The sequence below is a fragment of the Triticum aestivum genome, chromosome 1A (assembly GCF_018294505.1).
Source record: "Triticum aestivum cultivar Chinese Spring chromosome 1A, IWGSC CS RefSeq v2.1, whole genome shotgun sequence".
NCBI lineage: Eukaryota > Viridiplantae > Streptophyta > Magnoliopsida > Poales > Poaceae > Triticum > Triticum aestivum.
This window is the reverse complement of record NC_057794.1, coordinates 557,049,204-557,121,292: the sequence shown is the minus strand read 5'-3', so window position 1 is coordinate 557,121,292 and position 72,089 is coordinate 557,049,204. Positions and strand designations below refer to the sequence as shown.

Here is a 72,089-nt window from a genome sequence, read left to right as displayed (position 1 = left end):
GATATAGCCCAGTACAGAGGCGCCGCACACCCACTATGCTTCACAGACGAAATAATGGATCATCAAATCCCCGAGGGTTTCAAACCCGTAAACATCGAATCATATGATGGCACAACAGATCCTGTGGTATGGATCGAGGATTATCTCCTTCATATCCACATGGCCCACGGCGATGATTTCCACGCCATCAAATACCTCCCACTCCAGCTTAAAGGACCAGCTCGGCATTGGCTTAACAGCTTGCCAACAGGATCAATCAGTTGTTGGGAGGACCTCGAAGCCGCATTCCTCGACAATTTCCAAGGCACTTATGTGCGACCCCCAGACACCGATGACCTAAGTCACGTAATTCAGCAACCAGAGGAATCGGCCAGGCAATTCTGGACACGGTTCCTAACAAAGAAAAATCAAATAGTCGACTGTCCAGATACTGAGGCCTTAGCAGCCTTCAAGTATAATATCCGTGACGAGTGGCTTGCCCGGCACCTTGGACAGGAAAAGCCGAAGTCTATGGCAGCACTCACGACACTCATGACCCGCTTTTGCGCGGGAGAAGACAGCTGGCTTGCTCGTAGCAACAATATGACCAAGAACCCTGGTAATTCGTATACCAGGGACAGTAGTGGCAGATCGCGTCGCAACAAGCAGAAGCGCCGCATTAACGGCGACAATACTGAGGATACGGCAGTTAATGCCGGATTTAGAGGCTCTAAATTCGGTCAGCGGAAAAAGCCATTCAAAAGGAATCCTAGGGGGCGTCCAGTTTGGACCGAATACTCGACCTCTTATGCCAGATACATGGCACCCCCGAAAAGCCGGCCAATCACACCAACAGGGATTGTTGGGTGTTCAAGCAGGCAGGAAAGTTAAATGCCAAAAATGAAGACAAGGGGCTGCATAGCGATGACGACGAGGAGCCCCGGCCGCCGAACAACAGTGGACAGAAGGGTTTTCCCCCACAAGTGCGGATGGTGAACATGATATACGCAACCCACGTCCCCAAAAGGGAGCGGAAGCGCGCGTTAAGGGATGTATACGCGGTAGAGCCAGTCGCCCCAAAGTTCAACCCATGGTTCTCCTGCCCGATCACCTTTGATCGAAGGGACCATCCCACTAGCATCCATCATGGCAGATTCGCCGCATTGGTTCTAGACCCAATTGTTGACGGATTTCATCTCACTAGAGTCCTTATGGACGGCGGCAACAGCCTGAACCTGCTTTACCAGGATACAGTGCGGAAAATGGGCATAGATCCCTCGAGGATTAAGCCCACTAAAACGACCTTTAAAGGCGTAATATCAGGTGTAGAGGCCAACTGTACAGGCTTAGTCACACTTGAAGTGGTCTTCGGATCTCCGAATAATTTCCGAAGCGAGGAGTTAATCTTCGACATAGTCCCATTCCGCAGTGGCTATCACGCACTGCTCGGGCGAACCGCATTCTCCAAGTTCAATGCGGTACCGCACTACGCATACCTTAAGCTCAAAATGCCAGGCCCTCGAGGAGTAATTACGGTCAATGGAAACACCGAACGCTCCCTCCGAACGGAGGAGCACACGGCGGCCCTTGCAGCAGAAGTACAAAGCAGCCTCTCCAGGCAGTTCTCCAGTCCGGCCATTAAACGACCGGACACCGTCAAGCGCGCCCGGAGTAACCTACAACAAGACCGCCTGGCACGACCCGAGCAGGCGTAGCAATGCGTCCTCAACCCCAGCCCTCGCAAAAATGCGATACCAGTACTTCACGTACATAATTACGCTCTAGAAATACCATGGGTACAGGGGAGGGGCACCATCACGGCACGCCCGAAACACGGCTTAAACCGCACCAGGGGCTGCCGATTTTTTAATTTTCTCTTACTTTCAGGACTCCACTCTTCGGAAGGCCTGTTCGGCAGTTCAATTGCCGCACAAACGATGCAAGAACCAGGGAAGCAGACAAGCCACGCCGCATTACGGAACTCCCAGGTGGTCTCTATCACGAGCAGTATACCTGTTTCGCATACTATTCCACAGCTTGCCCCTGGAACGGACATGTTACATAGTCCAACCTTTTGCTTATCGCATTATTTGTATCGTTCTGCTTTGATCGCAGCCCTCTTTAATAAACAATGCATAGCTTTTGTCTATTTTTGCATTACTCTTTTTTAATATATGTTCCTTAACGACATGTTGCATCTGTACACTTTGGTACGACCAAAATACGCCAGGGGCTTTAGTACCCCTCAATATGGTGTGAGAAGTCCGAACACTTTAACAAGTGCGGCACCCCGAACTTATAGCATTATATGCATCGGCTCCGAATCATGTCTTGGGTCAATAGTTGGGTTTGCCCGGCTCCTATGTTTTGGTGCCTTATGTTCCGCTATATCGGCTAAGGTAGCACTAGGAGAACCACTGTGATTGTGCCCCAGTTGAGCTGGTTCGAGCACCTCAGTGGAGAAAGCTAAAACTGACTGTCATGATGAAGCGAGAGCTGGTCGCTGTTCGAGAGGTTTTTCGAGTCCCTAAAGACTGATGCCGCTTAGAGCGAGGAGCCGGCTCTATCTGGCCAAGGCATGGATAGCGCCCCAAACTCGGTCTTCCGAATACCAGGGGCTTCGCCGAAATTTAAAATTATAGAATTCTATGGCTAAGTGAGAGTATTCACGCATTATAGTCCGATTGCCTTGTTCGTTGGGCTGAGCGCCTCCCTCGAAGGACCCAAACATGGGGAAAAGAGCGCTCAGGTTTATCCCCGAACACCCCAGCACTAGCGGCACGGGGGCAGAAGCCGACGACTTGCCATCTCTCAGAATTGATAAACAACCGCACAGAAGGTAATATTTTAAATTCCAACAGCATTGCTTAGCGCATATGAACAAGTTTTCAGCGCACAGGACAAAACGAGCAAGTTTCACTTAAAAATTACATCCCTAGAACATTCATCCGCCACAAGGCAGGCACCCTTCAGAACATCCTTATAATAATTCTCGGGCTTGCGATGCTCTTTCCCCGGCGGTGGCCCGTCCTTCACAAGCTTCTCAGAATCCAGCTTGCCCCAGTGCACCACTGGTAGAAAAAGAGGCTTCCGTCCAGCCCCATTAGTCGCGAAACTGTAGGAACCGCGACTAATGAAGTCTTTAGTCGCGGTTCGGCAGACGAACCGCGACCAAAGGCCTGGGCCCAGGGCGCTCGGTGGCCAGCTGGTGCACGTGATGGGCTTTAGTCGCGGTTGGCCAGGCCAACCGCGACTAAAGGTGCCCAAAGGCCTTTAGTCGCGGTTGGCCAGGCCAACCGCGACTAAAGCTCCTCCCCTATATATACCAATTCAGCACGCTCACTTAGCCATTTGGTGCCACTTCTCTTCACAAGCTTCACAAGGGGGTGTAGGTTTGCTTTTGGTTCCTCTTATGCACACAAGGTGTTTGATGAAATGCCCCAAGAGGGTGAAACAAACATGATATGAAGTGTTGGAGCCACACTTGAGGTTCCTCATTTATTTTTTCCTCCTCGATCGCGGTTAGCAACTTGAACCTTTCATGCATGTGTGTCATTGATAAAATATGCATGTGTGTTGTTCATTGTTTAATTTCTATTGTTTATAGCTAGTTAGTTTAACAAATGCATGATGGTTAATTATATATTTTATATTATAATAATGCAGATGAATCGGCAATGGATGTACGGTAACCGACTCTCCCGCGAGTTCACTACGGGTTTGAAAGATTTCCTCGTAGTGGCTAATGCGAACAAGCAGAAGGGTTTTGTTATCTGTCCATGTGTTGAATGTAAGAATCAGAAGGGTTACTCTTCCTCAAGAGAAGTTCACCTGCACCTGCTTCGGCACGGTTTCATGCCAAGCTATAATTGTTGGACCAAGCATGGAGAAAGAGGGGTTATAATGGAAGAAGATGAAGAAGGGGATGATTTCATCGATGAAAGCTATCTTGCTCATTTCGGTGATACTTTCATGGAGGATGCTGAAGGTGAAGGGGAAGGTGAAGGGGAAGGTGAAGGTGAAGAAGAGGCACGTGATGAGACCGTTGATGATCTTGGTCGGACCATTGCTGATGCACGGAGACGCTGCGAAACTGAAAAGGAGAGGGAGAATTTGGATCGCATGTTAGAGGATCACAGAAAGTCGTTGTACCCCGGATGCGATGATGGTCTGAAAAAGCTGGGCTGCACACTGGATTTGCTGAAATGGAAGGCACAGGCAGGTGTAGCTGACTCGGCATTTGAAAACTTGCTGAAAATGTTGAAGAATATGTTTCCAAAGAATAACGAGTTGCCCGCCAGTACGTACGAAGCAAAGAAGGTTGTCTGCCCTCTAGGTTTAGAGGTTCTGAAGATACATGCATGCATCAACGACTGCATCCTCTACCGCGGTGAATACGAGAATTTGAATGAATGCCCGGTATGCACTGCATTGCGTTATAAGATCAGAGGCGATGACCCTGGTGACGATGTTGAGGGCGAGAAACCCAGGAAGAGGGTTCCCGCCAAGGTGATGTGGTATGCTCCTATAATACCACGGTTGAAACGTCTGTTCAGGAACAAAGAGCATGCCAAGTTGTTGCGATGGCACAAAGAGGACCGTAAGTCGGACGGGGAGTTGAGACACACCGCAGATGGAACGCAATGGAGAAAGATCGACAGAGAGTTCAAAGATTTTGCAGCTGACGCAAGGAACATAAGATTTGGTCTAAGTACAGATGGCATGAATCCTTTTGGCGAGCAGAGCTCCAGCCATAGCACCTGGCCCGTGACTCTATGCATCTACAACCTTCCTCCTTGGTTGTGCATGAAGCGGAAGTTCATTATGATGCCAGTGCTCATCCAAGGTCCGAAGCAACCCGGCAACGACATCGATGTGTACCTAAGGCCATTAGTTGATGAACTTTTACAGCTGTGGGGCAGACCTGGTGTCCGTGTGTGGGATGAGCACAAAAAAGAGGAATTTAACCTACGAGCGTTGCTTTTCGTAACCATCAACGATTGGCCTGCTCTTAGTAACCTTTCGGGACTGTCAAATAAGGGATACAATGCATGCACGCACTGCTTACATGAGACTGAAAGTGTACATTTGCCAAATTGTAAGAAGAACGTGTACCTTGGGCATCGTCGATTTCTTCCGAAAATTCATCCAGTAAGAAAGAAAGGCAAGCATTACAACGGCAAGGCAGATCACCGGCCGAAGCCTGCGGAACGCACTGGTGCTGAGGTATTTGATATGGTCAAGGATTTGAAAGTCATCTTTGGAAAGGGTCCTGGCGGACAATCAGTTCCGAAGGGAGCTGACGGGCACGCAGCCATGTGGAAGAAGAAATCTATATTCTGGGAGCTAGAATATTGGAAAGTCCTAGAAGTCCGCTCTGCAATCGACGTGATGCACGTTACGAAGAATATTTGCGTGAACCTCCTAAGCTTCTTGGGCGTGTATGGGAAGACAAATGATACAAAGGAAGCACGGCAGGACCAGCAACGTTTGAAAGACCCTGATGACCGGCATCCGGAATGGTTTCAAGGTCGTGCCAGCTACGCTCTGACCAAAGAAGAGAAGGTCATCTTTTTTGAATGCCTGAGCAGTATGAAGGTCCCGTCTGGATTCTCGTCCAATATAAAGGGAATAATAAACATGGCGGAGAAAAAGTTCCAAAATCTGAAGTCTCACGACTGCCACGTGATTATGACGCAATTGCTTCCGATTGCTTTGAGGGGGCTCCTGCCGGAAAATGTTCGAGTAGCCATTGTGAAGCTATGTGCATTCCTCAATGCAATCTCTCAGAAGGTAATCAATCCAGAAGATCTACCACGGTTACAGAACGATGTGATCCAATGTCTTGTCAGTTTCGAGTTGGTGTTCCCGCCATCCTTCTTCAATATTATGACGCACCTCTTGGTTCACCTAGTCGAAGAGATTTTCATTCTCGGTCCTGTATTTCTACACAATATGTTCCCCTTCGAGAGGTTCATGGGAGTATTAAAGAAATATGTTCGTAACCGTGCTAGGCCAGAAGGAAGCATCGCCAAGGGCTATGGAAATGAGGAGGTAATTGAGTTTTGTGTTGACTTTGTTCCTGACCTTAAGCCGATTGGTCTTCCTCGATCGCGGCACGAGGGGAGACTAAGTGGAAAAGGCACGATCGGAAGGAAATCAACGATATGTATGGACGGCCATTCTCTGACTGAAGCACACCACACTGTACTGACCAATTCCAGCTTGGTGGCTCCGTACTTTGAGAAACACAAGAATATTTTACGCTCGGACAACCCGGGGAAGCCTGAATCCTGGATTAGGAAGGCCCACATGGAGACTTTCGGCAGTTGGTTGAGAAAACATTTAATGAATGACAATGATGTTGTAGATCAGCTGTACATGTTGGCCAAGACACCATCTTCGACTATAACGACTTTCCAAGGGTACGAGATAAATGGGAATACATTTTACACGATCGCCCAAGATAAAAAGAGCACCAACCAAAACAGTGGTGTCCGCTTTGATGCAGCAACCGAGAATGGGCAAAAGGTCACATATTATGGTTACATAGAGGAGATATGGGAACTTGACTATGGACCCTCCTTTAAGGTCCCTTTGTTCCGGTGCAAATGGTTCAAGCTAACAGGAGGTGGGGTAAAGGTGGACCAGCAATACGGAATGACAATGGTGGATTTCAACAATCTTGGTTACCTTGACGAACCATTCGTCCTAGCGAAAGATGTCGCTCAGGTTTTCTATGTGAAGGACATGAGTAGCAAACCGAGGAAACGGAAAGATAAGAAAACGATCAGTACATCATGCGATGATCCAAAGCGCCACATTGTTCTTTCAGGGAAAAGAAACATCGTGGGAGTGGAGGACAAGACAGACATGTCAGAAGATTATAATATGTTTGCTGAAATTCCGCCCTTCAAAGTGAACACCGACCCAAGCATTAAGTTAAATGATGAGGATGCTCCATGGATACGGCACAATCGTAAGCAAGCAGGGACACAAGGGAAGAAATGATGTGTAATAATTTATTGTACCAAACTTTGTTGAATGGATCATGTGAATTATATTACCCGTGATGTGTTTGGTGTCCATTTTCGAATGATTCGAGATACCAATGATGATACATGAAATTTGGAGTGATTTAGTCATACTCCTGCCTAGGCGTATAATATGCATACTCGTAGTCTTCATAGCCGCCGCCGTTGTACTGGTAGTCGTCGCCTTCTAAGTTGCCGCCGTCGTCGTCGCTGCTGTCATCGCTATCGTCGGGCGGCGCTCGTGGCTCGAACTGAGGGTAGCGCAGGCGGGGGATATCGCCGGCCGTGATGTAGTCCATGACGCTCTGCAGAGTCCGGCCGTACCACCATAGCCGACGGCCGGCCTCTGGTATATTTTTTGAATTGAATTAGTTTTATTTTTCTTAATTTTTTGATATATTATTTGTATTTTTAGAATTTTGAATTGAATTAGTTTTATTTTTCTGAATTTTTTGATATAATATTTGTGTTTTTAACATATTGAATTGAATTAGTTCTATTTTTCTGAATTTTTTGATATATTATTTGTATTTTTAACATATTGAATTGAATTAGTTTTATTTTTCTTAATTTTTTGATATATTATTTGTATTTTTAAGATTTTGAATTGAATTAGTTTTATTTTTCTGAATTTTTTGATATATTATTTGTATTTTTAACATTTTGAATTGAATTAGTTTTATTTTTCTTAATTTTTTGATATATTATTTGTATTTTTAGAATTTTGAATTGAATTAGTTTTATTTTTCTGAATTTTTTGATATAATATTTGTGTTTTTAACATATTGAATTGAATTAGTTTTATTTTTCTGAATTTTTTGATATATTATTTGTATTTTTAAGATTTTGAAAAAGAAAAAGTATTTTGAAAAATACCTTTAGTCGCGGTTGGCCTGCCCAACCGCGACTAAAGGTCGTTGCGCGCGGGAACGCAAATACCCGCCAAAAACCCCTTTAGTCGCGGTTGGTCTGGCCAACCGCGACTAAAGGTTACCCTTTAGTCGCGGGTCGCCTCCCCAACCGCGACTAAAGGTTACCTTTAGTCGCGGGTCGCCTCCCCAACCGCGACTAAAGGGGGGGGCTATAAATACAAGGGCCCGAACCCTTTCTCGTCTTCTCCGATTCAACACCGCGCCGAAGGCCCGCCGCCGTCGCCCTCGCCCTCGACGCCGCCCGCCGTCGCCCTCGCCCTCGACGCCGCCCGCCGTCGCCCTCGCCCTCGACGCCGCCCGCCGTCGCCCGCCGCCCCCTCTCGCCCACGTACGGCGCCCGCCGCCCCCTCTCGCCCTCGTACGCCGCCCGCCGGCCTCCCTCGCCCACCGCGCCGCCTCTCGCCCGCCCTCAACGCCGCCGGCCGGCCTCGCTGCCGCGCGCGCACGCGCGCGCCTCTCTACAGAGAGCGAGATCGTGGAGAGAGAGAGAGAATTTTTTTCTTTTTTTTCTTTTTTTTGTTCTTTTTAATTTTAACTAGTTAATTAGTTTAACAAAAACGGTAAAATAACTTAAAACTTGATAATTAACAAAAAAACCGTAAAATTTGATAATTAACAAAAAAACGTATATACGGAGAGGGGGCGGCGAGGGGGGCGGCGATGCGCGCGGTGTTTTTTTAGGGATCGAGAGGGGGCGGCGAGGGTTATACATGTGTGTTGTCCTCGCCTCCCTCTCCGTGACGCCGTCGTCTGCCGCCCCGTCTCGCGCTCTACCGCGACACCCTCTCCCACCCCTTCCTCGCCCCCTCCTTTTGCCACCGCCCTTTCGCCACCGCCACCGCCACCGCCCCCCTTCTTCACTTAATTAATTTGTTTTTACTACATGTTTTCAGGACTGACATAATGGCGGACGATAGAGCTGACCCGATTATGGACAACTATGATCCGGACGGTGAAGCACATATGTTCGGCATCATAAACGGCGATATTCTATATGTGCCGACCGGACAAGAAGAAGATGATATCTCTTCTTATCTGAACCTTGACGGTGAAGATGAAGGGCGCCGTCAGCAAGATGATGCCGAACAAACGTCGATAAACGACGATCTTCAAATGGAAGTAGCAACCACCTCCGGCGCCGAGGTATATATATACATTGAGCCTCTGGTGATACAAACTAACTGATTTGAATAAATATGTGTGTACTAACGCGCGCGACTCTCTTTCTTATTTTAGCCCTCGGCCGGATCGTCGAAACAATCGAGTACGTCGTCAAAGCGTGGCGCAACCAAGACGATGAAACAAGGAGAAACATGCACCATCGAGGTTGTCGACAGTGCAACCGGCAGGCCGCTGGAGCCCCGCAAGAACGCCACCAAGTTTGTCAACCAATGCGGAGCCATTGTTAGAGACAACGTCTCGATCACCGTCCAGGAGTGGAATAAGCCAAAGAAGGCACGAATTGCTGGTTTCACTTTTGTCGATAAGAGAACAAAAAAAGATTGCTTCAAGAAGCTTATGGAACATTTCGTTCTACCTCCGGAATACAACAAATTCGATGAGGAGGGTAACAAGATTGAGGAAAACAAGGAGAGGAGGAGGCTAGTCAAACAGTTCGCTCTTCATAAGATGGCCGACGCATTCCGGAAATTCAAGCAAAATCTAGCCCATGACTTTGTCAAGCAGAACAAGACTCCGGATTTCAAAGGACAATATGAGAAACTGAAACATGATTGGCCAGAATTTGTGAAGCAAAAGAAATCGGAGCAGTTCATTCAAATATCGAAAAAAATAAGGAAAATGCGGCTAAGAAGGAGTACAATCATATTATGGGGCCAGGAGGGTATCGCCTTTGGGAGCCTAGGTGGGAGAAGATGGAGAACGAGCTGAGGGCGCGAGGAATCCGTCCAGGTACGGAGGGATGGGACCCAAGGGCCAAAAGCTGGTGGTACGGGCATGGGGGAACGCTGAACCCGGAGACAGGGGAGTGTGTTTACCGGGGCAAAATAATTAAACCCACCCAAGCCCTTATTGACGCAATGAGGGATGCTCAAGAGGGGAAGATCAAGTTCAACAGAGAGAACGACGCGCTGACAAAAGCCCTCGGGAATCCTGAACACGGAGGACGTGTACGAGGCATGGGGCACATTCCGTGGAAAATAGGGTTCCCCCAGAACGATGACCCGTACGGTTACAGAAGCCGGAAGAGAAAGATGGATCGGGAAGCAGATGTTGTGGCGCGGTTGGCATCGGAAATGGATGTGATGAAGAAAACCGTGAGTGTACTAGTAGCCGAAAGAGATGCAGCTCGGGCGCAGCATGAAGATCATCCAGCGGATCTCAGAAGCCAGCAGCGGAGAAGCAGTGTGGCTTCCACGGAGGCCCCATCGGCTGGTGCAGATGCACCGACGATCGAAATTACTGCACCGGAGCCTCTGGTGGTCGAAATTACTGCACCGGAGCCTCCTCGCTACCCCGTGGACGATATAAAGGAGATGAAAGAATGTCATCTGTATTATCCTATCGGGAACATGTCCATGAAGGTAGCCATCGGCAGTGCTTTACCATGTTTACCTGGAGCACTCCACCACAACAACCCCATTCAAGATGGCTATGCTCGTGTCACGGTGGAGGACATAGTCCAAGGGTTTGAGGACCTGGAGATTGACATTGCTACACCTGAAGGGGAGAAAAGACTTGGAGATGTCAAGCGCCATTTCATTCTATGGCAAAAGAAGTTTATCAAGTTTCCAGGCGAGGCGCCAAGGACAACAAGTCCACCCCCCTACGGTGGTGGTGGTGGTGGCGGTTCACCTACACCTCCGTCACGTCAGCCGACGCCCCCCAGTCCACAACGTCCGGCGGGTGATCAGACGCCGCCCCCCAGTCCTCGTCCGGCGGGTGATCAGACGCCGCCCCCCAATCCACCTCCGGCAAAGAAGCAGAAGCAGTCCTGGATTATTAACCCGGACCCTTATGTACCTAAGACCACAAAGGTACCGGAGCCATCACTGAAGCCTCTCCCCACAAGGCCTTGGGAACGTAGTGCCGAGGAAACTGCCGCGGCCGCGGCTGCTGATCATGAGAAATGGAAGGCGGACTGCAAGAAGAAAAGAGAGCCCGAGCCCAAGCCAGTATTTTCTGATGAGCAAAAGAAGTGGGCTAAGTCATTTTTGAGCACACCGTCCCAAGCCGCGAAGAATCTGCCTGACGACTATGCACGTGAACTTCGTAGGCAGGCACTCATGTTGAAGGAGAAGAAAGAGCGGGCGGAGAACCAGGAGAACAAAGCCTTGGAGGAGGCCGAGAAAACGGAATTAGAAAGTAAAAAAAGCGGGAAACGAGTTGCCCAGCTCGGGGAACAAAGTAAACAATCGATTGCCCCGCTTATAGTGAAAGCCGCCGGTCCGGATGACCCCGATATCATAGCAGCTGCGGCAGCACATGGATTGACTGTAACGAGTGCCAGAGAACAAGCGGCCAACTTAGGTATTACTCTTCGTGAACTGTTAGGCCTTGATGAGGCGCCAGTGAAGGAGGTAGTAATTACATATGTGAAGAATGGGCCTCTCGTCGAGCCTGCGCAGGAAGAGGATCTACCTCCACAAATGAAAGGTCTGCTGAAATGGTACAAGGGTTACATAAAAAATAAAAACGCCAAAGAATATATTTATGCGGAAGTTAGATATGAGCATCACTTCAAACATTACTATGTACAAATTCATCTGAGTGAATTGTTCCAGCTTTTCAATCTGCGCGAGCTCGACAAATCTATCATCAGTTGCTACGTTCTGTAAGTGATTTATTTCTACCCCATCTCGTTCATATTGCCTGCACTATATATATGTCCTAACTATATTGTTGTGTCCGCTATTATACATGCAGAATGAAGATTAAGGAATGCAGAGTAAGGAACATCCATGATGTTGGGTTCATTGACCCACACATCGTTAATGGATATGTGTTGGAGCATCACCCCGCCGACATGGAGGCAGACCTGTGGCAGTTTCTTACAAAGCAGGAACTCAAAAGTGATATTCTATTTCCTTACCATTTTGGGTGAGTGTTTCTGTCTTGAGCACATTCTCTTTTGTTTACTCCATGCATGGTATGTGGCCGGCTAATCGATGAGTTATGCATGACGTACTGTGCATGTATCGTGTCCGCAGGTTCCACTGGATTCTGCTAGTAATTAAAGTTGACACCTCAGAATGTCTCGTCCACGACTCTCTGAATAAGGATCCAAAGCTTTGGGGCGGCATGAGAAGAATGCTGCAGAAGTAATTATTTTCATTCATTTGCGCTCTATATCGATCGGCCTATTTCGTTCATTTCCTAATATCAAGTAACTAATAACTCTCTTGTTCATTTAATTTTCTTTGCCTCGTAGGGTTTGGAGACGGTTCGTAGATACAAAGGTCGGTGAATTCAAAAAAGAGCTAGAATTCAAAAGGTCAAAGGCTAAGAATGGTGAGGATATTCAGCCAGCGGGGACCAATCTATGTGCATACTATGTCTGTGAGATGATCCGGAGATACACCTCTGAGCGGCGGGTTCCGAGTGATACCAATGCTCAGAGGAATAACCTCCGGATGATGCTTAGTCCAGAAGCTCGCTTCCGACCACTTCAAGAGGAACTAGCTGGATGGTTCAGGAGGGAAGTCCTCCATCCTAAAGGAGAACACCATTACGAGGACGTAGAACTTTATATGCATTAAATTATGTATGGAAACTTGTTCAAAATTGTATATGGTCATCCGATGATATTGAATATATATTGTATATTCCTCTTGAATTCTTTTTGGTTCTAATTTCAAATTTGTTTGAAATTGTACATTCATATGCATGTATGTAGTACCGTAGAATATGTGAAACTCCTTCAAAATTAAAATAAAGCACAAAAGAAATAAAACAATACAAATTAAACAGAAAACAGGTTTAGGGGGGGGGCTAAAACCCTAAACCTGCGGCGGCCTTTAGTCGCGGTTGGCCAGAAGAACCGCGACTAAAGGTCCTCCGCCCCGACGGCCGCCTGGCGCCCACGTGGACGGGCCTTTAGTCGCGGTTCTTAAGCAACCGCGACTAAAGGGGGGGGCCTTTAGTCGCGCCTGTTTGGTCGCGGTTGCGCAACCGCGACTAATGGCAGTTGCGAACCGCGACCAAAGGCCCTTTTTCCACCAGTGCACCTTAGCACGGGCAAGGGCCCTACGGGCACCTTCAATGCAGACGGAGCGATTGATGACTTCGAGCCTTGGACATGCCTTCACCAGCCGCTGCACCAGCCCGAATTAGCTCCCAGGCAGAGCCCCTCCAGGCCACAGCCGAACTATGAGGCCCTTCATGGCCTGTTCGGCCGCCTTGTGGAGCTCGACCAGTTGCTTCAGCTGGTTTCTCAGGAGGCACGGGGTGTCCGGCCTCAGCATACTGAGACCAGAACACCTTCTCTGTCGAGATGCCCTCCTCGGCTCGATAGAATGCGGCGGCATCGGACACACTCCGGGGAAGATCTGCGAACGCTCCTGGAGAGCTCTGGATTCGGGTAAGTAACAAGTAACTCAAGTTTATGTGTTTGCTTTGCATAAAGAATGCCTTACCCGCCGCTATCTTCTTCACCTCATCCAACTCCTGGAGGGTCTTCTGGGATTCGGCCTTGGCAGACTTGACATTTTCAATAGCCACCGTGAGCTCGGACGCTTGCGTCTTTGAGTCAAGCTCCAAACTCTCATGTTTTTCTATGAGAGTCTGGAGCTCTTGCCGTACCTTGCCAATCTTGGCCTCATACTTCTCCCGCTCGGTGCGCTCCGTGGCCGCCCTCTTCTCGGCCTCGACCAGCGCTTGATTAACGGTCGCCACCTCAGACGTGGCCCCTACAATAGCCACGATAATCCTGTCATTTTTTTGCAATTGCACCTTTTTATATATATTTAAACAAGGTATTTCTTACCTTCATTGTCCTCGAGCTGCTTCTTGGCACGCCCGAGCTCTTGCTCGGACCGCTCGAGGTTCTGCTTTAGCGTGTCCACTTCCGCAGTCAGTGCGGCGGATGCAAGCAGAGAAGCCTGCATACGCATATTGACTCCTTTTTGTTAGACTCCTTTGAATTTTATTTGATCCTCTATTCGGCTTTTCTTCCTGAATGCCAAACAGAGCATCAGGGGCTACTGTCTATGCGGTAATATTATTTACACATTCTTTACTTGCCTCAAAGCCTGTTAAAAGGCTAGTACAAACTTCAGTCAGTCCGCTCTTGGCGGACTGAACCTTCTGGACCACCGCACTCATAATGGTGCGGTGCTCCTCGTCGATGGAGGCGCCTTGGAGCGCCTCCAACAGATTGTCCGGCGCCTCCGGTTGGACGGGGGTCACCGACACGGTGGGCTTGCTCCTCTTGGAAGGAGGTCCCCCGCCGGACTCTGGAACCTTTGAAGGTTCTGGAGCGGTGTCCGGCCTAGAGCCGGACTTGGAGCCCTGGGGGGTTTCATCCCCTTTACTCCTGGAGTCCGGGAGGTCGCCTTGCGGCGCCTCCAGGACCACCTCCTCCCGGCTTGGAACCTGTTGGGACAACACTTCGGTGTCGTTCGTAGGGCGGGGGGAGGAAGCCGTCGGAAGCGAGTTCACATCCGACGAGTCCAGTGAGCCGCTCGACGACGCGTTGAGCCGGTCTTTGGGTGGGCTGCATAAACATATTCGACATAAGGGAAAGCTGTGCAATAAACGAATACTATGAATTACTCTGGTATCCGGATACTTACGATTTTGCCAGGGGCTTGGCCCTGGGTGGCCACTCCTCTCCGCCGTCATTGGCGTCGGTGGAATAGTCCGGAGGAAGGGTTTTCCCCTTCTTGGACCCTCAGGCCTCCCCAGAAAGGGCGGCCTTCCTTTTCTTCTCTCCTCCCGCTGGAAGGGGGGAGGTCTCTTCTTCTTCCTCCTCGTCTTCACGGGAGGAATGCGCCTCGGAACCGTTGGATGATGGGTCCGACACCTCCTGGCGCCGAGCACTCTTTCGAGTCCCCGTGGCCTTTTTCGCGGCCTTCTTCTCTGGCACCACATAGGGTGCCGGAACCAGCAGCTTTGCCAAACGAGCGTCCGCTGGGCCTTCGGGCAAAGGAGTCGGACAGTTGATTTGTCCGGACGTCTCCGCCAATCCTGTCAAAGGCAAGGGAGTTTAGATCCTGCATGGAGTCAAACTATGAAAAACTGATACCCTGTAGAAGGTAAAAATAGCTTACCGAACGAGCGTGACGCTGCGTGCTGAATCCGTGATCCTCGGTTGCGGATGCGGGGGCCTCGGCGCCTTTGAAAAGCACCTTCCAGGCATCTTCGTACGTCGTGTCGAAGAGCCTCCTCAAAGTTCGGTGCCGCGCCGGGTCGAACTCCCACAGGTTGAAAGCCTGTTGTTGACACGGGAGGATCCGGCGGATGAGCATAACCTGGACGACGTTGACAAGCTTGAGCTGCTTGTCCACCAGGGTTTGGACGCATGTTTGGAGTCCGGTCAGCTCTCCTTTTTTACCCCATGACAGGGCCCGTCTCTTTCCAGGACGTGAGCCGCGTTGGGGGTCTGGATCGGAACTCGGGGGCTGTGACCCACTTAGGGTCGCGTGGCTCGGTGATGTAAAACCACCATGATTGCCACCCCTTCAGGGTCTCCACAAAGGAGCCCTCGAGCCATAATATGTTGGGCATCTTGCCCACCATGGCGCCTCCGCACTCCGCCTGGTTGCCGCGCACCACCTTCGGCTTGACGTTAAAAGTCTTGAGCCATAGGCCGAAATAGGGGCAGATGCGGAAGAAGGCCTCGCACACGACGATAAACGCCGAGGTGTTGAGGACAAAGTTCGGGGCCAGATCATGGAAATCTAGGCCATAGTAGAACATGAGCCCCCGGACAAATGGGTGGAGAGGGAAACCCAATCCGCGGAGGAAATGAGGGAGGAACACCACCCTCTCATGGGGCCTAGGGGTAGGGATGAGCTGCCCCCCTTCGGGAAGCCGGTGCGCAATGTCGTTGGACAAGTATCCGGCCTTCCTTAGTCTTTTGATGTGTCCCTCCGTAACGGAGGAGACCATCCACTTGCCTCCCGCTCCGGACATGGCTGGAGAAGGTTGAGGTGGGAAGTGCGGATTTGGGCGCTGGAGCTCGAGCGCGCGAAAATGGATAGGCAAAGGAGGAAGAATGCATAGGTGAAAAGGTGGATCCTTATCCCCTTATATGGGTGGACGCGGCTATGCGTCCCCACCAGCCTGGTAAAACTCGCTTATCTCCCAAGCGTCTTAATCAATGGCGCGGTTGGGTTACCCACGCCCGTATTAATGAGAATCCCAGAATAAGGGGACACGATCTTTGCTTTAACAAGACGTGCCAAGGAAGCTGCCTCGCATAACACGCTGAGATGGGACAGTAAAACGGTTCAAATAAAAGCTTGGCCGTGGTGTGATGTCACACTACGGAATACATCAGCAGATTAGATTTGCGTAAATATTATTCTCTCTATGGCAATATGTGGAAACTTATTTTGCAGAGCCGGACACTATCTTTGTGTTCAAAATCTTCTATGAAGTACTTGGAGGAGGAACCCGCCTTGCAATGCCGAAGACAATATGTGCGCCAGACTCGTCGTCATTGAAGCCTGGTTCAGGGGCTACTGAGGGACTCCTGGATTAGGGGGTGTCCGGATGACCGGACTATACCTTCAGACGGACTCCTGGACTATGAAGATACAAGATTGAAGACTTCGTCCCGTGTCCGGAAGGGACTTTCCTTGGCGTGGAAGGCGACCTTGGTGATACGGATATGTAGATCTCCTACCATTGTAACCGACTCTATGCAACCCTAACCCTATCCGGTGTCTATATAAACCGGAGGGTTTTAGTCCGTAGGACAACACAATCATACCATAGGCTAGCTTCTAGGGTTTAGCCTCTCTGATCTCGTGGTAGATCTACTCTTGTACTACCCATATCATCAATATTAATCAAGCAGGACGTAGGGTTTTACCTCCATCGAGAGGGCCCGAACCTGGGTAAAACTTCGTGTCCCTTGCCTCCTGTTACCATCCGGCCTAGACGCACAGTTCGGGACCCCCTACCCAAGATCCGCCGGTTTTGACACCGACAACGAGCAATGGACCAAAGCTGGGGACGAGCCAACTCTTCGACGAAGATTGCGCCCGGGCACCGAGAAGAAGGGTTGAAGGCATGCACAAGCCGCTCACCGACGGGCCGACGCCGAAGAGATCCAGCCGCCGCCGTGAGACGAACCCGACCACCGCCAAGGGCCACCACCACGCCGTGGCAGCCCCATCCACGCCGAGCACAGCCCGCGGCACCTGCCATCGCCGGATCGGCCGGGGGCCGGCAGGCCCGCCACCACCATGGAGCGCTGCAGCAAGGGGCGGTCACCGGAGCCGGCCACCACCTGCAGGAGCCGGAGCCTCGCCACCATATAGGCCCAGGCCACCCGCGCCGCAGCTTCGTCAGATCTGAGCCACGCCCAAAGCCGCCGCCACCGGGAGCAGAGAACGCCCCAGCCCGCACCAGCCACTCCATGCCGCCGCCGCGCCACCGCCCAGCCCCGATGGCCCGCGCCATCCAGCGCCGTGCGGGGGGAGGAAGAGGCCCCGCTGCCACCCGAGCTGGCCGGGCTTTGCCCGCCAGCACGCGGGGGCAGCGGCGAGGGGAGGGAGGAACAAGGAGGAGGGCCGAGCCCGCGTGCTAGGGTTTCCCCCCCGGCGGGAGCGGCCAGGAGGGGAGGGGAGTCTATCCACTCACCTGTAGCTTCCATTAGCTGTTTGGGAAGAAAAGGTTAGCAAAAGCAATACTATCATCAAAATTATTGTCACATGCAGTTCTCCTGCATTGTTCGAAAAAAATACTATCATCAAAATTCTTTTCTCATGAGCAAATGGGGCTTTTTTGCAGCTAAGATTCAGCAGTGCTAGCAGCTCAACGCCAAGTACTGCAAATTATATTATATTGGTCCATAAATAAATTATTGGTCTGATTTGTAGAGGTGACAAATCATACTTCCATAGATGAAAGTAGCAGAATATACTAATTACCAGATGGCGTAGCAGTGGAGAGAAAAAAACAAGAATGATGTATGCACTAAACAAGATCTCATGGTCATAATTCACACATGTCAAATTAGATGTAAAGGCTGCAAAGCTTAGTCCGGATGCCTTAAATCTTAACCACATTTTGCTACTGCTAATTTCCAGAAGTGAGCTCTGACAGCTTTTTACAATAAATTAGTCAAGATAAGTTCCTAACACTACAAGAAAAAAATGTAAGCCGTGTGCCTAATACATTCGGCTTATGCCGATTTGCACTCGGCTTATATATAAACCGAGTAAAACTCCCGGTTTATAGGACACGGCTTACAGGGGACCGGCTTACCAGGTATAAGCCGGGTGCCGTGCTAAAAAAACTCAGTTTATATATAAACCGAGTGTTTGCGCGAGGCACACGGTTTAATAAAGTAACATAACGGTAGTCATGTGCTAACGGCCATGTGTCGGCATCGGGCCGCACAACAGACAATTTATATATATTATATATAAGCCGAGTGCCTCCTTCTCGGCTTATATTTGGCAGGCCGCCACTTGTAATGCCTATAAGCCGGGTGTCTGGCACCTGTTACACACGGCTTATACCTTATAAGCCGAGTGCCAAATCTGAGGTATTGTGGTTTGCAGTTATTCAAAGGGAAGTGTTTGTGGCTGGGGTGCCGGCCGAACCGTTGCGTCGGTCGCGCTCTGTGCGTTGGATCTCTTTTGATCCAAGGACGTTGTCTGCGCCACGTGTTACCACAGACCCATGTTTTTTAACGCGCACGGGTTATCCCTTCCCTAGTTTTTTGCTGCAACCGCACGGGGGCGTCATTTCGGTGCGAGGAGGCAGGGCGACCTGCGGGCGACGGGCTTGTTGGCGCCTGGAGATCAGGAGCGGCGGCGGCGGCCCAGGGCGGATCTCGATTCTCCGACGATCTATGGCTTCCCCGGATGGTAACTCTCCCCTCTTGCTCTCCCTTTCGTTGTTGTCTCCCCCTCCCCCGTTGGCTTTAGGGTTAGGGCGGGTTATGGTGCGAGCGAGTTGTTTGTGTTCCCGCGGGCCGGCGCCGGCGCCGGCGCGGACGGGGACGGGGTGGTGTTCCCGCGAGTTGAGGGAGGGGGCGGGGTGGTGTTCCCGTGGGCAGAGGGAGGGGCGGGTGGTGTTCCCGCGGGCAGATGGAGGAGGCGGGGTGGTGGATTTGAATCTTGTGTTCACTAGGGATTTGGGATGGGATTGGGATTAGGATTTGGGAGGATTTGGGATTTTGTTCATCCACGAACTATTGGATACAGGGAATTGGTATTGCTATGTTTAAATGGTCACTGGACACTTCCGAGGGGAATTTGTGAGGAACATTTTGTTTTAGATGATACAGTAGAACAGAGTAAACTTCATATCACCATGTGAAGATGCATGCACACTGCTGTGTTTGTGTTTTTGTGTTGTATATACGGCCGAAACCAACTTTGTACTTTTGCAAATGTACGTGCACTTTTTCTAAGATCATCATCTGCAAGCATGTAGGAGTACTAGAGTTTACCAGCAAATGTACTAGATCAATATGTATTACGAACCTTTTTTTTGCGTATGATGAACCAAGTTTGAACTCCGCAACCCAATACCCCTGCTTCTGAATCGAGGATCATTTCAGATTTGATTGCTGAAACTAGAACAAACAGAAATGAATTCATCTCTGAACATGAATCTTATGCGGCGGATTTACCAGTAGCTTACACGGAGTGACGGAGTTATGACCGGCCTCGCGCCGAACGCGTGTTCGCAGCAGCAGAGTTACACGAAACATGTGAACTCTTATTTATGTATCTCAAGCTCCAGCGCTGAATAGAATGACGCTGAAAATTAACTTGTTTGAGATCCTGAAGGAATCACACACCACATAGAGGCATCCTTGTTTGCCATGTAAATTTGTAAATAGGTTTCTTGGTGCTACAAAATCTCCTAGGTTTTATTCTATAGCAGACATACTTGTATAAATGCTAATTTTAGAGTGCAATGTTTTATTCTGTACATTTTTTATGTGTGCTTGTATGTTTCATAGGTTTTACAGATTTTTTAGGTGTTCTTGTATGTTTTTTCCTAGCTACTGATGATGCAGTTTTAGGGTTTTATTGACTTGTTTTTTTTCCTTTTTGTAGATGTCGCAGGCACCGCTGGTGAGAATGAAGGGAGTAAGAAGGTTAAGAAGAAGATCAAGAAGAAAGGCAATCTATGTGGCTTTAAGTCAAGGTTTAACTCAAAAAGGCTGGCTGAGATTGGGAAGCAAGTAACACCAGAAAAACAGAGAATCATAAGGGAGGGACCGTTTGGAGACTTGTTGGACATCCGGTCTTTCAAGGTGCCCCATGAGGTCATTGAGTTTGTTGTGATGAACACGAATCACATACTCTCTGAGTTCAAACACAAGAACAAGTCCATCACCTTCAGCAAGCTCATGGTGAAAAGGATTTTCAACGTGCCATCCGGTGATAGACCGGTGAAGCTTCTTAAGAAGAGCGATGAACATGATCTTCGCAGCATCTACAAGGAGGGGAACAGGGCTCCAATCGCCCATGTTATCAAGTTGCTCACTAGTTGCAGCGATGAGGACGTGGTTATGATAAATAGGACTTGGACACTCCTTGCGTTGGCAACAGTTTTGTGCCCAGGCACTGGCAATATGGTGAATCTTGAGTATCTAGCTTCCTTGGAAGATATGTCTTTGGTGCATGAATTCGCTTGGGATGAGCACTTGTTGGCACGAGTGATGGAGGAGGTTGGAGTCTTTCAAGAGAAGAAGAGGATGCAAGCAAATACAGAAAAAGCAGCGGAGTTTCAGATCGCTTCATGCCTTCCCATGTTAGCGGTATGCAACGCAACATTATGAAAGACATGCATTTTTTTCTTTGCTGCATGAAACCTTATATACATTTCTATAGCTCGCATTTATGTTTTTGTTGGCTAATGTCCTTTTCCATTCTATGCAGATCATATACATGGATCATATTGATATTCTGGCCGGCCTCCCAAATGAGCATGCCATTGCTTATTCCGTGCCGAGGATACATTTTGTTTGTCAAAAGGATTTTGATTGGTTGGATAAAGTTGACAAGAACAAGCTCACTCTTGTCCAACCTTTCTACGGGAAACACACCCAAGTAATTTTGCTACATCCCGCCTATGTATTTTCCTTTGCCAATGGAGTATTAAGACCCCCCCCCCTGTTTTTTGCTCACTGAATTTGCATGTAGCAATCTTTGCTTTTCCATTTAGGTTATGGCAGCCTTCTTATTTCCGCCACTCATGTTTTGTTTTCCTAGATACGGAGTTTGTGCAACACCCCCTATGCAGCACAACTCGCGGGACAGGAAGTTGGTGCTGAAGCAGCCAGTGGGCAGGGAGTTGGTGCTGAAGCACCTAGTGGCCAAGGAACTAGTGGCCAAGGAAGCCAAATTCAAGGTGCTGAAATTCAAGCAAAGGACTCTCAATCAAACGAGGCTCAACAAAATGTTGAAGCTGAACCACACCTATCATCCTCGCTCAACGATTGGCTGCAGCAATCATTCCCTAGCATGCAAGATCTAAGGGTACTTTTCCCCCATCTACACTATTTTTTTCTTTGTATTCATTTCTTGTTTGCCTTTGGCTTTGCATTATTTACTATACCCAGTTGCAAGTGTATATTTTGTTTGCTGCATCCCTCATTCTGATGTGCTACAACCATGTTCTGTTTTTGCTTCATATGTGGTTTAAGTTCATACCTACTAGGCTTTTTTTCTGCATCCATATGACTAGTGTGCTACAACTACATTCTGTTTTTGCTTCAAAGATATCATAATTTTGCTACATCCATATCAATAATTTGCTACCTAGAGGTATAGACCATTTGTTTTTTATGCTTCATCCATGACAGTAAATTGCTACAATCACACTGTTTATTTGATATATAGTGACACAGTAGCACACCTACTTGTTTCTTGCTTCATCCATACCTCTAATGTGCTACACCCACATTTGTGTTTTTTTACATCCATACTTCTCAAAATCTGGATATACTTGTCACTAAAAATGTTGGCGACTTGCCTTCTTGTAGGTACCAACTCAGTTTCAAATGCTCTACGACAAGCACAAGGGTATTTTTGCAGCAGAGGTGGATGGTGTAGTAGGCAAGTTTGGCAGTGTTTAAAGGAATTGCAGTGCAACCGGATGGCTCCTCTCCTTCGTGATGTTGGAGACGCCATCACAGCTACCAATGAACCCAACTTTTCCTTTGAAGCACCTATCATGGACGAATGTCGCGGAAAAGAGAATGATGCTAAAGCTGCAAATGCCGACATTGGTGCTCAAGCTCAAGCTCAAGGTACAACACCTAGCATCAACAAGGATGAAGTCACCGGATTGAACCTAGAAGTTGCAATAGAGGCTGTGGAAACTTGTGAGCAACAAAGAGTGAGTTTCGAGATGGAAGGCAACGCCTCACCTCACAGCCCCCCACTCTTCTATGATGCACCCAGGAGTGCGACAACCGGCATTTGGGACGACGAGCCATCCTGTGAGTTGTTCCCAAAGGGCTCCGAAGACTATGAGATGATGCATTTCACGGATGAGCCTATAATTAAGAAGAGCACGGTCAGCCCCATCTATGCAAACATCCCCGTGTTTCCTGTTGTTCAGACGATGATGACAGCCCAAGTATGCTTCCTTCATCTTGCATCATTTCTTTTTGTTTTTCTCCATATCATTTTTTCACATTTGTGTGATTCCAGCAAATTCTTGTTGTACAATCTCTTGCAAACTCATCCATTTGTATTTTTTTGCTACAGCTCTTAAGATGGTCGCTACAGAAGAGCATTTTGCTGATGCAAGCAGTGGCCCTAGCACACATGACAAGAACACTAGGAAGAAGAGGATGGCCAAAGTTCCAGCCATAAAAAATACCAAGGCAAAGAAGCAAAAGGTCGACAAGGCTGCAGAAATGTATGAGAGGTTTGTAAAATATGGGAAACCATTGAGGAAATCACAACCCAATGAACAAGTGTGAGCTACCTAAGCCTTATCTGTTTTTGCTTTCTATTTTTTTATTTTTTTTGCTCGAAAGAAATGATTCATTTTGGTTGCATCTATGGTAACAGGACACCTTTCATCAAGCTAGGTGGATTTTACATTGGATACAAGAAATTCCTTGTATGCTTCAAGCCTCGTCGGGATATGAATGATGAGGTCATGTCACTATGTATCGAGATGAACAACATTGCATCCCGTGCAGCAAAAGAACCGGAGCTGAAGAAATACATTTTCTCAGTCCACGCGGGGGTAAGTTCTTGTAAAAACAAGCAATGCTTCATTCTTTTCTTTCTTTTCACATTTTCGTTGCAACACACACTAACCATTTTGTTGTATCTTTCAAGTAGATCCTACTAAAATAAGACCCATCAACTTTCCAACCAGCAAAACTCATGGCTGAGCTTGAAAGGGTTATGAAAGTGTTCAAGGTTCAAAAGTTTGACCTCGTAAGTTTCACGAAGCTTTCTTTTGTTCCACACCACAAATAACTTCCAAATATGATCCAATGATGTGACGCGGCTGTAACATTTTTTACATGTTCTGAGTACCTTTTCGCCTTTCTTTTATTTTTTGCAGCACTTTTTCACAATTGTTCATGATCGCCATTGGATAGTTGTTTGCGCAAACTTGCTTCACAAGCAGTGGAATGTATTTGACTCAATCCATTCAAAAGGAAAACAATCTCCTTTGAAGAAGCAGGCCAATAACTTGGTATGCTCATGCTCTCTAATTTTTTCTGTTTAGCCTTCAGATTCATCTACATAAATGCCCTATTGTCATCTTTACACACCTCATTTTATTTTTGAAACTTTTGTGTGTGTTTTCAGTGCTAGATCACAAACTTTGCAACCCTCGCACAAGAGTGCAGCGAATTCAATGTCAATGTTGGATCCTTCGCCTGTGTTGACCTAGAGGATTACCCAAAGTAAGATACCCTGTGAGTTTTCTTTTTGAATTTTGCTTCAATCATGTGTTCCATTTCAACATTTTGTTTTTTCAACTACGCATGGGAAGTATGATGGAGAACTTTTTTTATCTCACAGATGTGATTGTGGTTTTTTTGGGCTCAAGTATGTGGAGAACTATGATGGGAAGTCAATGAGAGAGTTCAAGCAGGTACACATTTTTAATTTTTTGTCTTGTCATTTTGTTACAATCTACTTTCTTTGTTTTCAATACTCATGCAACAGAAGAATACCATGTTTTGTTGTTGCTTCATATGTGGTTCAAGTTTGTACCTACTAGGCTTTTTTAGCTACATCCATATGTCTAGTGTGCTACAACTACATTCTGCTTTTGCTTCATCCATATCATAATTTTGCTACATCCATAACAATTTTTTGCGGTGGATGGATGTGAACTTTTTGCATTCATCACTCATGCAACTCAAGAATAACGAGTATCATACTTGCTTACTTTTTGTATTCATTTTTTATAGGAAGACATGGCGCGATACCGCATCGATGTGGCATACAACCTTTTCAGCCACCCAATGAACAACACCCCAAAGGAGCGGGCGTTCAACGATGAGTTGGCGGCTTGATTTTCTGGAAGGTTCAAGACGAACAAGCTTGTTTCTTCGTTAGGTCTAGATCATGTCCGAGGTGGTAGCGTTCTGATAGGATTAGAGTACTGCGCGTTCGTATGTAAACTGTTGATACCTCCAGTAAACATGTGTCCTTTTGGTATGTAAACCGATGATAACTTTATATTTGGATGATGCACTTATGTTTTTAATGGATGCGTTCTTCTGTTTGCCAACATGATCATGCGTTGACAATTGTTTTTTGTTTCACTGGTTCTAAAATATGAAAATATTTCAAACTTCATCCATTGAAGTTTCAAGGGAATCTCTGTGCATTTTCCCCCTCAAAACATATTTTCTGAAAAATAATATGTGAATGCTATTTTTTTGTCACACACTTAAATTGCTGCAAGCTCACAGGAAATAGCTACAACCTTCTGTTAGATTTGTTCCAGAGCCAAAATATACTTTTTTACCTGCAAATTAGCTACATCCCTATAATATTTTTGCTGGAAGCATAATATAAATATGCTTCCTTTTCCAACTTTTGCTGTATAGCTAAATCAACACTTTAAATCATTCAAGGCTTTTTCCTTTTCAAACTTGTTATTTTGCTTCAACCATGTTTTAAAAAGCTTCAACCATGTTTGCAAAAAGCTTCAACCATGTTTCCTAAAATCTGCAACCATATTTTGAAAAAGTTTCAACCATACTTTGAAAAAGTTACAACCAAGTTTTCAAAAGCTTCAACCATGTTTCCTAAAAGTTGCAACCTTGTTTACAGAAGCTTCAACCATGTTTTTAAAAAGCTGCAACCATGCTTTTCAGAAATCTTCTAAACATGTTTTCTTAAAGCTTCAAACATGTTTCCTAAAAGCTTCAACCATATTTTCAAAAAGATTCAACCATGTTTTTTAAAATCAACCATGCTTTTCAAAAGCTTAAAACATGTTGTTTTTAAGCATGGATCAAGCTGTGGTTACAACAACCATTGAGTACTATTTTAAAAAAAATAAGAAAAAACCCACATTCTGCTTTTTTAAAAAAAATCTACAAATTTTGGCACCATCATACTACAAAAAGTAAGCTCTCACAAACATATAACAATAAGAATTTTTTTAAAAACAACTCTTGTAAAAAGCAACATTCTGCTTTTTTCAAACCACACATGTAGTAATATGTTGCAATCCCACAAAACAAACATTCATAGCTAGTCAACACAACTTATTATCATAAGTCATGGGGTGTTACAAGGCAATTCATCATTTTTTCCCTCACGAAAATATCCTAAAGTGTAAGGATTGTTTCGACACCCGGAGCTTTCGCGCTCGCACTCGCAGCAAGAAAAGCTGCAAGGAGTTGGCAATACTTCACGTTGTGATCTTCATCTTCACAATATTTGCATGGAGTCTTCTTTTCCCTTAGCTTTGGAGCTTTCTTCGTTTTCGCCGCGTCCTTCTGCTTTCTTCTTCATTTCATCTTCTCGAATCTTAATTAGTGGTTTCCTGCGCTTCTCTTTCTCCTTTAGCCTCCCCTTCTTTGCTGACTTTGGTGGGTTCCGCAGTCCTACTGGGGGTGGATCCCACTGACCTGTACTTGGACCCCCTGAGACTTGTTCATTTCCTGCATGACCTTGGCCTTCTTCGTCTCCTGCAAACCCATCAGTTGCTCTAGCTTTTATTGCAGCAACCCCAACACTGCCCTGATCAATTAACCTAGAGACAAAACTATAAGCTTCATCATTGAAGCAAGCATCAGAAGCGAGTTTCCCAAACTTCCGGCATAGAGAGTTAAACTTTAGGGTGTTTGTCGTGGGGACGCTGAAATGCATAGCTCTATGCCCATCGCCCGGTTCAGGCGCAAGGTCGGTTGCTCTCTTAGACCTTCTTGGAAGCATGTAAGTCGCAGGTATCTTTTGCACATTCAGGTGCACCATGACACGGATGATATGTGGGCAGATCAGCCCACACATCTCAAACATGTTGCAGGTGCACATGTATGCCTGATCTTTAGGAGCAACACGCACCGTGTACACTTTTGGGTTGACGCCATAATTTGCAACAAGGCGAAACCAGATGACATCCCCTTGCAGCTGATATTGCAGACCATAGCCTGTTGATTTAGCCAATAGTTTCTGAAACTTGGAAAATACCTCTCTGGTATAGAAATCTGCAGCTTGCTTTTCAATGTTGTAGCTGCAAACAAAAAAAGCTTCCAACATCAATAAGAATTGCTACATATGTTTCAAAGAAATGCTGCAACCACACTATGCTGGAAAACTAAAAAATGCTACATGACTTTGGACTTACTTGCCCCAGAGCGGAGGCCTCGTCGCTTCATTGATGAAGCCAGCATTGTCTTCACGATCAAGCATTAGCTCCTGGCAAAGCTCAAACTGCTGGACAAATGTCCAAACCGAGTCTCCGTGATGATTTAAAGTCTTGAAGTAGGAATTCAGGCCCTCGGACCGCCCGGTTGTTCCTGTGAATGGGAAGAACTTATTCCTAAAGTACACAGGAGCCCACATCTCCCTGCTGTCCCACATGTTCTTGAGGTGTTTCTTATCAGCCACACCAAATGACTCGACCATCTGCTTCCACCGTTCTTGAAACTCCTCAACGGTATCGGAATCATTGATGCAACCATAGAATGCTTCAGCAAAAGGCTCATCCTTACCCAACATCTTCCCTAGTTTCGTCCTTGCAACCCGGAAGACGTGCCACTTGCAACATCTGTGTGTTGAATGTGGAGATACCATTGAGATGGCTTTAGCCATCGCCTGGTCTTGATTAGTCATAATGTTCAACGGATGCTCGTTATTCATTGCCAACATCCATGGCTGGAAGATCCATTGCTGGAACAAAGCGCACCCCAAGCAAACAGTATGTGTGTGGTTGTTAATGCCAACAATCGCAGCAAAGGGCAAGTTGTAGCGATTGGTGCAGAATGTGGTGTCGAAAAACACACAATCTTTGTACTTTGGATACAAGGCCCTTGTTCTCCCATCAACCCAGAAAAGTGCCCTAACAGCTCCATCTTCTTCTAGCTTCGAGAAAAAGAAGTTGGGATTCTCCACTTGTCTTCTCTCAAAGTACTCGATTGTCAGCTCCAAATCACGCTCTGACAGGCCCCTTCGCAGCTTTGCTCTTGCATTTATCACATCAGTCTTCACATACGGCAAACTCCTAGGATCGCAACACCGTGCATCTCCAAGCAAGCCCATCATATTAGCCGTTGATATGTTGCGATAGTGCAGCGAAGTGATGTATTGCATGTCTGCATCAGGGATCTTTCTGTGAGAGCGGCAAAATCTCCGACGCCCCCTTTGCAACATCAGCTGGTGTGTGTGATCGGCCTCAAAAACTATCACAACCAAGCTACCGTCTTTGAGGCTAACACCCATACGAGCCTTGCAATCATATCGCTCCAACCGGTTTCTTCGCCTCTTGTCACTCACATCCATATAGATGCCAGCTTGTTTGCTTGGAGATTTTTTATTACTAGCATAGCTCATATCAACATCATCACTTTGATTTGTTGCAACCGCGTCAGAAATGCTTCCACCAACATTCTTCGAAGGATCTTTCCGTGAGTGTATGCACTCAAAAACTCTATAGATTAGGATGCGCTTCTGTTTCAAGCTATTTTTCCTACTATGCTTTGACGTCACAATGCGAGTTCCAAAGCCCATCTTCGAAGCATATTCATTGTAAACACACTGAGCTTTTTCAACATTGTCAAAAATCATTCAAACAAAAGGGACAACTGGCTATGATGATATATCTTCGTCTGGTTCATCAACAAGTGTTGCAGCATTTTCATTGGCATTGTCACCGGTCACACAGGCATTGCAATGGTTTGGAGCTGCACCATCCGTGTTCAGCCGCAAGGAATCGTCACTATCATGTCCCGGAGTATCATTCAGATCAATGCCATCATCTTCTTCTTCGTACGCAACATTTTGCATATCATCATTAAGGAAAATCGATGGCTCCACAACAACATTCTGCAACAAAATAAGCACCCAAGTCAGTTCTTTTTTGCTGCATGAAAAAACATGCAAAAAACGCGAACAAAAAAAGTGGATGCAGCATGTCAATCACAATTCCAAAACAACTCCTGCATGCAGCATTTTAGGATGTAGCATGTAACATCCAGCAAGTAGCACGTAGCAAGTGCAACACATACTTGTAACATTTTACTAGCAGACAGCAGGAAGATGCTAGCATTAATTGACAACATATCAGAAACATTACAAAAAATTAAACACAAGTATGTTGAGAACATCTCTTTTTAATCTCATGCTCATCAATTGAAATCAAAGGTTGCAACATTTTTTTGTGAACAAAAGGATCTAGGGTTGCAATTGGAAATCATACCAGATCAATTTCATCCCGGCCATACCATGCTGCATCTTGGAAGACCACACCAGGGTTGTAGTACCGTTGCAGCACCGGTCCACTACCACCAGGGCCTTGCCGCCTCAGGGGACTTCGGCCATGAACGGCAGCGAAGCTCAAGCCCAAATCCATGGAGGCAAGGAGGTCATTATGGATGTAAGACATGATTGAAGCAATTCCAAGGCCGCTTGATATATGGGGAAGCCCCTCCTCGACGTGATTCGGCCGTGGGAAACTTAAAACAGGCGGATCCGGCCGCTGCCGCCGCGGATCGGGGACGGGCAGACGCGGGGGATCCAGCTCCCCTGTTTTTCTCGTTGTGACTGTTTTGTACAACGGTTGTAACAAAACGTGTTTTTTTTGCTGCAACAGTTGGTTCGGTACACACTCGCACGCAGATCTTACGGTTCGCGCTAACCGCATCTGCCCTTATTTGTATACACACCCCAGGTATTCGAGTATTCAAATGTATATGTATACACCCCGCCTACAAACGCCCACATAGGAATCAATCGAGTGGATCGATTAGCTAGCTATATACATACTACTAGTGGTCTAGTACACGTGAGAGTAGATCGAGCGGCTCGATTAGCTAGATAGGGGCTAGCTTTGCTTGCTGGTGGATCGACGCGGCCGTGCTGGAGCACTCACCCGCCGGCGAGGAGGAGCACTGCATCGAGCTGAGCATGGACGGGTAGGTTCTGCTGCCGCGAGCTGCTGCTGCTTGCTCCGTTGACTGCTGCTCTTTGAGGAGGCTGCGGCACTTCGGCGTAGGCGGCGGCGGCGTGGAGTGGAGAAGGAGTGGACAGAGAGGAGAGAGATGTTCGGGAGAGGATGGGATATAATAAGGGAGAGAGGGGAGGGAGGAGAGAGGCCAACAGCCGTTCGATTTCAGAAGGAGCGCACGAGATATGCGGCTGAGTTCTTGCCATGTCACTGATCCGTGGCTCAAACGGCTCAGCCAATGAGAAAAAAGCACAGGAGCTACATTATGTGTGTTGTTTTACTAGTACGTTTTCATATTAATTAGGACCCATAATTGCATTATTTTCTCATACATTTTTATCACAGCCTCTAGGTATCATATAAAGACACGCTACCAAGTTTCAAGAATTTCGGAGTTCGTTTGCATTCTCTGGAATTAAAAAACCAACAAACTTTATGTTTGGGTCGAATATTGGTGCCCTTGTGTTTGGAATTCCTTTTTTTCTTGTATATGGTCTAAACATAGACTCAAGAACGCAAATATGAATTTTCAATCAAATTTTGCCAACTTTTTCACGCACTTGTAGTTCAATTTTGAATTATATCCGTTAAATGTCTATAAATGCACTTAATGACTTAAATATAGCAAACGGAACCCGAAAGATACCAAAATTTTACATGGATCAAGTAATGGTGTATATTCAGTGTATAAAAATTTCCAAGACCAACGGATGTAGCAACGGTCGCTTTGCCTTCATACCTTACTCGTTCCCTCTCGAAAACACGTTTCTTCCTCGGAGACGGTCTAGTTTTCAAGCAATGTACATCACAACTTTTACGAAATGTTCTCAAATTTATAACACAGCATTTAGGTGTCATATGAAGGCACCATGCCAATTTTCATGTTTTTCGAAGTTTGTTTGCATTTTTTGGGATTTATAAACCGAAAAACTACATGTTCGGGATCAAGTCTTGGCACTCTCATGTTTGGAGTTCCTTTCTTTTTATTGCATATGTCCTATACATACACTCAAGAACACAAATATGTTTTTTTTACCCAACGTTGCCAACTTTTTCACGCACTTGTAGTTCAAAACTGAATTATATCTGTTAAAGATATAGAAATGCTCTTAATGGCTTAAATATAGCAAACGGAGCCCGAAAGATTTCAAATTTTTACATGGATCACGTAATGGTGTATATTGAGTGTATAAAAAAACTCAAGGCCAACGGATGTAGCAACGGTCGCGTTGACTTCATACCTCGCTCGTTCCCTCTCGAAAACACGTTTCTTCCTTAGAGACGGTCTAGTTTTGAAGTGATTTGCATCACAGTTTTTACGAAATGTTCTCAAATTTGTACCACAGCATTTAGGTGTCATATGAAGACACCATGCCAATTTTCATGTTTTTCAAAGTTTGTTTTCATTTTTTGAAATTTATAAACCGAAAAACTACATGTTCAGGATTGAGTCTTAGCACCCTCATGTTTTGAGTTCCTTTCTTTTTATTGTATGTGGCCTAGACATAGACTCAAGAACACAAAAATGATTTTTTAACCCAACTTTGTCAACCTTTTCACACACTTGTAGTTCAAATTTGAATTATATCCGTTAAAGATATAGAAATGCATTTAATTGCTTAAATATAGCAAACGGAGCCCGAAAGATTCTAAATTTTTACATGGATCATGTAATGGTGTATATTGAGTGTAGAAAGAAAATCAAGGCCAACGGATGAAGGAACGGTCGCGTCGCCTTCACACCTCGCTTGTTCCATCTCAAAAACATGTTTCTTCCTCGGAGATGGTCTAGTTTCCAAGCAATGTACATCACAACTTTTACTAAACGTTCTCAAATTTTTACCACAATATTTAGGTGTCATATGAGGGCACCATGCCAATTTTCATGCTTTTCAGAGTTCATTTGCATTTTTTTGGAATTTATAAACCGAAAAACTAGATGTTCGAGATCGAGTCTTGGCACACTCATGTTTCGAGTTCCTTTCTTTTTATTGTATATGGCCTAGACATAGACTCAAGAACACAAATATGATTTTTTAACCCAACTTTGTCAACCTTTTCACACGCTTGTAGTTCAAATTTGAATTATATCCGTTAAAGATATAGAAATGCATTTAATGGCTTAAATATAGCAAACAAAGCCCGAAATATTCCAAATTTTTACATGGATCAAGTAATGGTGTATATTGAGTGTAGAAAAAAAAATTCAAGGCCAACGGTTGAAGGAACAGTTGTGTCGCCTTCACACCTTGCTCGCTCCATCTCAAAAACACGTTTCTTCTTCGGAGATGGTCTAGTTTCCAAGCGATATACATCACACCTTTTACGAAATGTTCTCAAATTTTCACCACGGTATTTAGGTGTCATGTAAGGGCACCATGCCAATTTTCATGCTTTTCAGGGTTCGTTTGCATTTTTCAAATTTTATAAAAAGAAAAAGTACATGTTCGGGGTCAAGTCTTGGCACCCTCATGTATGAAGTTCATTTATTTTTCTTGCATATGGCCTAAACATAGACTCAAGAACACAAGTATGATTTTTTTAACCTAACCTTGTCAACTTTTTCACACACTTGTAATTCAAATTTGAATTATATTCGCTAAAGATATAAAAATGTACTTAATATAAGCCGAGTGCTGTCACATGGCACACGGCTTATAGGCCATATAAGCCGAGTGTTGTCGTGGTGCACATGGCTTATAGGCCATATAAGCCGAGTGATGTCGCAGGGCACACAGCTTACAGGCTGTTCTGTGACGGTACCGTCAATCACCTCCGTTTTGGACACGTGACAACTCTCTTTGTCGTGTCTGCTCTATAAGCCGAGTGCTTTTTTGTGTAGATGCCGTGTACCTCATGTAAGCTGAGGGCTTTTCGGCACCACTCGGCTTATAGACTGCCATAAGCCGAGTCCTTTTTATTTGCCGGGTGTTTTTTCTAGTAGACTCGGCTTAGAGTGACATAAGCCGAGTACCCGAAAAAAAAAACTCAGCTTATACTATTTCACACGGCAAAACGTGATTTTCCTGTAGTGTAAGCTCCTGATATGACGAAACTAGCGTACATATACCAATAAAGAACAGTCGACGTGAATGTGCTAGTTTATGTACCATTTTAACTTTTGTAAGTCTGTAATAAGAAAATGTTTGTTACACCATAACACCAAATACTACTGTAGTAGCTCATATGAACACGGTGAGAGGCACTAGAAAAAGAAAATCTGGACATACCTAACGAAGCAAAAGCACCATAAATCAAGATCTATACTGAAACAATGATCATTGTGCCACAAGAAACACTTCATAAGTAATAATTTTGTATTCTAGTCTATGTATGCAGATAGTAGAGAAGACCTGATTGCTGAGAATAAATGGCAAGGCATGTCCATCTAACCTAGAACTGGCACATATGTTAGACATTATAGCTGCCAAGTATGCCTAGTCATCCAGCTGATGTTTTCCTCACCTTAATTTAACGCACAGCAAAATTACTTAAGCTAGCTTGCACAGTATTCACATTACATTGGAAGAAACCAAAAGACCATAGTTATCTCGGCAGCATAACTGACTTGCAGCAATCTATGCAATCAATCTGAATTCTGAAGCACTATCAACTAGCGATGACATGCGAGAACTGCACACAAACGTAAGCAGAATATGAATTGGTGATAAATACCACAATGTGCAGTCTCTCCGCATTGGGAAAGCATCTGAGGAAGGTGGGCACCCTCTTGACATCATTGCGAACTCCGAACCGCACATTCAGACTTAGAATCCTCACACTTGTGATAATGGCACTTGTGCTCGCATTTATCCCAGCCTGGACCCTGGAATTCGCCGAATCCAATAAGGAAGAGTACACATTTGAGTCATGGACATCCATCAGCTGGACACATATGCTAATTTAAGCAATGCAAAGACCAGACATGGGACGAGAGATGTACCATGATGATGGTGTTTTGGATCTCTAGGACGCGGCCTGGCTCCAAGTATCCAAATGCGTGCAGCTTGGGAGCATGGCCAATCCTAATTCGGTGCACAAGCCACCGCCGATCTTGTAAGTTCGGAACAGAATGAGCCTCTCGAGGTGTGGAGCCTTCACCACTGCGATGTTCTCCATAATCGACATACAGATTTGCACGCACCGGAGGCTCTGGCTGATGACGCGGAGCCGCGGCCCCTTCATGCATCCCTCGGTGTTGAGGATGTTGGAAAAATGAGCAAATTACTACGAGATTTAATCCGAACAAATAGAAGATAAATCATGACGGCAATAGCATAGGTTAAACTAATCATGCGAACTAGCATAGTAGATGAACGTGGCCAGAGGTGTGCGCCGGCGTGCGCACGACACCGATGAAGGTGGCGGCGGGGGATCCGGCGGCTCCACATAGCGTGGAGGGCTCGGCATCCAGGGCGGCGGCCCCGGGCGAAGAGCGCCGGGTGGCCCGGGCGGCGGGCCACTCCGGCCGGAGCTGGTGAGGCGCCTCCCTCGGTCTCGCGGGGGACGAGGAGGCGTCGGTCCACGGTCGCTGGTGTGCGGCCTCCCCTGCGCGGTTGCCGTCGCCAGATGCATCTCATCCTCTCCGCCCCGATCTGCTCCTTCCATCGCCGGATCCGGGTCCTCCCAGGCGTCGGCAGCGTGGATCTCGTCGAGGGGGTTGGTTCCGGGGGAAACCCCTGGCCGGCGCAGCCACATCGCAGGCGACGCCCTGGGCGCCGTGCCCCTCCCTGGAGACTGTGGTGAGGATCCTTCTCCCCCTCCTTCCGTTCCCTGCTAGGTGAAAGCCTAGGTCCGCTGATTCGGGCGGCGACGACACATCGGTGTCGTGTTCCTTCTTGGAGGCACAGTCCGGGGATCGCAGGGGCGGCGAGAGAGTCGGGTTGTGGGTGTGATGGTGGCGGGTGGCAGCTTGGCTCGGCGCTTCACTGCCTTTTCTTCGGTGGCTCATCGCTGTTGCCCTTGTTGCTGCGACTGTGGCCGACAGCTCTAGCCCTTCGGTGTGGCTTAACCGCGGACGACGATGGTGCTCGGAATGGTGTGCTCTGAGCTAGCAGGTCTGCTCCTAGTTCTTTCTTCATGCGCAGCTTGGGCGTCTTCCTCTGGGTTCTTGGGTGAACCGAGCTGCCGCTTGCCGGTGCGGCATCCTTCGAGCCAGGATGGGAGGGCAGGGGCCCTTTGCAGTGGCAGTTCCAGAGGAGTGTCAGTGCTGTCTTCGAGTTTGGCTACGATCACGAAGCTTGCGCGGTGGTGCATCATCTCAAGTCCGTAGCTTGTCCGGTTGGTGTAGGTCGTCCTGTAGGGTGTTGGCGGCAGCATGGCGTGATCTTGCTATCGCTGCTACCTTTGAGTCTGTTTCGCTTTTTGCTCCTTGTATCAGCCGCTTGTTTCTCTTCTTGCTTTCCTTGTAAGTTGGTGTTCTTGTATTCCTGGTCGGTTGATGGCTTCGTTAATTCAAAGCCGGGCTCTTCTTGAGCCTTCGTTCAAAAAAAAGCATAGTAGATGAACAAATCACATCTAGGACACATACTAAAAACACGAATTCTACCATAATCTCGAACAGGAAGGATAGAATCACATACGATGCAGCGGGAGCAGCACCGCCAGCGTCGACGTTGTCGCCCATGTCGTCGAGGATGAGGCTGCCGAGGTCGGGGAAGAAGTCGTCGTTCGCGAAGTCGTCGCTGCCAGTAGTCGCGTGAGAGCGCTCCCTAAAAACCTGATCGTCCCTCTCCCGTACAGGATCACGAGAGGCCGGGTTCCGAAGGCCTGCTGCCCCTTCTCCCAGTGCACACCGAAAGGAGGGATGGAGAAGACTTGCTTGGCGGCGAAATGATCTGGAACGGTGATGCGAAACCATACGAAGCAGCTGCGGCTAGGGTAGACGTCTGCCTGACTATATAGTGCAGGCCGGGTAGGCCGTGGGAGTAAACCCCACGTCCGAGTCGCGATCCAAAAAATCGGAAACGGTTCAGTAAATAATGCGTCCGTTAATTATTAAGCAATGACTCATTAATTTTTCTCGAGCAGCAAAAATATAGACAACGTGCATAGCTCTGTCCTCGACTCGGTTCAATCCTGCAGCGCGGCGAGCGAGGAGGAGGAGTGCGCGTGTAGATCTCATCTTCTCATGCTCATACAAGTGGTAGAGGAGCTCACCTTATAAGAAGGTGCAAGTCTCTCTCAACTTCCGGGGTGGGACTAAACTCTAGTCTCACTCACTCCACTCACATGTGTGCATGAATGGGCCAAGAGAATTTTAGAATTTTATTTGGGCTTTGGGCCAAAGGCCTACTAACAAAATTTCAACAATCCCCCACAAAGTCTCATTGGCACATCTCATCATTTAGTTGCAAAACATTGTTTATATACCGGTGCTCAGTGGAGACTGTAAAGTTGAACTTTCACTCAGAGATTTATGCTACACTAGATCAACACTTGAATAGTGGACTATGCCTTGAACTGCAAGTTTTCTGCGAGACTAGTTTCACACAAATTCTTGACCGATACTCGGCCGCCGCAAGGCTTCCCCGTGGGTGGAGCGTATACGTCATACTCCAGGGCCTTTCATGAATTTATTAGAGTTCCTCAGGAGATGCTCCGCACGACAACATCTCTGCTTACCTGAATAAGCCACTTGGAACACATTAAGATAAATATCAACCTGCCATGCAGATCAGGGGAGTATTGCATCTTCACGGAGTGAGATAATTAATATAGGAATACTCTCCTTCCAACTGACCAACAGTTTGTCCCCTACTTCTACTTCACGGGATCTTGGATCACATAGAGTGGGTTACCACTATGGACAACTCATGCGGTGGGTCTCAGACCCATCCCAATCGATGCATTATCTATCACGTTACGTGATAGACCTTTGTGAAGAGATTTGTCAAGTTTTTTGATGTTTGGATATAATCCAACATAATAACTCCGGAGTTCCTCAATTTTCTGACAGATTTTAGTCTCCTCTTCACATGCCTTGAGGACTTTATATTGTCCTTAGAATTGTTTATCTTGACGATCACAGTTTGATTATCACAGTTCATCGGGATAGGGGGTATTGGTTTTTCAACCATAGGTAAGTCCATCAAGAGCTCACGAAGCCACTCTGCTTCAATAGTGACAGTGTCTAATGCTGTGAGTTCTGCTTCCATAGTTGACCTCGTTAAGATGGTCTGCTTGCAAGACTTCCAGAAAACAGCGACACCACCAAGTGTAAAAACATTATCACTTGTGGCCTTAATCTCATCAACATCAGATATCCAGTTTGAGTCACTATAACCCTCTAGTACCCTTGGATACCCGATGTAGTGAAACCCATAGCTCGTAGTGCCTTTCAAATAGTGCATAACTCTCTCAAGCGCAAGCCAATGATCATGTTCCGGTTTTGACACAAACCGACTCAGCTTGCTCACAGCAAAAGAGATGTCAGGCCTCGTGGCATTTGCCAAATACATAAGCGAGCCAATAATCTGAGAATACCTCGGTTGATCTCTAGCAATCCGTCGATTCTTTCGAAGCAACACACTAGCATCATATGGAGTTGGAGAAGGCGTGCAGTCGCTACACCCAAAACGACTCAAGATCTTTTTCACATAGTGAGACTGAAGCAGTGCGATCCCACCATTATCATCTCTCAACAGCTTGATGTTTAAGATAACATCAGCTACTCCTAGATCCTTCATCTCAAAATAGCGAGATAAGAAATCCTTAACCTCCTTGATTAGATCAAGTTTGGTTCCAAAGATCGGTATGTCATCGACATACAGACAAAGAATAACTCCTTCACCCCCACCATGGCAATAGTACACACATTTGTCACCATCGTTTACTACAAAGCTGGCTGCAGTTAATGTTTTTTTGAACTTCTCATGCGACTCCTTGGGAGCTTGTTTAAGACCATATAAAGACTTTAATAACTTGCACACATTTCCTTCCTGACCAGGTACTACAAAACCATCTGGCTGATCCATGTAAATTTCCTCCTTCAACTCCCCATTGAGGAAAACCGTCTTAACGTCCATTTGATGAACGAGAAGACCATGTGAGGCAGCCAGTGACAGTAGCACCCGAATTGTGGCTAGTCTAGCCACATGTGAGTAAGTGTCAAAGAAGTCTTCACCTTCTTTCTGGGTATAACCCTTAGCCACAAGTCGTGCCTTGTACTTTTCAATTGTACCATCAGGTCTAAGCTTCTTCTTAAACACCCACTTACATCCTACAGGTTTGCACCCATAAGGACGGTCAGTGATCTCCCAGGTTCCATTAGCTAAGATGGAATCCATCTCGCTATGAACAGCTTTCTTCCAGTAGTCAGTATCGGGAGATGCATAAGCTTCTGAAATAGTCCTGGGTGTGTATCCACAAGGTACATAATGAAATCATCACCAAAGGACTTTGTAGTCCTCTGTCTCTTACTCCTCACAGGAGTTCCATTGTCACCCTCAACGGGATTCTCAACGTGTTTCATCGCAATGGTGGGTTCAGGAATTACAGTGAATTCCTCACTTGATGGAGTAGGTATCTCCTGATTTGATGAACTCGACATATCCTTCATAGGAAATATGTCCTCAAAGAAAGTTGCATCATTCGACTCCATAATCGTACCAACATGCATGTCGGATACCTCAGATTTTATTATCAAAAATATATAACCAATGCTATGAAAAGCATAGCCCAGAAGAACACAATCCACGGTTTTTTATCCAAGCTTGTGCTTCTTAGAAATTGGTATATTTACTTTCGCCAAACAACCCCAAGTACGTAGGTAAGAGAGTTTCAATCTTTTCCTTTCCCATTTCTCAAATGGAGTCATGGTCTTATGCTTTGTGAGAACTCGGTTTAGGACATGACACGCAGTCATCAGCGCCTCCCCCCATCATTCCTTGGAGAGACCCGATGTGTATAACATGGTGTTAACTATATCAGTTAGAGTTGTTAAGCGACAGATATGGCGTGTAAGGTCCGGTTCAGCCTAGCCTAGACTAGGGTAGTTAGTTGTGATTTCATCTTATCTCTTGTAACTATCTCTATCTCTCTAGTCTATCTCTTGGGCTCCAAGTTAAGGATCCTAACAATGTAATCTTCTCTGTACGCTATACGGGAGTCGAGACACGCTCTATATAACACGCAACCGTCGCCCTAGACAAGGTACGACGTTCTCTCACATGGTAATCAGAGCCTACCTCTTCCATCTCATCTAGTTCCTCCATTGCCACAAACCTCCTACCATGGCCTCCTCCGGCTCCTCCAACTCAAACCTCTCCGGCCAGGTCACCGAGCGCCTCACCCGCACCAACTACATCCTCTGGCGCACCCAGATCACGCCGCAGCTCCAAGGTGCTGGTTTCTTCGGGTATGTTGATGGAAGCATACCCGAGCCGGCCAAAACCGTCGTCACCAAGGATAAGGATGGCAAGGAGGAATCCATCCCAAATCCGCTCCACCACGTGTGGATCCGGGAGGATCAACAGGTACTGGGATATCTCGTGAATAACCTCTCGAAGAAAGTGCTCGTGCAGGTCACGTCGATCGCCCATGCACACGAGCTGTGGTCGGCACTGGCGAAGATGTTCTCGTCGACCTCGCTGTCCCGCGTCAACAACATCCGGGCGGCGCTCACCAACGCGCAGAAGGGCACACAATCCGTGGCCACCTTCTTTGCACACATGCGATCTCTCGCCGACGAGCTCGCGGCGGCCGGCAAACCCCTGGACGATGACGAGCTCATCTCCTACATCATCAACGCCCTGGACATGGAATATCAGCCACTGGTCTCTGCCCTTGATGCTCGTGTCATCCCGGTCACTCTTGACGAACCGTTCGCTCAGATGAGCAACTTCGATCAACGAGTGACCCTCTTCCAAGGGGCTGGGACCGGTGGCGACTTCAAGTCTTCGGCAAATGTCGCCACCCGTGGGCGTGGCGGTGCCTCTCGTCCTCGTGGCCCTCCTCGCGGGAAGAGCAGGGGCCCTGGCAGGGGCAACACCAGCGGCAACAACAACGCACGCAGCTATGGCCGACCCTCCTACTCCAACACCAAGGGCGGCCGCCGATCTAATGGCTCCACCAACAAGTCTCGGCCTGATGCTATCCGCTGCCAAATCTGCGGTAAGCTGGGCCACTCTGCAAAAGATTGTTGGTACCGGTTTGATGAAGATGAAGAATCATCTCAAGATGAAAAGGTGGCCGGGGCTGCTGAAGCTTCCTACGGCGTCGACAAAAATTGGTACGTCGACAGCGGTGCCACAAACCACATCACCGGTGAGCTGGAGAAGGTGACCATGCGGGAGAAGTACCGCGGCCAAGATCATATCCACACTGCTAGTGGAGAAGGTATGAAGATTAGTCATATTGGTCACTCAATTATTAAAACCCCTCATAGGAAAATTCATCTCAAACGCACCTTGCATGTCCCTAGTGCCAACATAAATCTCCTTTCTGTTCACCGCATTGCCATTGATAATCATGTCTTTCTTGAATTTCACCTCCTCTTCCTTTTGATCAAGGATCAGGCAACGAGGAGGGTGCTGTATCGAGGTAGATGCATTCATGGGCTTTACCCGTTGATTCCGGAGATTAGAAGATCTAATAAACAAGTTCTTAGTGCCACCAAAGTGTCTTTAACACGGTGGCACGATCGGTTAGGTCATGCAAGTTTCTCTTTAGTTGAGCGTTTGCTTAGGAAAAATAAACTCCCATATGTTGGGGATCGTGATGTTGAAACAATTTGTGATTCGTGTCAAAGGGCCAAGAGCCACCAATTGCCTTATCCAGTTTCTACAAGTATTTCTACCAAACCTTTATAGCTCATTTTTTCTGATGTCTGGGGGCCTGCCCCCTCCTCTGTTGGTAGACATACATATTATGTGAGTTTCATTGACGACTATAGCAAGTTCACGTGGATCTATCTCCTTAAGAAACGTTCAGATGTCTGCCAAGTTTTTCTCAATTTCCAAGCTCTTGTAGAAAGAAAATTTGACAGTAAAATTCTTTCTCTCCAATCTGATTGGGGAGGGGAATATGAGAAGCTAAACTCGTTTTTCAGAAACTTGGCATATCCCATCATGTTTCATGCCCTCATGCCCATCAACAGAATGGGTCAGCCGAGTGCAAGCATCGATATATCGTAGATGTTGGTTTTTCTCTTCTAGCCGGCGCCTACATGCCCCTTAAATTTTGGGACGAGGCATTCCTCACTGCTATCCACATTATAAACATGCTACCTAGTCATGTGATTAACAATGAAACTCCCATGGAAAGGCTTCTTCACACCAAACCAGACTACACGGCACTTCGTGTGTTTGGATGCGCCTGTTGGCCGAATCTTCGCCCTTACAATGATCGCAAACTCATGCTTAGGTCAAAACAGTGTGCCTTTATTGGTTATAGTGCTCAACACAAGGGCGTCAAGTGCCTTGACATTTCCACTGGTCGTGTCTATATCTCCCGAGATGTAGTGTTTGATGAAACAAAATTTCCCTTCGCAAATCTTCACCCCAATGCCGGAGCTCTTCTACGTCAAGAAATACTTCTCCTACCATCTAGTCTCACCGGCGCTCATCAAGGGGGAAATGATTGTGATGATTCACTATTGACTAATCCTCATAACCTTGCTCTTGAGTCCTGTACTAATGCAGATGCAAACGTTGAAGAAAATGGCGAAGGAAATTCTCAAAACGATGCAAAATATGCTCCAAACGAGCGATATTTCATGTGCCACCGAACGGGGGACATATCCGACTCAGGATCGGTGCCCCAGCAGCGCGCCAGTGAATCCTCCACGGGATTTGTGCTGCAGCAGGGCATCAGCGCATCGGGTTCTGCCCCAACTGCTGGGCGCGGCAGCAGCCAGCCCGCAACTGCCATGCGGGCACCTCCCACTGCGCCAGGTGCGCTATCCGCTCCACGCCGATCAGCTGGCGACACGTGCCAGCCTCCGCCTCGCTGGGCAGCGGACGGACCCCGCCACTACGTGTGCCGCCAGCCAGGTGGGCCTTCAGGCGCGGAAGCTGGTACAGGCACGGGATCCGGTGCCAATCCTGCCACGGACGCGCGATCCGGCGTAGATTCTGCCGGGCCCGCGCAATCATTGCGTCATGATGGGTCCGATGCAGATCGCATGCATGGCTCGGGATCTTCTGCTCCGCTCGACACGACCACACCGACCGATGATGCCGCAGAAGATCCTGCTGCTCAAGAAACCGCGCCAGGAGTATCCGCCTCGGGAGCGCCTCGACCAGAGGTTGGATCCTCTGTGGAGGGCAATAGTGCAGCTCCTCCTGTTCCTTCACATACAAGGCTGCAAAAAGGGGTAATTAAACTTCTTAATTATAAGCAAATAACCAAATTTGGTCTAGCTTGTTCTACAGGTGAGCCAGACACTTTTGATGAAGCACTTGGTGATGAAAAGTGGAAGAAGGCCATGGAAGAAGAATACATGGTACTTCAGAAAAACAGAACTTGACATTTAGTTCCCCCACGGCGAGGTAAAAATCTAATTGATTGCAAGTGGGTTTACAGAATAAAGAGAAAATCTGATGGAACTATAGATCGCTACAAGGCCAGGTTGGTTGCAAAAGGTTTCAAACAGCGGTATGGTATTGACTATGAGGACACTTTTAGTCCTGTTGTTAAAGCCGCAACCATTCGTCTTGTACTGCCTATTGCTGTATCCAGGGGATGGAGTCTTAGACAATTGGATGTTAAGAATGCATTTCTTCATGGCGTTCTAGAAGAGGAAGTATACATGAAACATCCTCCTGGGTTTGAGAACAAGAGCAAGCCTTCCTATGTGTGCAAGCTTGATAAAGCCCTATATGGACTAAAGCAGGCTCCCAGAGCATGGTACCCACGACTGAGTCAGAAATTGCAAGCACTTGGTTTTACTCCTTCCAAGTCTGATACATCTCTGTTTATTTACAATAAGTCAAATACATCAATTTTTGTGTTGATTTATGTGGATGATACCATTGTTACAAGTTTATCAAATGAAGCAGTGACAGGGCTGTTAAAAGACTTAAATGCTGAGTTTGCTCTCAAGGATTTGGGAGATCTGCACTACTTTCTAGGTATTGAGGTAAAGAAACATGAAGATGGCCTCCACCTATCTCAAGAAAAATATGCTGCTGACCTGGTAAGAAGGGTTGGTTTACAAGGATGCAAACCATCGTTGACCCCCCTCTCAAGTACTGAAAAATTATCACTTGAAGAGGGAGTTCTCTTGAATCAAGAAGATAGTACTAGATACAGAAGTTTAGTTGGGGCTCTTCAGTATTTAACCTTGACTAGACCTGATTTATCTTTTGCTGTCAACAAAGTATGCCAGTTTCTTCATGCACCCACCACAATTCACTAGACTGCTGCAAAGCGCATTGTGAGATATGTTAAACATACTATGAAGCTTGGTCTCTTTTTCAGCAAGTCATCATCAAATCTTGTCAGTGCATTTTCTGATTCTGATTGGGCAGGATGTGTAGATGATAGACGATCCACAGGTGGCTTTGCAGTGTTCTTTGGACCAAACTTGATATCATGGTGTGCCAAGAAACAGGCTACTGTATCTAGGTCAAGCACTGAAGCAGAGTATAAATCATTAGCAAATGCTACAGCAGAAATTATCTGGGTTCAGTCTATATTAAGATAACTTGGTGTGAAGCATACCAAAGTTCCATGTTTGTGGTGTGACAACTTGGGTGCTACCTATCTATCTGCTAACCCAGTGTTCCATGCAAGAACAAAGCATATTGAGATAGATTTCCATTTTGTCAGAGAAAGAGTTGCAAACAGACAATTAGAAATCAGATTTATTCATTCACAAGACCAAGTTGCAGATGGCTTTACCAAGGCGTTGCCCACAAGGATTTTTGAAGAATTCAAGCGTAATCTCAACCTTATACAGTTGTGATTGAGGGAGGGTGTTAAGCGACAGATATGGCGTGCAAGGTCCGGTTCAGCCTAGCCTAGACTAGGGTAGTTAGTTGTGATTTCATCTTATCTCTTGTAACTATCTCTATCTCTCTAGTCTATCTCTTGGGCTCCAAGTTAAGGATCCTAACAATGTAATCTTCTCTGTACGCTATACGGGAGTCGCGATCCGCTCTATATAACACGCAACCGTCGCCCTAGACAGGATACGACATTCTCTCACAAGAGTTCGGTTCTTTCTTTCGGCTACCCAAGATAAGTAGGGATGCGTCCTCTCATGGATTATACCAACTTTGTATTAACTTTTGGGTCATCTATTTTGGAACGGAGGGAGTATGATTGATGCAATAACCATCCTTTCTTTTCCCGTGAACCTTGCCGCTGTTTGCTTCTTCTCCATGCATGAGTGGATTTTATTGTTCTACTAGTCTCTTGCTCTGTTGGCGAAGAAGGGCTTAGTAGTCCCTACTTCTTCCCCTATGCTGATGTGACTGGTTGATTGTCTCAATGTTTACATAATTACCTGTGAGTCTTGGGTCCTATTTTTTTATATCGTCTCATGTTTACATACTTCCACTCTAATTTTTTTGAGCTATGAACCAACCTGTATCGGCCTCAAATCCCCTGTTTCCTCTTTCAGAGCTCGGCACCAAAAGAACCTACATGTCCAGAGCTCTGCATAAGAACAACCTATTTTGGAGCAGAGATCAATAACTGCACCGAGCTCAGAGCAATGTACTATGCCACGAGGCACAAGCATACCATCTGGCTGATACTAGTTCATTGGATTTTGTTTGTTTGTTCTTTGTTGGCAGTAGATTGATGAATCTGACTGCTGAAATATAAAAGTTGGTGTTTTGGTTCTCAATCTGTTCTCAACCTGTTCTTTGGTTACTTCAGAGGCATCCCTCTGGAGCTCGGGGAGCTCGTCCATCTCACAATCATCAGCTATTCCGCCAGCCTGTGCCGGAGCTTACTGGACGCCTCCTGCACTGCCCCTCCTCCAGTGACGGCTTCTTCGTCGACTGGTAAGCCACTCGGTTCTTCTCCCCTGCTTTCTCTATGTCTACTAATATGTGTTTAGTTCTGCGACCGTGCAAGTTTCACACTGAGTACAAGCGCATAATTTGCTTTGCGGATTCATTATGCACTAGCCCTTTCTTTGCATTTCGCTTCAGCAGACTAATTTTCCTCACCTAAAACATACTGAATATTATGACTTCCCTGCAGTTGGCTGGTGGAGACCAAACATGAAGCGGAGCAGCCTCGCGTGCGCGGCCATCGTTCTGCTCGTCGCGTTTGGATGGCACGCAGCTGCTGGAGAGTGCAATCTTTCCCTCAAGTTCTGCGTCATAAGGGATTGCAAGACCAAAGGTGAGTTCTGGAAGTGGAAACCGGACTGCTTCTGCTGCATCGTGTTGCCGGGAGTTCCGTGCTGGCATACGGTTTAGGAGTGCCAGGCAAATTGCCGCTCCTGCAACCCCAAGTGCTAGGTAGGAGTTTCATGTGTGAAGGTCGAATTTAGCTATTGTTCAGTGAAATTTGAGTTTGAAAGACGTGTGTGGAGTTACATGTATGAGGATGACTGATAGCACTACTCAATGCAGACTCAGCAGTTGTCCGTTCAGATTTCGTAGCTAACCCAGTTCTGATTTCTGCGAAAATTCTCCCAGTGCCGAAAAATGCTGGATGCCGGCTGGTCCCTAGTTCATGCCTCCAACTAATCGATTTGAAGCCTGGTGAAGCTGCGAAGGAGGGTGATGCTTCACATTCCCCACTGATCAAAGCCAAAATACTGTTGGAGTGTGCAAGATGGTCCTGAATCTGAACAGTAACTAAATACTTAGTGAATTGTGGAGCAATCATAAAAACCATGATGTAGAAATATTTGAATTTCAACGAGTGGTCGCTGAAGAGGCTTGTGTGCCCTGAAAATATGTATGGAGATAATCTTCATATGTATCACTGCTGCTATAAACAATCATTATTGGCAACAGAGGGATGGCGAGTTGGCAAGTATAAACTGATTGTCAAAATGGATAAGCAGATAAGGCACTCCAATGTATTATGACATAACAGATGGAGGAAGGGACAATAACTCGAATGAAAAACGAAAGAAAAATAAATACAACAGGATTGTTCTAGAGAAGTAGTAGTCAGCTAAAAAGGTTTTTGTAACTAAAGAAGATATAAATAGATGACGGGTAGAAGATTAGTATCTGGTAATTCTTTGGCTACGATGACCAGTCATTTTAGGACAACCAACAGTCAATCGCACAACATAAGAAACAAATTGGCAACTACTGGCTAGACCTAATATTATGTGTTCATATATCATGTTTTCCGAACAGATTATAGGAACCTCAAATGTATGACGTTTTGCAAACGGATTATAAGGAACACCGACATTCTGCAAGTCATGGGTTACTAAATTGTATATATGAGACTGAAAACATCAGTTTCGGGGAGATGAACTAGATAGTAAAATTAGAAAGAGTAATCTACTTGCAGAACAGTATGAGAACTTCCAATTTTTTGTATATCATCATTATTTTTCATAAATAACTTTTCTTGATATTTTACCTTGATTCAATTAATGGAGGTTTGGGCTCTGATTTAATTACTGGTTGTTGGTTGACTACTCTTTTCAATCAAATTTCTTGCCACAAACTGAAGATAAACCGTTTCCATTAACAAAGGAATTTTGGCAGACTAAAGAAATTGTCAAAGACCACATGCTAACAAGAAAAGGAACAAACACAAAACAGGAAAAGGGATAGCATTTCGGTTTCTCAAAATGTTCAAGAACAGAGGCCTGTAACATTAGATTCGACATCTGCATCATCTTTCAACACAACCTACATATTCCAAACTGTGAGAAACCAAGAAGCACTTACTTAAATAAGCATTAAGTAAGGAGTGGCATATCTCCGCGTACATCAAAGGTATTTTGTTTGGCCTATACTGGTTTCTCTGTTTAAGGAATACCCCCTAATGTTCCTAAATATAAGACGTTTTGGCAGTTCTTTAGGAACGGAGGGAGTATATATTAGAAATGAGAAAAATTTAAAGACCACAATTATGTATTGTTTGATATGTTTTGGTTTCACTTCAGGGAGGTTCCATGATTTGGTTTCTAAACTCTAAAATTAACTTTATTTTCTAACAGAAGAACATGCTTTGTTTTTGCTTCAGAGAGGTTGCAACTGATGTGAAAACCCATTTCAGGGACCTCCTACAAGCAATTCGTTAGAAGGCCGGTGCAAACTAAGTTTTTTTCCTTGAAAAACATGAATTTCAAAAGGAAATCACATATTACCTGAGTGCCAATGAGGCATTCATGTACATGAACAACTAGTAAGGTTTAGTTGGACATTAAATAAAGGCACTTTCCATCTAAGATGGCCAGAAATGAGTCACAAGACATGTGTAGCAAAGTAATATACCGTCAATCTGTACAGCAATTTCCAGGTACTGATTTCTGCATATACAAGTACTAACAACTACTCCACTTTTATCCGTTTTGATAACAAGTATTTCCGAACAGAGGAAGTACGTACTTATGTGGAAACGTTTTTCTTCAATTGGCACAACGACACGCAACCCCGCAAAAAAAAAACTATATACAAATATGAAGGATCTAGAGTATTTTTAATCTTGCTGGTGCAACTAAGGATAAACTTTTTACCCTTATAATTGAAGATCATATATCGATTTGGAGCACATTATGTGTGCTAATGCCGCTGATTCCAAACGAGTTGGGACAAAATTACGCCCAAATTGGAAAGATAATACAGTCGTAAATCATGGATAGGGGAAGAAGAGAGCATATGGTCACCTTGCCCCACATCATGTCCCTCTCTTTTTAATTCAATTTTGACTCAGGTTGGATCAGAGCAGTTTTTTTAAAGGTGGTTAAATCTCCGGCCTCTGCATCAGTCGATGTATGCAGTCATTTTTATTAATTATTCCACAAACATATGACAAGAATATACATGAATCCACCAAAATCACCACTCACATCTACAAACTCGATAATGTGGAGTGTTCTCACTCCTCATATCTAAAATTGGTGTCGTTGCCGATCCATCCACATAATGTATCGGGACTAACAGCCAGTCCAACCTACCTAAAACACACACCACATGTACACATTTTAAAAGCCGCCATCATTATCAGACCACTGACCCATCTTCAGAAAAGAGATCCGCATCATTCTTGCCAGTCCGGACATCCGTCGATGCCACCATGGGAACCAACGGTGCCATTGCCCTGCGCTCGTCCGTCCATACGCGAAGACTCTGGAAGATATTCGTGCGTAGCACCTGTCACCCAGGCATGACTTGACAGCTTCACCGAAGCTCCATGCAATACGAAGCCGCTCCACCTCCTGCCTCTGTCTTCCAGCGCTGCTCCACTAACGATGCTCCCAAGAAAGAAACAGCACCGTAGTACCGCCATCGTGCGATCTGGAAGACCAGATCCTGGGGTTTCCCTCGAAGCAGCACGAGTGAGTCAACAACAGTTACACTATGATGCATTCATCAAGGTAATGGCGCAAAATGCCGCCACCGCCCACCAACGGCTCGGTTTTCACCGGAAACTATGTCTCCTCAACTCATTTTTTTCAGAAAGGGGGGACTCCCCAGCCTCTGCATCAGAACGATGCATACGGCCACATTTATAGATAAATAAAGAGGTTCAACAAGGTCTTATAGTCTGAAAACAAAATAATGGCAGGCTCACAAAGAGCCACAACGCTAAAAACAATAGGCCCAAAAGCCACAACCGGCTGGCATAACAAAGATAGGTAAACTAATCGCCTATCCTATTACATGACCGCCATCCTAACCGGTTGAAGATATTCCGCGCTACCATCTCCTAGCGGAAAGATCCAGTAACCAAACGCTCCCTGGCATCCGTTAGAGTGAGTAACGACCACATACGGATCAACGCAGTAGCCCGGAATAAAACCTGCAAAAAATGAATATTTGTTGTTCTGTTAAAAGCCAAATCATTTCTACAGTTCCAAATTTCCCACAACAAAGCACATACTCCTATGCGAATGTGTCTAGCTGTTTCGGACTCTATCCCAACAAGCCACGTTCCAAATAATGTACTGACTGAATTCGGTGGAGTAATGTTAAAGGCAATATGCACCGTGTGCCACAAAACTCTCGCCAACAGGCAGTCAAAGAAGAGGTGCTTGATAGTTTCGTCCCGATCACAAAAACTACATCTAGTAGATCCTATCTAGTTGGGCTTAACCAAATTATCCTTTGTTAAAATGACTTGTTTATATACAAACCACATAAACACTTTAATTTTCAAAGAAACTTTGACTTTCCAAACATCTTTGGAACTAGGAAGAGCACTAGAGTTAATGATATCGATATACATCGACTTAACTATGAACTCTCCAGACCTAGTAAGCATCCAACACAACTGATCGGGCTGATGAGATAGCTGAACCTCCATTAGTCTACTCACCAAATGAAGCCATGCTTCCCACCGGCCGCCAACAAGCGCCCTCCTAAACTGAATATTAAGGGGAATGGACCGCATAATCGTTGCAACAAGAGCATCATGTCGTTGGACAATACGATACAGGGACGGATACTGAAGCGCCAACGGCGTTTCACCAAGCCAAGTATCCTCCCAGAAGCAAGTGGTGTTGCCATTACCGACAATAAACTTTGTTCTATTAAAGAAGGCAGCTTTGACTCTCATAAGCCCCTCCAAAATGGAGAGTCAGTCGGTCTCACTGTCGCGTGGGACAAAGTCTTGGACTGCAGATACTTACTACGAAGAATCTGCGCCCACGTGGCCTCAGTCTCAACTGATAACTTATACAACCACTTACTGAGAAGACATCTGTTCTTGACTTCAAGATTCTCAATACCAAGGACCCTCTGGTCCTTTGGTCGATAGATGATATCCCATTTGGCGAGTCGGTATTTTCTCTTTAGTTCATCACTCTGCCAGAAGAATCAGGATCGATAGAAGTCCAGCCTTTTCCTAACACCAACTGGGACATCGAAGAAAGATAAGAGAAACATAGGCATGCTCGTGAGCACCGAATTAATAAGAATCAATCAGCCTCCATATGACATGAGTTTGCCCTTCCAGCAACTCAGTTTCTTCTCAAACCGACCCTCGATGCACTTCCATTCTCTGTTTGTCAGCTTACGATGGTGAATGGGTATACCTAAGTACGTGAAAGGTAATGCCCCCAATTCGCATCCGAACAATTGCCTATAAGCCTCTTGTTCCTCATTGACTCTACCAAAACGGAACAACTCGCTTTTATGAAAGTGAATCTTCAATCCGGTCAATTGTTCAAATAAGCATAAAACCAACTTCATATTTCTCGCTTTTGCCAAGTCGTGCTCCATAAAGATGATTATATCATCAGCGTACTGCAGGATGGACACACCACCATCAACTAGATGATTGTCTCCTCAACTTGTAGCCGGAACTAGATGACGAATCTCAAGATCCGACCACCCAGCCGCAGGGCGACCACTTCTGACGGAAGAGATGACCACCACCGCCGGTTGCACCGGTGAGAACAGATCTAACCGGAGATGTCATCGACGCGACCACCAGTCCCTCCATGCCGCCGTCGATGCAAAGGCAGATGGCGCGCCGCCTCCCGAACAGGGCTGGCTGCCGCGCCCGCAGCTACGCCGCCTCGGCCGCCGCCGCGCCACAACCTTCATCGCTGCCGATCGGATCGGACACGCCTCCCCACGATTCGAAGCCCCACACAACCCCAAATCCATGGGAGAGAGGCGATGTCCTCCGCCACTGCCGTCGGCCCCCAGGTTTAGGCCGGCGACGGCGGAGAGATGGGAGGAGGGAGTGTGCACCCCCGGCGGCTGGGTTTAGGGCGCCGCCCGAGTCCCCTAGCGGGGACGACGCGGGGGCTCTAATCCCTGACATGGCTTCACGGTTGCTGCACGAGCGCGTCCGTTTCACAGGATAGGCTCTCCTTTCTCTCCCCGGCCGCTCCCTCTCCGTCATAAATCTTGCTGTCCGATTCCCATTCCAGCGGCAGTGAGAAAGGCATTATGACAACCCTGCACTGAGCACACTCTCCTCGACAGCTCACATCCACATTCTCCCCCCGAAGCCGAATCCCCTTTCTCCCAGAGCTTCACCAATCTCAATCGACGACGCAAGGTGGCCGGCCGGCCGGAACCCAGTCGAGCCGACCTCCTTCAGCAGTGCGCGGCGCTCCAGCTTGTCTTCACCGTCCAGCCCGAAGAAAATACAGGTATGGATAAAATCCTGTTGATCTCAACACATCCATGGCCGTAGCCCTTGCTTACTTTGCAGATCAACGGATCTGAACCCCAACAAAAATAGCAGGACAGGAAAATTAGTCCGCTGAGGTAAAATGCCCGCAGCTTGTGATCTCCAACTCGCATTTCCTTAGGTGCCACTGTGCCAGGATGAGTGCTGCAGGGTAAAAAAATTGTAGGGTCTGCAGAGTGACTTTGAAGTACAGAGCTGCTACAACATTCAGAAATCAAGACTTTGCGCCCGCAATATGACGTTTTGTCAGTTACAGCACCTGCTATAAACTCCCAAGTTACATTTGCCTAGAAACATGGCATTTGACATAAATCACAGCAGCATCCATTTCCCTCTCCCATATGTTTCATAAAAAATTCAAGTAGTCATACGAGTGTAGTGTTACAATTTGATTTGAGTCTAATTGGTGCGACAAAAAAAACTAGAAGCTGCAATTTAGGATGCCAGTTAGCACTCAGCAAGCCTTGTGAATAAGATGAAAAGTCAGCTTCCACCTCCAACCTTGCTCGTCTAAGTTATCTTTGCAAGTTGTTGATCATGTCATGTGTAGGGTTTGCGCAATGGGTGGTGGTATGTTGGTGTGTGTTGACCTTGGGTCTTGCTGTAGAGGTCTCGGAGTTGGTTGTGATACGGCTTGGTTGCTCCGTGGCTTGCCTCATCACCTTGGCGTCTTCGTCTCACACGTCTGACGAGCGATGGCGCGTATCCTACGCCGCCGATCTGCAGACGCATACGCTCGCGTTCCATGACGGTGAGTTGATTCTCTGCCGCGACGCGCTCCCCCTCGTGCTGATCGACGGGCGCGGGGTTACGGTTGACGCGTAGTTCCTCCGCGTGGGGGAACACATCGACATCGATGACGTCATCTCACTGCCGTGCCATTTTGCGAAGATTCGGGAGCGATTACCGGCGACGTGGTTGTCTCCAGCGAGTGCGGCATACGGCCCAGACCGAGGCGCGGTACATGGGAGACGGGCAGGCCATCAGGTATGCGCATCGACCCGTGTCGAGGGTGTCCAGAACCACACCCACCGCCCGTCAATGGCGGATGGGCGACACGTGGGAGCAGATCGCCATGGGGGACCCCACCCCAACCCTGGGGCAGAAACATATGGAGCGGGGGAGGCGGGGGAAACACATTATTCTCCCCACCTACCACCACTACGAGCGCACGAGACGCGCATCTCGCCTTCCTCTTCGGGCATCTATGGGAGCGAGCTAGGGTTTGCCCCCAACTACTCCGCGCGCGAGTCCTTCGCTGGTGGCGACGACCGCTCCTTCACCCAGGTTGCTGCGGCCGAGCGGTCCGGTGGTGCGCGGCGTGAACCGATGGGAGAGTGTGGTGGGGGGAGATCCGGAGGGTGGCGGGACAACATGGCGCGGGGCGGATTTGGCGGGGGGCACACGGCTCCGCTGCCAAATCAGACTCGCCATATGGTATGGCAGCGGCCAGATCCACCACCGCCGGCGACTGGTGGTTCGAGATCTGGCGGTGGCGAGGCCGGAGACAGATGGGAAGCCGCCGCGCGAGCCATGAGCGGGGCGGCCAAGGAGACGACGACGGGCGCCAAGGAGCCACCTCCACATCCTCCACCTCCACCTCCACCGACTGGACAAGCTGCGACCAAAAGCACCAACGAGATCTGCATCAACTGCTCCCTCTCAGGTCATTTCGCTCCTCGCTGCCCTACTATCCGATGTGAGAAATGCAACAAGCTAGGTCATATGGCTCAATTATATCAAACTCTAAGGCCTTGGGAATGTGTTCCATTCATGTACGGATTCCAGTCGCCTGGCCAGGGTTTTTTTCTATATTCCTGATATGTGTGCCGCTAAGCAAGAGTGTAGAAAAAACTAACAACATAGTGATCACTATTGTGGAGGGGGTTGCATCTGTGAAAGAGATTGAACATGAATTTAATGCCATCTTTGCTAAAAAGCCTGGTAAGAATAAGTGGCGATGTACGGCTCGTTCCATTGGCCCTGCTAAGTTTGTGATGCGTTTTCCTAATGCTAGTGAAGTTGAGAGGGCATGCTGTTATGGGAAACGCATGCCTTTGATGGAGGGGGCCGTTGTGGTTTGCATTACACCTTGGACTGCATCTGTAGGGGCCAAGGGAATAATGGAAAAATCTTGGGTGAGGGTTTGTAATATTCCTATAAAAAAAAGGTGCACTGAACACGCGGCTTATGCTGGGGCTCTGGTGGGGATAACACTGGAAGTTGATGAAACTACTATACATAAACCTGAATATGTTAGAATTTTACTTGGGTGCAGAGAGGTGGAGAGAATTCCCCCCTCGGCTGAAGGAATGCTTGGAGAGCAATATTATGACTTCTTTTATGAAGTTCAGAAAGTTGTGACATTGGGGGCTGACTGCTGCCTCTTGAGCTTGCGTTGGATTTCCCCGAAGAGGAAGGGATGATGCAGCAGAGTAGCGTAAGTATTTCCCTCAGTTTTTGAGAACCAAGGTATCAATCCAGTAGGAGGCCACGCTCAAGTCCCTCGTACCTGCACAAAACGATAGCTATTCGCAACCAGGGATGGCAATGGGTCGAGTTTGGGGCGGGTGGAGCTGGTCCAAATCCAACCCATGACCCATCTCCCTACCCTCTTCACATCCATCAAATTATCCATGGGCATAACCTGTGCCCATGCCCAAACCCGCTGGATACCCACATACCCATGGAGGCCCATGGGCATAAGAAAGTTAGCATGAAGCCTTCCCAAAGATCAAATTAACTTGTAAGTGCATCTAGTGCCACCCCTAGTTGGTTTTGGAGTATTGACGACAAACTTGGTTGAAGGACTAATGTGTTTGTGAGAATTCCAGGATAACACAGGTAGAAGTCCCTCATTGATTCGGTTTTCCTACCAGATATGACCCCTAAAAATGTATGAAGACATTGAAGTCAAAGGTGGTATGTGAAGACATTCACATTGAAGACTATGACAAGAGAAGACATCGCGTGAAGACTATGGAGCGCGAAGACTTAGCAGTTTCGTCGTTCTGTGTTTTTCCTTGTTGAGTCATTGGAACCACCATACTATTAAGTGGGGTCCAAGAGAACCAGTCAGAATGACTGAAGTGATGCTTAACCAAAATCCTATGTCTTCGAGTGAAGACTATGAGAGCAAATCTTGTCCAGAGTTGGATAAGTCAGCTTTGCTTGTAGCCCAAGTAAAGTTGCCGTGTGTATTTGAAATCTGACCGTTGGAACACGTGTCAGTTCCTTAGTGACCAAGGGTCATTTCAGAAAAATCAGGTTGGGTTGCCTAGTGGCTATAAATAGCCCACCCCCTACAACCATAAACGGTTGGCTGCTCAGAGTTAGTGCACGGCTTTTTTCGTTTGAGAGCAACCCACCTCGAAGCCTTTGAGAGAGAATTCCTTGCAAGGATAAATCCCTAAACACCCAGAGCCAAAGAGTGTTAGGCATCACTTAAGTCTTCCTGTCTGTGTGATCTGAAGACATATTACACTTGAGGACTGTGAATCCTCCAGCCGGTTAGGCATCACGTTCTGAGCATCCAAGAGTCATTGTGGATCGCCGGTGAACGAAGTCTGTGAAGGTTTGGAAGTCTACCTTGAAGACTTACCAGAGTGATTGGGCGAGGACTGGGTGTCCTTAGCTCAAGGGGAATAAGGTGAAGACTAGGTCTTTTGAGTTGAATCTCAGCCTCCCTAACCAGAGGTACAGTTGTCACAGCAACTGGAACTGGTCCAACAAATCATTGTCTTCAACGAGTCTCTGGTTTCATCCTTCCCTTCCCTTTACTTACCGCTGGTCCTTGTGAAGTCATTGTATGATTGCTTTATCTTTTGTCTTCACTGAGTGACTGCTTGTTCTGATTGGCTTCACAATATCTTCCTACCTGATCTTTACTGCCTAGCTACTATTAGTCATTGTGCTTTCACTCCATTGAATACTTGACTATGGTTTGCCTAGTGTAGTCTACCTTCCGCTGCATGGTAATAGGTTTATTTCTATCGTTTGTCTTTGAAACTTCCATGTTTTGAAGACTTTCATAAAAATCGCCTATTCACCCCCCTCCTAGTCGATCACTAGCACTTTCAATTGGTATCAGAGCAAGGTACTCCCTTGTTCTGTGTGATTCGGTTTAACCACCTGGAGTTTTAGCTATGTGGACTACAGGGATAATCAAAGTCTCCGTTGCGTGCCCAGTCTTCGATGGAACTCAATATCCCTACTGGAAGAATAAGATGCGCATGCATCTTGAAGCCATTGATGTCGACCTATGGTATGTCGTCAAGAATGGCGTTCCCAAGGCTGGTGAATGTGTCACCGCTGCTGATGTCAAGAAGTTCGTTCAACTGGACTCCACTGCTAAGAACATCATCTGTGGTCATTGTTGGGGAATGTAGCATAAATTCAAAATTTTCCTACGTGTCACTAAGATCTATCTATGGAGTCATCTAGCAACGAGGGAGGAGTGGATCTACATACCCTTGTAGATTGCGCGCGGAAGCGTTCAAGAGAACGGGGTTGATGGAGTCGTACTCATCGTGATCCAAATCACCGATGATCCTAGCGCCGAACGGACGGCACCTCCGCGTTCAACACACGTACGGAGCAGCAACGTCTCCTCCTTCTTGATCCAGCAAGGGGGAAGGAGAGGTTGATGGAGATCCAGCAGCAGGACGGCATGGTGGTGGAAGTAGCGGGATTCCAACAGGGCTTCGCCAAGCGCTGCGGGAGGAGGGAGATGTGTCATGGGAGGGAGAGGGAGGCGCCAGGGCTTGGGTATGGTTGCCATCCCTTTCCCCCACTATATATAGGGCCAAGGGAGAGGGGGAGGGCGCAGCCTTGCCCCTTCCTCCAAGGAAGGGTGCGGCCAAGGGGGGGAGGAGTCCATCCTCCCCAAGGCACCTCGGAGGTGCCTTCCCCCTTTAGGACTCTCCCCTCCTCTTGTCCCTTTGGCGCATGGGCCTCTAAGGGCTGGTGCCCTTGGCCCATGTAGGCCAAGGCGCACCCCCTACAGCCCATGTGGCCCCCGGGGCAGGTGGCCCCACCCGGTGGACCCCCGGGACCCTTCCGGTGGTCCCGGTACAATACCGGTGACCCTGAAACTTGTCTCGATGGCCGAAATAGCACTTCCTATATATAATTCTTTACCTCCGGACCATTCCGGAACTCCTCGTGACGTCCGGGATCTCATCCGGGACTCCGAACAACTTTCGGGTTACCGCATACTAATATCTCTATAACCCTAGCGTTACCGAACCTTAAGTGTGTAGACCCTACGGGTTCGGGAGACATGCAGACATGACCGAGATGACTCTCCGGTCAATAACCAACAGCGGGATCTGGATACCCATGTTGGCTCCCACATGTTCCACGATGATCTCATCGGATGAACCACGATGTCAAGGACTTAATCAATCCCGTATACAATTCCCTTTGTCTAGCGGTACGATACTTTCCCGAGATTCGATCGTCGGTATCCCGATACCTTGTTCAATCTCGTTACCGGCAAGTCTCTTTACTCGTTTCGTAACACATCATCCCGTGATCAACTCCTTGATCACATTGTGCACATTATGATGATGTCCTACCGAGTGGGCCCAGAGATACCTCTCCGTCACACGGAGTGACAAATCCCAGTCTCGATTCGTGCCAACCCAACAGACACTTTCGGAGATACCCGTAGTGTACCTTTATAGCCACCCAGTTACGTTGTGACGTTTGGCACACCCAAAGCACTCCTACGGTATCCGGGAGTTGCACAATCTCATGGTCTAAGGAAATGATACTTGACATTAGAAAAGCTTTAGCATACGAACTACACGATCTAGTGCTATGCTTAGGATTGGGTCTTGTCCATCACATCATTCTCCTAATGATGTGATCCCGTTATCAATGACATCCAATGTCCACGGTCAGGAAACCGTAACCATCTATTGATCAACGAGCCAGTCAACTAGAGGCTTACTAGGGACATGGTGTTGTCTATCTATCCACACATGTATCTGAGTTTCCTATCAATACAATTCTAGCATGGATAATAAATGATTATCATGAACAAGGAAATATAATAATAACTAATTTATTATTGCCTCTAGGGCATATTTCCAACAGTCTCCCACTTGCACTAGAGTCAATAATCCAGTTCACATCGATATGTGATTAACACTCAAGGTCACATCCCCATGTGACTAACACCCAAGAGTTTACTAGAGTCAATAATCTAGTTCACATTACCATGTGATTAACATTCGATGAGTTCTAGGTTTGATCATGTTATGCTTGTGAGAGATGTTATAGTCAACGGGTCTGAATCTTTCAGATCCGTGTGTACTTCGCAAATCTCTATGTCATCTTGCAGATGCAACTACTACACTATATTTGGAGCCATTTCAAATAACTATTCTACTTGGAGCTATTCTGAATTGTTGCTCCATTATACGTATCCGGTATCTCTAATCAGAGCTATCCGGATAGGTGTTAAGCTTGCATTGGTGTAACCCTTTACGACGAACTCTTTTACCACCTCCATAATTGAGAAAATTCCTTAGTCCACTAGTTACTAAGGATAACTTTGACCGCTGTCTGTGATCCATTCTTGGATCACTCTTGTACCCCTTGACCAACTCATGGCAACGCACACTTCAGCTGCAGTACACAGCATAGCATACTGTAGAGAGCCTATGATAAAAGCATAGGGGACGACCTTCGTCCTTCCTCTTTCTTCTGCCGTGGTCGAGCTTTAAGTCTTAACTTCATACCTTACAACTCAGGCAAGAACTCCTTCTTTGACTGATCCATCTTGAACACCTTCAAGATCATGTCAAGGTATGTGCTCATTTGAAAGTACCATTAAGCGTTTTGATCTATCCTTATAGATCTTGATGCTCAATGTTCAAGTAGCTTGATCCAGGCTTTCCATTGAAAAACACTTTCCAAATAACCCTATATGCTTTCCAGAAATTCTACGTCATTTCTGATCCATAATATGTCAACAACATATACTCATCAGAAATTCTATAGTGCTCCCACTCACTTCTTTGGAAATACAAGTTTCTCATAAACTTTGTATAAACCCAAAATCTTTGATCATCATCAAAGCATACATTCCAACTCCGAGATGCTTACTCCAGTCCCTAGAAGGATTGCTGGAGCTTTGCATACTTATTAGCATCTTTCAGGATTGACAAAACCTTTTCCCTCAAAAACGTCGAGGAAACAATGTTTTGACATCCTATCTGCAAGATTTCATAAATAATGCAGTAATCGCTAATATAATTCCAACAGACTCTTAGCATCGCTACGAGTGAGAAAGTCTCATCGTAGTCAACTCCTTGAACTTGTCGGAAAACATCTTAACGACAAGTCGAGCTTTCTTAATGGTGATACTTACCATCATTGTCCGTCTTCCTTTTAAAATCCATATGTACCTAACAGCCTTACGACCATCAAGTTGTTCTGCCAAAGTCTACACTTTGTTTTCATACATGGATCCTCTCTTGGATTTTATGGCCTCGAGCCATTTATCGGAATCCGGGCCCACCATCGCTTCTCCATAGCTCGTAGGTTCATTGTTGTCTAGCAACATGACTTCCAAGACAGGATTACGTACCACTCTGAAGTAGTACGCATCCTTGTCATCCCACGAGGTTTGGTAGTGACTTGATCTGAAGTTTCATGATCACTATCATAAGCTTCCACTTCAATTGTTGTAGGTGCCACAGGAACAACTTCATGTGCCCTGCCACACACTAGTTGAAGAGACAGTTCAATAACCTCATCAAGTCTCCACCATCCTCCCACTCAATTCTTTCGAGAGAAACTTTTCCTCGAGAAAGGACCCGATTCTAGAAACAATCCCTTATTGCTTTCGAATCTGAGACAGGAGGTATACCCAACTGTTTTGGGTGTCCTATGAAGATGCATTTATCCGCTTTGGGTTCGAGCTTATCAGCCTGAAACTTTTTCACATAAGCGTCGCAGCCCCAAACTTTTAAGAAATGACAGCTTAGGTTTCTCTAAACCATAGTTCATACGGTGTCATCTCATCGGAATTACGTGGTGCCCTATTTAAAGTGAATGTGGTTGTCTCTAATGCCTAACCCATAAACTATCGTGGTAATTCGATAAGAGACATCATGGTATGCATCATATCCAATAGGGTGCAGTTATGATGTTCGGACACACCATCACACTATGGTGTTCCAGGCTGTATTAGTTGTGAAACAATTTCCACAATGTCTTAATTCTGTGCCAAACTCGTAATTCAGATATTCATCTCTATGATCATATCATAGATCTTTTATCCTCTTGTCACGACGATCTTTCAACTTCACCCTGAAATTACTTGAACCTTTCAATAATTCAGACTCGTGATTCATCAAGTAAATATACTCAACATCTACTCAAATCATCTGTGAAGTAAGAACATAACGATATCCACTACATGCCTCAGCACTCATTGGATTGCACACATCAAAATGTATTACTTCCAACAAGTTGCTTTCTAGTTCCATTTTACTGAAAACGAGGCTTTCAGTCATCTTGCCCATGTGGTATGATTTGCATGTCTCAAGTGATTCAAAATCAAGTGAGTCCAAACGGTCCATTTGCATGGAGTTTCTTCATGCATATACACCAATAGACATGGTTCGCATGTCTCAAACCTTTCAAAAACGAGTGAGCCCAAAGATCCATCAACATGGAGCTTCTTCATGCATTTTATACCGATATGACTTAAGTGGTAGTGCCACAAGTAGGTGGTACTATCATTACTATCTTTTGGCATGAACATGTGTATCACTACGATCGAGATTCAATAAACCATTCATTTCAGGTGTAAGACCATTGAAGGTATTATTCAAATAAACAGAGTAACCATTATTCTCTTTAAATGAATAACCGTATTGCGATAGACATAATCCAATCATGTCTATGCTCAACGCAAACACCAATCTCGATGGTAGAGGGAGCGTGCGATGCTTGATCATATCAACATTGGAGACACTTCCAACACATATCATCAGCTCACCTTTAGCTATTCTCCGTTTATTCCGTAGCTTTTATTTCGAGTTACTAACACTTAGCAACCGAACCGGTATCTAATACCCTGGTGCTACTAGGAGTACTAGTAAAGTACACATCAACACAATGTATATCCAATATACTTCTATCGACCTTGCCAGCCTTCTCATCTACCAAGTATCTAGGGTAATTCTGCTCCAGTGGCTGTTCCCCTTATTACAGAAGCACTTAGTCTCGGGTTTGGGGTCAACCTTGGGTTTCTTCACTAGAGCAGCAGCTGAATTGCCGTTTCATGAAGTATCCCTTTGTGCCCTTGCCCTTCTTGAAACTAGTGGTTTCACCAACCATCAACAATTGATGCTCCTTCTTGATTTCTACTTTTGTGGTGTCAAACATCGCGAATATCTCAAGGATCATCATATATGTCCCTGATATATTATAGTTCATCACGAAGCTCTAGCAGCTTGGTGGTAATGACTTCGGAGAAACATCACTATCTCATCTGGAAGATCAACTCCCACTTGATTCAAATGATTGTTGTACTCAGACAATCTGAGCACAAGCTCAACAATTGAGCTTTTCTCCCTTAGTTTGTAGGCTAAGAAAATCGTCGGAGGTCTTATACCTCTTGACGTGGGCACGAGCCTGAAATCCCAATTTCAGCCCTCGAAACATCTCATATGTTTCGCGACGTTTCAAAACGTCTTCGGTGCCTCAACTCTAAGCCGTTTAACTGAACTATCACGTAGTTATCAAAATGTGTATGTCAGATGTTCGCAACATCCACAGACAACGTTCGAGGTTCAGCACACTGAGCGGTGCATTAAGGACATAAGCCTTCTATGAAGCAATGAGGACAATCCTCAGTTTACGGACCTAGTCCGCATAATTGCTACTATCAACTTTCAACTAAATTTTCTCTAGGAACATATCTAAACAGTAGAACTGAAGCGCGAGCTACGACATAATTTGCGAAGACCTTTTGACTATGTTCAGGATAATTAAGTTCATCTTATGAACTCCCACTCAGATAGACATCCCTCTAGTCATCTAAGTGATTACATGATCCGAGTCAACTAGGCCGTGTCCGATCATCACGTGAGACGGACTAGTCAACATCGGTGAACATCTTCATGTTGATCGTATCTTCTATACGACTCATGCTCGACCTTTCGGTCTCTTGTGTTCCGAGGCCATGTCTGTACATGCTAGGCTCGTCAAGTCAACCTAAGTGTTTCGCGTGTGTAAATCTGTCTTACACCCGTCGTATGTGAACGTAAGAATCTATCACACCCGATCTTCATGTGGTGCTTCGAAACGACGAACTTTCGCAACGGTGCACAGTTAGGGGGAACACTTTCTTGAAATTTTAATGAGGGATCATCTTATTTACTACCGTCGTTCTAAGCAAACAAGATGCAAAAACATGATAAACATCACATGCAATCAAATAATAGTGACATGATATGGCCAATATCATATAGCTCCTTTGATCTCCATCTTGGGGCTCCATGATCATCTTGTCACCGGCATGACACCATGATCTCCATCATCATGATCTCCATCATCGTGTCTTCATGAAGTTGTCTCGTCAACTATTACTTCTACTACTACAGCTAACGGTTAGCAATAAAGTAAAGTAATTACATGACGTTTATGTTGACACGCAGGTCATAAATAAATTAAGACAACTCCTATGGCTCCTGCCGGTTGTCATACTCATCGACATGCAAGTCGTGATTCCTATTACAAGAACATGATCAATCTCATACATCACATATATCATTCATCACATCCTTTTGGCCATATCACATCACATAGCATACCCTGCAAAAACAAGTTAGACGTCCTCTAATTGTTGTTTGCATGTTTTACGTGGCTGCTATGGGTTTCTAGCAAGAACGTTTCTTACCTACGCAAAACCACAACGTGATATGCCAATTGCTATTTACCCTTCATAAGGACCCTTTTCATCGAATCCGATCCGACTAAAGTGGGAGAGACAGACACCCGCTAGCCACCTTATGCAACTAGTGCATGTCAGTCGGTGGAACCAGTCTCACGTAAGAGTACGTGTAAGGTCGGTCCGGGCCGCTTCATCCCACGATGCCGCCGAATCAAGATAAGACTAGTAACGGCAAGCATATTGAACAAAATCAACGCCCACAACTACTTTGTGTTCTACTCGTGCATAGAAACTACGCATAGACCTAGCTCATGATGCCACTGTTGGGGAACGTAGCATAAATTCAAAATTTTCCTACGTGTCACCAAGATCTATCTATGGAGTCATCTAGCAACGAGGGAGGAGTGGATCTACATACCCTTTTAGATCGCGCGCGGAAGCGTTCAAGAGAACGGGGCTGATGGAGTCGTACTCGTCGAGATCCAAATCACCGATGATCCTAGCGCCGAACGGACGGCACCTCCGCGTTCAACACACGTACGGAGCAGCGACGTCTCCTCCTTCTTGATCCAGCAAGGGGGAAGGAGAGGTTGATGGAGATCCAGCAGGCACACGACGGCGTGGTGGTGGAAGTAGCGGGATTCCAACAGGGCTTCGCCAAGCGCTGCGGGAGGAGGGAGATGTGTCATGGGAGGGAGAGGGAGGCGCCAGGGCTTGGGTATGGTTGCCCTCCCTTTCCCCCACTATATATAGGGCCAAGGGAGAGGGGGAGGGCGCAGCCTTGCCCCTTCCTCCAAGGAAGGGTGCGGCCAAGGGGGGAGGAGTCCATCCTCCCCAAGGCACCTCGGAGGTGCCTTCCCCCTTTAGGACTCTCCCTCCTCTTGTCCCTTTGGCGCATGGGCCTCTAGGGGCTGGTGCCCTTGGCCCATGTAGGCCAAGGCGCACCCCCTACAGCCCATGTGGCCCCCGGGGCAGGTGGCCCCACCCGGTGGACCCCCGGGACCCTTCCGGTGGTCCCGGTATAATACCGATGACCCCGAAACTTGTCCCGATGGCTGAAACAGCACTTCCTATATATAATTCTTTACCTCCGGACCATTCCGGAACTCCTCGTGACGTCCGGGATCTCATCCGGGACTCCGAACAACTTTCGGGTTACCGCATACTAATATCTCTATAACCCTAGCGTCACCGAACCTTAAGTGTGTAGACCCTACGGGTTCGGGAGACATGCAGACATGACCGAGATGACTCTCCGGTCAATAACCAACAGCGGGATCTGGATACCCATGTTGGCTCCCACATGTTCCACGATGATCTCATCGGATGAACCACGATGTCAAGGACTTAATCAATCCCGTATACAATTCCCTTTGTCTAGCGGTACGATACTTGCCCGAGATTCGATCGTCGGTATCCCGATACCTTGTTCAATCTCGTTACCGGCAAGTCTCTTTACTCGTTCCGTAACACATCATCCCGTGATCAACTCCTTGATCACATTGTGCACATTATGATGATGTCCTACCGAGTGGGCCCAGAGATACCTCTCCGTTACACGGAGTGACAAATCCCAGTCTCGATTCGTGCCAACCCAACAGACACTTTCGGAGATACCCGTAGTGTACCTTTATAGCCACCCAGTTACGTTGTGACGTTTTGCACACCCAAAGCACTCCTACGGTATCCGGGAGTTGCACAATCTCATGGTCTAAGGAAATGATACTTGACATTAGAAAAGCTTTAGCATATGAACTACACGATCTAGTGCTATGCTTAGGATTGGGTCTTGTCCATCACATCATTCTCCTAATGATGTGATCCCGTTATCAATGACATCCAATGTCCATGGTCAGGAAATCGTAACCATCTATTGATCAACGAGCCAGTCAACTAGAGGCTTACTAGGGACATGGTGTTGTCTATGTATCCACACATGTATCTGAGTTTCCTATCAATACAATTCTAGCATGGATAATAAACGATTATCATGAACAAGGAAATATAATAATAACTAATTTATTATTGCCTCTAGGGCATATTTCCAACAGTCTCCCACTTGCACTAGAGTCAATAATCCAGTTCACATCGATATGTGATTAACACTCAAGGTCACATCCCCATGTGACTAACACCCAAGAGTTTACTAGAGTCAATAATCTAGTTCACATTACCATGTGATTAACACTCGATGAGTTCTGGGTTTGATCATGTTATGCTTGTGAGAGATGTTATAGTCAACGGGTCTGAATCTTTCAGATCCATGTGTACTTCGCAAATCTCTATGTCATCTTGCAGATGCAGCTACTACACTATATTTGGAGCCATTTCAAATAACTGCTCTACTTGGAGCTATTCTAAATAGTCATCTGACCAAAGGACAGTATGGCCATGTGAGTGCTTTGGAAACATCTAAGCTAGTTTGGGACTGGCTCTCCAAGGTCAACGAAGGCGTCTCAACACAGAGAGATCAGAGAATCAGTGTCCTTCGCAACCTCTTCAACCGCTTCAAGAGAAATGACAATGAGAATGTTCAGCTCACGTTTGATCGACTCACTGACATCACAAATGAGCTTCAAGCCCTCGGCGCCACTAAGATCACCAAGCATGAAGTTGTCAAGACACTCCTGAGATCACTTGACAGCTTGTTTGACACCCTAGCCCTGATGATTCAAGAACGTCCTGACTTCAAAACACTCGATCCGTCTGACATACTTGAGAGGCTCAACACACACGAGTTTCAGCTTTCTGAGAAAAGAGACATCTACGGTCCCAACTATGGGCGAACTCGTGCCTTGAAGGCAAAAGTTGTCTCCTCATCTAAAGAAGAGTCTGACGGCAGTTGTGATGATCCTGAAGACATTGGAAAGGAGCTTGCTATGCTTGTGAAGAAGTTCCAAAAATTCACCAAGAATAAAGGCTTCAGAAAGTCCTCACGATCAAGCTCAAGGAATGATGAAGCTTCTACTCATGACTACAAGAAGAGAACATGCCACAAGTGCAAGAAACCTGGCCACTACATCTCTGAGTGTCCGCAGTGGGACAATGAGAACAAGAAGAAAAAGAAGAGCAAGGAGTATGATTCTGACGACAAGAAGAAGAAGAAATACTCAAAGTCTTCTTCCAAGTCCTCCTCAAAGTCTTCATCACAAAAGAAGAGCTCATCTGGCAAGGCACGTGCGTTCGTTGGCAAGGAAATGGATTCAGAGGAGGAGTCCGCTTCTGAGGAGGCGGAGGTGGAGTCTGAGGAGGAGTCCGATTCTGGCGTTGCAAGTCTGGCTACAACATACGTTGCCAAGTCCATCTTCAACACTGAAGACAATGACTCGCCAACGCCGATGCTAATGACAAGGACGACTCCACTCCCACCTACTGCTTCATGGCACGCGGTGCCAAGGTAAACACACGCACTACTCACTATCAAACTTCCAGTGAAGATGACTCTGATTGTGGTTCCAAACCCAGCTACAAAACACTTGCTAAAATTGCAACTGAACAACAGAAAGCTATGGAACATATTCAAAAACTATTAGAAAAAAGCGATGACCTGTTGGACGCTGAAATGACTCGATCTCAGTCCTTAATTGAAGACATAAAAAATCTTCATGTTAAGTATGAGGAACTTGAAAGTCGTCATGAAACGCTCTCAACATCTCATGAAAAGCTTTCCTATGATTATCTTCAAAGGAAGCAAGACCTTGAAAAATTGAGAGCGGCTCATAAAGATCTTCAAAAGGAAAACGAGTCACTTCGCGCCAAACAGATCAGTTCCGCTCAGGAAGGTTTTGAACCACCATGTCTTAAATGCATTGAGCGTGATAACACCACTTCTGTTGCTGAATGTTCTACTGCTGCTACTGTTGCAATATCTTCAACTGTTGATGTGATAACTAACCCCTCTGCTGAGGATGCCACTGCTATTGCTGATGAGCATGCTAGGTTGAAGACATTGCTTGAAACAGGGATGTTCAAAAGCCTCAAAGGGCATCAGACACTATGTGATGTCCTCAAAAGGCAGATCCTGAACCGAAACCCTAGGAAAGAGGGTGTTGGGTTCGAAAGGAAAATGAATGCTGATGGCTCTTACTGGAAACCTGAGCAGTACCCCAAAACCACATGGGTTGCTGCAAAGGGACCTTTAGTGGATCCATCCACCCTATCTGGCTTCACTTGTGCTAATCCCATTGTTATTGATGAATCCTTTGATGCAAACTATAAACTATTTAAGAATCAGAAGGGTGAAGTGTTTGCCAGGTATATTGGTACTAACTGCAGGAATGGACCGCCTATGAAGAAGGTCTGGGTGCCGAAAAGGTGTTTGGAGAATCTTCCTGTGAATGTCATCATGACACCACAGGTGAAGAAGACAAACCCCAGACCACAGGCTTCATACGGTCCAAAGGCTTCATATAGACAGAGGACTCACATGAGTCGCACTAACGCAAATGTTTTGCAGGGAAGCCATACTTAGGCCTGTGAATATGAGCGCGTTTCATCAAACCGCCATGTTCATAAGACCAAGAACTATTCTGCTTATTCTTATGAGTACTATTGTCCACCTGCAAGACTTTTTGCTAGGGCTCCAAAGCCAAAGTTCTCAGATGCTGCACTTAGACTCATTGCTTCGAAGCCACCCTTGAAGATGTGGGTGGCTAAGAAAGCTTAACTCTCTTTTGCAGGGAAAGGTCTCCAGCCGAAAACCAAAATCGTCTGAAGCTATTGCTGGGGACCTTAAACATCTTGTAGGGCGCAAGATCAAATGCCCAAATGGTCTTATTATGTACTTTGTTCCTGAGTCGCTTGCTACTTGCCCTATCAGTCCTAATCTCGATCTAAGCTTTCATAATCCACTGGCTCGTCAAATGTTTTTGCTTCACAATTCTCTTCGTGAAGCCTATCCCCCTAACTGCACTGTAGGGTACGACACCAGCTGCTTCAGAATGGATTATTGATAGTGGGTGTACCAATCACATGACTGGCAAGCGAAGCCTTCTTATGGACTCAACCTTACGTCCATCTGACAAAAGTCACATCACATTTGCTGACACTGGTAAAAGTAAGGTATTGGGTCTAGGTAGAGTTGCAATCTCAAAGGATCAACACATGGATAAAGTCATGCTTGTTGAATCCCTTGGTTTCAACTTAATGTCCATCTCAATGCTTTGCGATTTAAACATGATTGTGATGTTTGGAAAATATCGTTTCCTTGTTCTAATGGAATCTGACAAGTCTCTAGTGTTTGAAGGGTATCGGAAAGATGATTTGTACGTGGTAGATTTCTCAGCAGGACCACATCTTGCCGTATGTCTTCTAGCAAAAGCTTCAGAATGCTGGCTCTGGCATCGGAGGCTAGGGCATGCTGGCATGAGGAACTTGCACACTCTTGCAAGAAATAAGCATGTCATAGGCATCGAGGGCGTCAAGTTCAAGAAGGATCACTTATGCGGTGCCTGTGAAGCAGGAAAGATGACGAGGGCCAAGCATCTCTCGAAGACAATCATGACAACGACTCAACCCTTCGAACTGCTCCACATGGATCTTTTCGGTCCCACTCATTACTCAACTCTTACTACTACTGCTTGTCTCTATGGCTTTGTCATTGTTGATGATTATTCAAGATATACTTGGATGCATATAATCCTCTACAAGACTGAAGTGCAGGATGTCTTCAGACGCTTCGCCAATCGAGCAATGAACAACTATGGCGTCAAGATAAAGCACATCAGAAGTGACAATGGCACTGAATTCAAGAACACTAGCCTAGATACATATCTTGATACTTTGGGCATCACACATGAATTCTCAGCTCCGTACACGCCACAGCAGAATGGCGTCGTCGAACGCAAGAACAGAACACTTATTGAGATGGCTCGGACGATGCTTGCTGAATACAAGACTCCAAGAAAATTCTGGCCTGAAGCCATTGATACTGCATGCCATATCATCAACCGTGTTTATCTTCACAAGCTTCTGAACAAGACATCCTATGAATTCCTTACTCGCAAGAAGCCAAATGTCAGTTACTTCAGAGTATTTGGTGCCAGGTGCTGGATCAAGGATCCACATCACACTTCAAAATTTGCACCAAAAGCACATGAAGGTTTTATGCTTGGATATGGAAAGGATTCGCACTCCTACAGAGTCTTCAACCTCTTTCACTATAAAGTGGTTGAAACTGTGGATGTGCGGTTCGATGAGACTAACGGCTCGCAAAGAGAGCACCTGCCAAATGTGCTAGATGAAGTTCCATCCAGTGAATCAATCAAACTTATGGGAACTGGAGAAATCATACCTTCTGAAGCTCAGCCTGAAGAGGAACTTATCATCTCCGCACCTGATCAACCTGAAGACAATGTCAACCTGAAGACAATGCTCAGCCTGAAGACAATCCTTCTAACGATGACAATGATCAGCAAGAGCAAAATCTTCGTCCTGTACATCCTCGTGTTGCAAATGAAGTACAGATTGAGAGAATAATTGATAGCATCAATGCACCAGGTCCACTCACTCGTTCAAGGGCAACACAGCTAGCAAATTTCTGTGGGCACTTCGCATTTGTCTCAATATCTGAACCCAAGAAAGTTGATGAAGCCTTCATGGAACCTGAATGGATTCAAGCTATGCAAGAAGAGCTTCAACAGTTTGAGCTGAATAATGTATGGGAACTGGTTAAGCGTCCTGATCCTCGCAAGCACAATATAATAGGCACCAAATGGATATATCGCAACAAGCAAGATGAGCATGGTCAAGTTGTCAGAAACAAAGCTCGTCTCGTTGCTCAAGGATATACTCAAGTTGAAGGGATTGACTTCGATGAGACATTTGCTCCTGTGGCTAGACTTGAAGCCATACACATACTGCTGGCCTATGCAAATCATCATAACATTCTTCTGCATCAAATGGATGTGAAGAGCGCTTTTCTCAATGGCAAGATTGATGAAGAAGTGTATGTTGCACAACCGCCTGGCTTTGAAGATCCAAAACATCCTGACATGGTGTACAAGCTCAACAAGGCACTGTATGGCCTCAAACAAGCCCCTAGGGCTTGGTATGACACACTCAAAGACTTCCTGAAGAGCAAAGGCTTCAAACCTGGTTCCCTCCACCCCACTCTCTTCACGAAGACATATGATGGTGAACTGTTTGTGTGCCAAATATATGTGGATGACATTATCTTCGGATGCACCAATCAGAAATACACTGATGAGTTTGGATATATGATGCAAGAGTAATATCAGATGTCCATGATGGGAGAGCTGAAGTTCTTCCTTGGTCTTCAAATACGTCAGCAACGCAACGGCATCTTTATATCTCAAGAGAAATACCTCAAAGATTGCCTGAAGAAATTTGGAATGGAAGATTGCAAAGGCTACACGACGCCAATGCCAGCCAAACATCATCTGGGTCCCGACGACAATGGTAAAGAGTTCGATCAAAAGGTATACCGCTCCATGATTGGTTCCTTACTTTATTTATGTGCATCTAGGCCAGATATCATGCTTAGTGTTTGCATGTGTGCCCGGTTCCAAGCGGCACCAAAGGAATCACATCACTTAGCTGTGAAGCGAATTCTTAGATATTTGGCTCACACCCCAACACTAGGATTATGGTATCCAAAGGGCTCAGAGTTTGATCTTGTTGGATTCTCGGATGCTGATTATGCTGGTGACAAGGTGGATCGCAAGTCTACATCAGGCACATGTCATTTTCTGGGACGATCACTTGTATGTTGGTCTTCAAAGAAGCAGAACTGTGTATCTCTCTCCACTGCTGAATCTGAATACATTGCGGCTGAATCTTGCTGCGCTCAGCTTCTATGGATGAAGCAAACACTCAAAGACTATGGCATTCACCTGAAGCAAGTACCACTCTACTGCGACAACGAAAGCGCCATCAAGATTGCCAACAACCCAGTTCAACACTCGAAGACAAAGCACATTGAAATTCGTCATCACTTTCTCAGAGATCATGTTGTGAAGGAAGATATTGATATCATACACGTCAACACTGAAGAGCAATTGGCAGATATCTTCACCAAGCCCTTGGATGAGAAGAGGTTTTACAAGTTACGGTGTGAGCTAAATATCTTGGAATCCTCAAATGTCCTGTGATCAGGCACACATCCTAACACTTATGCATGTTGATGACTTAGATGTGCAACACACGAAGTAAAATATATCTTCAATCAATGAAGACTTACATTCTGAGTGTGAATACATTAACGTGGAATTTGACTTCGGAGCGCCACGATAATTGTGCGCCGTGTCTGGGTCTAATACTTCCTATACGGTGGGTAACACCACCACCAAATTCTTCTGTTTGAAGTGTTTTACCCATGGCGTTACATGTGCTATGTCTTCACATTTTGTTTGTCTTCATTTTCAACTTGTCTTCATGATTATCTTCAATATGTTGACTTGATTGTCTTCTGATATATACATACTAGTGTTCTGTCCCCTACAACATTCACTTATAGCTACGTCTTCCTTGTTGAATCTTTTGAACTAAGTGAATGTGATCGGACCCTAGTCTCTCTATGATTTCTATCTCAAACTCTATCTGTCCAAATCATATGCATTCTATTGAAACTGTCGAATGTCTTCTCTATGTCCTAGTCAGCAGAAGATACAGAGACAAACATTAAGTCCGTTTTCAATTCTAATTCCTTCACCTGAAACCCGGAGAAGTGGGAACGACCACCCGACAATCTAGGCATGCATGGGAACATGGAACAACCTCCAATATGTTGCATGATGACCACGTGTCCTTCAGATGTGAATCGCTAGGGGCACCTGTGTAATAACACTGTGCCGTCCCTGTCCCTATAAATACACGCCTCACCACAGTCATTATCCTTTCTTCGACTCTCGCACAAACCCTAGCGCCACTGCTAGCCCTCGACGACGCCGGCGACAAAGCGCTTAGCTGCCGTGACCTCACCGACGTCGTCTTCACGCCGGCCGCGGACATCGTCTTCTCCGTCGTCGCCGTAGGTGTCCTCCGTCGCCAAGTTAGGGCACGGACGATCGAACTACTCAGCCTCCTCTCCCACTCCGTCTAGTAGTTCTTCGTGTGGTAAATAAAACTTCCTTTTTACGGCCCCTTTGATCCTATAGATTCATCACTTTCTACCACAAGCAGTTTCTGTTCACACAAGTTGGATCTATTTCATACTGCATCTCATAATATGCCTAGTATGTTCACTTATGCTTCACAAAGTAGTTAGATTCCTCACTTGTACTTAATCGTGGATTCGTACAAATCTAGAACCAACTCTCTATCTATGAGTGAATGTCTTCGCACTATGAGGTCAATGTCTTCTAAACTGATTTATCTTCAAAATCTTCTGAGAATGCATATGACCTCTTCCCCTTCCCTTGCACCTTAATGCTGTCATAGGTACATGTCCGTGGGAGAATCCCTTGGTTCTCATAGTCTGCATTCGTTTGCAGAATTCTTACCGCATCACATTAACTCTCCCGAAGCCAGTTCCTGTTTGACCAGAAAGCGAAAGCCTTTGAAGCCTTTAAACGTGTTGAAGCCTTTCAGTTTAAGCTTCATGGCACCAAAGAAACCTACAAGAAAGGGTGGCAGACAGCGTCGTGGCCACACCTCAAGAGATTTGCCACCTGACCTCTATGAGCTGTACAAGACAGATCCAGAGGAGGACTACAATCAGCGAAAAACTCGAATCCAATGGATTCGAAGATATTGGGCAGAACAGTGGTTCAAGTACAGGTTCGTGAACCAGGAGTATGCTGAGAAGAATGCCATTAAACGACCATGGGGAGACATTCTATACAGAAATCTTCAACCCAAGTCCAGAGCTGAAGCCATTGAACAAGGCTTCTATCCTTGCATGGTCCGTGGACCGCAGCCTGCAGATGGAGACCCATCTTCATTACTGTGGTGCCGCGATGATAATCTGTTCAAGCGCCACCTTCAGTTTGCCAGGAACTCGGCCAAAGAGAACAAGAAGTCACGAGGCTTAGACTGCAATCCAGGCCCCTCTGCTCCTCGTGCTGATGGCACACGCGAAGCTGAACCCAATCTTGTTGGGCCCTTCTACAACCTGGAAGGTCTCATCACTCATATCATGGTTCAAGGGACAGCCATGGATGAGCCTGCAGATGACATTGAATCTGATGAAGCGCCTGCACTACCAAAGCCAAAGAAACTGAAGAAGCCTAAAGCTTCAAAGCCTGCTCCTGC

The 72,089-nt window shown here is 46.3% G+C and overlaps 2 pseudogenes; both read left to right on the top strand.

Annotated features, from left to right (window-relative positions):
• Window positions 1-17,143: 17,143 nt before the first annotated feature.
• On the top strand, window positions 17,144-24,555 carry LOC123049379 (uncharacterized; annotated as a pseudogene).
• Window positions 24,556-39,420: 14,865 nt separating this feature from the next.
• LOC123072697 (uncharacterized) lies at window positions 39,421-39,559 on the top strand (annotated as a pseudogene).
• Window positions 39,560-72,089: the final 32,530 nt, after the last annotated feature.